Genomic DNA, 72,089 nt, shown 5'->3' on the forward strand with positions numbered 1-72,089 from the left:
TAACCTCGCTAGACCCCACGTCAATCAGATTCCATACAGTCTGGCAAAGTGGAGCTTAGAAACAGCATGGAGAAGCAAACACTGATGAGAGTTGTCTATCAAAGTCAAAATCGTGATACAGATGTTGGGTATAGTCCAAAATATGAAATTCGAAATGCTAGTTTGTGGGTACTGCAGCAATAATAGACAGCTTCAAGTTACATCTCAGCAGTGTTCACCCAAGTGAATGCTAATGCTGGGAAAATGGATTTCATGAGTGTCTATGAGAAGGGTTACTTTAACGATATGTTGAGCACCGAGCTTAAGATCAGGGTTTTCTGGAATTGGTAATGTAATCAAAAGGGCTAATTGAAGACGTTGTTGTAGAGGGGCTTTTGGGAATAGTGATCTTAATATTTTGAATTTAAATGATTTCTGAATAGAAAACTGTTTTTTTTATTATGTCATTGGTACATAACTCTGTCATACAAGCCATTGCGATGCAAGGATAGAGATGGCTTCAGTGAATTTGAAAAGGGGTTTAAAATAATTTAATGTAAAAAAGGCAATGTCTGTCATTTATACAACCACTCTAAGGTCTGTAAGGACATTGTCGAGATTAATCCCTCAGATGGGAAGATTGTCTGATGATAGAACTCTGCCTGTGTTCTAGAGAGTTTCAGAGAATGAGAGGTGATCGAAATGAATCTTTTAAAAACATGCATGTCGCGGGGAGTGGCGAACATGTACATAGACAAGTGACAGCAAGATTAGCGAGAATCCCAAGATATTCACAAGGACATCAAGCAGAACAGAATAACCTGAGAACAATCGGGGCCCATTAGATACCAAGGGGGCTATCTGTGTGAGAAGCTGGAGAAGATTGACAGATTGTGACATGAGAGCTTCACATCCATTTTACTTGGAAGACGAAAGAGGCAATTGCATACATCAAGAAGACTGGACTGTGAAACTGTTAAACAGATTGATATAATATGGGAGCAGGAAATTATGGTTTAGACTAGTATAAAATTGGGCAAGTCCCCAGCTCTGGAAGAATTGTGTCACAGCCTGCATTGGGAGACAAGGGAGGAAATACCCTGACTCAAATGTTTAAGTGGAATCTGATCACAGCGGAGGTGCCAGAGAAATGGAGAACACCCTTTACAGGAAGGTTTGGTGCAGGTAAACCAGACAACTATAGATCAGTGAGTATCAGATCAGTATCAGGGAAACTATTGGAGAAAGCACGAAATGAGGCAATTGATCTTCAACGAGAGAGGCAATGGTTGATCAGGGATAGTCAGCATCAAGTTCTCAGAGGGTAGTCATGCCGAACGAATTTTATTGATTTTTTTTCGAGGAGGTCGTTTATATGTGTTTTTTTCCTTTTCAGCAACACCTTTGACAAAGCCTCACATGTGAAACCAATAAAGAAAATACAATCTCATGGTATCAAGGGTAACTTGGTACGTGACATTCAAACAGTCTTCGAGGAGGAGAAAGAGGGTGGTTGGAGAATACTGTTTGTATGATTCGAGAACAGTGACCCGTGGTGTACCCCAGGGATCAGTGCTCTATCCCTTATTGCTTGTGATATTCATAAATAATATAGATGTGGATGTGGCGGGTGTAGGGAGAGTGTGATAAATAAGTGTATCTTTGACACAAAGATTGGCTGGGTGATTGGCAGTGAGCAGGAAGGTCTTATGTTCTAGGAAGATACAGATGGAAGGTCAAATGGGCAGATAAATGGCAGATGGAATGTAACCCTGATAAATATGAGGTGATGGCAAAGAGGCAAAGACCAGTAGGAAACTAAAAGATTGGGAAAAATTTTAAAGGTCAAAAAAGCAACAAAAAACTATAAAGAAACTTAAGACAGATTATGAGAGTAAACTACCTGAGAATATAAACATAGCAAAATATTCTATAAATATATAAATAAAAAGAATTGCTAAGGTAATCAGTGTTCCTTTAGAGGGTGAGAAGATGGATCCAATAATGGGATATGTGGACATGGCCGATATTTTATCGGTCTTCTCAGTGCGGGACACGTATAACCTGCCAGTAATTGTCAAAGAGAGGAAGGTAGATGAGTACCTGGAAACAACCATTCCCACTAGAGAGATAGTATTGGGCAAGCTAATGGATCTAAATGTAGATAAGTCTCCTGGCCCTGATGGAATGCATTCTAGGGTACTAACAGAGGTGTGGGAAAAATAGCAAATGCAGTTATGGATTTTTTTCTAAATTCACTGTATTGTCGTGCAGTTCAAGCAGATTGGGAAACAGGAGATCAGAATCTACTGTTTGAAAAGGGGGAATTATAGACCAACTAGCTTAACATGTTTAGTGGGGAAAATAATTCAATCTATACTCAAGGAATGAATAGCACGCATCTTGATAGTAATTGTCCCTTTGGGCAGACACAGCATAAGTTCGTGAAAGGCATGTCATGCTTAACTAACCTACTGGAAATCTATGAAGACATTATGAACACGGGGATCCAGTAGATGTGGAGTACTGAGATTTACAAAAAAGATTCAACACAGTGCTGCCAAAACGGCTGCTGCATAAGGTAATGGTAAGTGGCGCGATGGGTAATGCACTAACATGGGTAGAGGATTGGTTAACTACAAAGAGGCAAAGCGAGGGAATAAATGAGGGTTTTTTTCTGGCTGCTGTTCAGTGACTAATGGTGTGCCTCAGGGATCAGTGCTGGGACCGCAATTATTCACAGATTAAATGGACGAATTGGAGTTGGGGACCACGTGTAGTGTCTACAAATTGCAGATGATACAAAAATGAGTGTCAGAGCAAAGTGTGCAGAGGACTGATAAACTTTACAAAGGGATATAAATAGTTTACGTGAGTGGGCAAAGGTCTGGCAGATGGAGTACAATGAAAATAAATGTGAAGTCATTCATTTTGGTAGGAATACCACTGAAAAGGAATAAAACTTCCACTGTAAAAGAAATGTAGCATGCATCTGTGCAGAGGGACCTGAATGTCTTTGTCCATGAATCACGGAAGTTGGACTGCAGGTGCAACAGGTAATTAATGAAGCAAATGGAATTGTGTCCTTCATTGCAAAAATAATTGAGTTTAAACACAAGGAGGTTATGTTTCAGCTGCACAGAGTGCTGGTGAGGTCTCACCTGCAATACTGTGTGCAGTTTTTGTCTCCCTGCTCGAGAAAGCATGAGCTGGCATTACAGTGGATGCAGAGGAGTTCGCTAGGTTGGTTCGTGAATTGAAGAGGTTCACTTATGAGGAGACACTGAGTAGACTGGACTTATATATTGATTGGAATTTGAAAGAATGAGGGAGGACCTGCTAGTTACATATATAATTATGAAGGGAAGACTAAGAGAGAAATAGAGAGGCCTTTTCCAGTAGTAGGTGAAATTTCACAGGAGGGCAAAGTCTCAAAATTGGATGGAGCAAATTTAGGACTGAATTGAGAAGGAACTTCTTGACCACGAAGGTTGTCAATCTGTGGAGTTCCCTGCCCAGTGAAATAGTTGAAGCTTTGTTGTGGTTCTTTTCGCCGAGCTGGACGTTTTTGCTGCAAACGTTTCGTTCCCTGGCTAGGGAACATCATCAGTGCTATTGGAGCCTCCTGTGAAGCGTTGCTTTGATGTTTCTTCCGGTATTTATAGTGGTTTGTTCTTGCCGCTTCCGGGTGTCAGTTTCAGCTGTAGTAGTTTGTATGTGGGGTCCAGGTCGATGTGTCTGTTGATGGATGTTCTTGCCGTTTCCGGGTGTCAGTTTCAGCTGTAGTGGTTTGTATATTGGGTCCCGGTTCATGTGTCTGTTAATGGAGTTAGTGGATGAATGCCATGCCTCTAGGAATTCCCTGGCTGTTCTCTGTCTGGCTTGTCCTATGATGGTAGTGTTTTCCCAGTCAAATTCATGTTCCTGGTTGTCTGAGTGTATGGCTACTAGGGATAGCTGGTCGTGTCGTTTTGTGGCTAGCTGATGTTCATGGATGCGGATTGTTAGCTGTCTTCCTGTTTGTGCTATATAGTGTTTTGTGCAGTCCTTGCATGGTATTTTATAAACTACATTAGTTTGGCTCGTGCTGGCTATTGGGTCCTTTGTTCTAGTGAGTTGTTGTCTGAGTGTGGAAGTTGGCTTGTGTGCTGTTATGAGTCCTAAGGGTCGCAGGAGTCTGGCTGTCAGTTCTGAGACGCTCCTGACGTATGGTAGTGTGGCTAGTGTTTTTGGTTGTGGCATGTCTTCGTTCCGTGGTCTATCTCTTAGGCATCTGGTGATAAAGTTGCGTGGGTATCCGTTTTTGGCGAATACCTTGTATAGGTGTTCCTCTTCCTCTTTTCGCAGTTCTGGTGTACTGCAGTGTGTTGTGGCTCTTTTGAATAGTGTCCTGATGCAGCTTCGTTTGTGTGTGTTGGGGTGGTTACTTTCATAGTTTAGGACTTGGTCTGTGTGTGTTGGTTTCCTGTGTATCCTTGTGGTGAATTCTCCGTTGGGTGTTCTCTCTACTAACATGTCTAGGAATGGCTATCCTTTTCCTCTTCTCTGGTGAATCGTATAATCCTCACCAGTCATGAAAGCAATATTGCAGAAACACAAACCAGGTGGAAAGTAAAAAATGTGCTGACCATAATTTCAAGGGGATTTGAGTGCAGGAGTAATGATGTCTTACTGAAGCTGTACAGGGATTTGATGAAACCCCATCTCTGACATTGTGCAGTATTGTGAGCGGTTTTGGTCTCCTTACCTAATAAGGGACAAACCTGATATTGGGGGACAGCCGTGAAGGATGACCAGACTGATCTCTGGGATGACACGCTTGTCGTGGGAGCACAGTTTGGGGCGATTGGGCCTGTATTTCATGGGGTTTAGGCTAATGAGCGGAGATCTCAGTGAAATGTATAAAACATTGACTTGGTGTGACAGATTGGAGAAGAGATGATCGTTCACCTGGCTTGGACATCTAAAATAAGGAGGCCACAGTATTAGATACAGACACTTTAATCTATATTGAGACTATGATGCATTTCTGCACTCACAGACTGGTAAACCTGGGGAATGTTCTCCCACATCAGGCTGTGGAAGCCAAGACACTGAAGATACATAAGGATTTCTAGACACTAAAGGGATCAGGAGACAGCTGGGGTACGATTGTCACAAGCTCAGAGATATTAGGAAGGGGGTTTCTGCAGGGTCAACAGGACTGTGTTTCCAGAACCCATTTCTCATACTGAGGCTGCAGCTGGGTGTTCCATCAGTTTTACCCTTCCAAACCTTGAAGCACTTCAAAACACTTTAGTAGCTTGCTTGACCGGTTTAGAGACCATTGAAAAGTTTATCACATGCCTGTGTGTCTGGAATCACTTTTAGGCCAGATCAGGTATGTATGGCATTCACCAGACCAGAATTCACTTCCTGAAAGTACATTGTGGCAGCAAATTGAAGTTGCTATCGACATTGATTTCAGGGTCACCGTTACTGACACCAGATTTTAAATCTCGATACTTTATTAATGCTTTTTAACTTCCACCAGCTTCCAAAGCATTAGCCTGCTCTGGATTAGTAATGCAGTGACATTTCCACAACAGCACCATATCCACATGGGGACCAATCGGAAACCATACTGAGCTGGTTATTTCTGTGCTGCTTGACAGATATGTCAAAATAAATTCCAAATAATTTGTCTGTCGTGATGGGATTGAGGGAGTGGTAATTGGTCAGATTGCAAGTATTCCGCTATTAGAAAACTGGAGGTAGCTGAAGAATTTTCCACATTGACAGGGAAATGTCAGAGTTGAAACTGGAATGAAACAGCTTTCCCCTGGACACGGCTTGTTGTACAGCACAAGTTCAGTCAGGAATGGGGTCAGGGCCCATTGCCTTTGTCGAATCTACTGTGTTCATCTGTTTCTTCGTGTCACGTGCAGCAAATCGAATTGGTTGAAAACTGGCATCTGTGATTCTGTGGGCATCATGATGAGGATGAAGTGGATCATTCACTCAACATATCTGGCTGAGGATGATGCAGATACAATATCCTTGTCTTTTAAACTGATGTACAGAGCTGTTCCGGCCTGATGAAGGGCTTATGCTCGAAACGTCGAATTCTCTATTCCTGAGATGCTGCCTGGCCTGCTGTGCTTTGACCAGCAACACATTTGCAGCCGTTATTTAGGAGGACGATATTTGTGGAGTTCGCTCCTCCAGTGAGTTGTTTCATGGTCCATCCCCACTTATGACTAAATGTGGCAGGATTGTTGGTCTCTTGGTCATGGGATCATTGCACCCTGTCTATCAGATGTCAGTTCGACTGTTTTAATGCAAGCAGTCAATAATGGTTGCTTTGGCGAGTTGTCATCTGGGTTAGATGCACATGATTCTGACGTTGGCAAGTTCATCCGTACATCACTGAACCATAGAGTAGCTTGGTGGTAATGATAGACTGAGGGATTATCCCAGGTAACAAGTTACGGATTGAAGTTGAATATAATTCTGCTCCTGCTGCTGCTGCAGTGCTCTACAGCATCCCATCAATGTCAGGAATTCTTTGTTTAAGAAAGTTCAGAAATTTAGATCATTGAAAACAGTCACAGAGGAATTTTGACTTGGAAATGAATTGAGGGCAATGAAGAATTAGTGAAGAAAGTGGAGGTATAGGGTCATCGACTCTTAAGTCATGCAATATGCAAACAGACCCTTCTGCCAAACTCGTCCATGCTCTCCAAGTTTCCTGAACTGAAACAGATTTTTTTTTCGATTGGCATATACCCCTCCAAACCTTTCCTATTCACGTACGCATCCAATTATCTTTGAAATGTTATAATTATCCTCACCACTACAACTTCCTCTGACAGCTTGCTACACATATACACCACCCGTTGTGAGAAATAACTGCCTTTTAGATCTCTTCACTCTCACCTTAAACCGATCCTCTCTGGGGACAAGACCTTGGATATTCATCCTATCCATGCCCCTCATGATTTAATAAAACTATTTAAGTCACCCATCAGGCTCCTACACAATGGAAGCAAAATCCCTGCCTCATCATATATATGAAATCCTTGCGTCTCCGTCACATCATTTTAAATATTTTTGCTCTCATTCCAGTTTATGACATCCTTCTTATAGCAAGGCGACAAGAATTGTACTCAGTACTCCAAATGTGGCCTTACCACATTCTTGTACAGCTACAACATGATGTCCCAATTCCTATAATCAATGATCTGACTGAGGATGTTATAGCGTGCCTAATGCCTTCTTCACTGCCCTGTCTACCTGTGACTCTATTTTCAATGAACTTTCTACCTGCACCCTGGGTCTCTCTGGTTGACAACAGCGCCCTACAGTTTAATGTGTAAATTCTGCTCTGGCCTGTCTAACAAAATTCAATACCTCACGTTTATTTGCATGAAGCTCCATCTGCCAATCCTTGGCCCACTGGCTGAGTTGATCGAAATCTCATTGTTCTCTATGATAACCTTCTTCACTGTCCACTGTAAAATCAGTTTTGGGGATTTCGTCTACAAACGTACTTTCCATGGTTCCTATATTCGAATCCAAATCAATTACAAAAACAATGAACAACAGCAGCCTGGTCCTTGTGGCACACCACTGGTCGCCGGTCTCCAATTGGATCAAGAAATCTTTCCTAGCATGTTCTCTTCCATACTATCAAGCCAATGTTGTATCTACTTGACTCACCCTACCGGGTTCCCTCTGATCTAACCTTATTAATCCGGCTACCGTGTGGAACGTTGTTGGATCTCACTAAGGTCATCGTAGACAACATCTGCTGCTATACCTTCATCTAGCTTACCGATCATCTATTCAAAAACTTCAATTTAGTTTGTGAGAAACGTTTTCCAACACAAAGGCGTGTAGACTATACCTAACCAGCCCTTGCCTTTCCAAATACACTTACATCCTGTCTGTCAGAATCTCCTACAAACACTTACCCACCCTTGACATCAGACTCGCCGTTCTGTAGTTCCCTGGCTTTTCCTTGCAGGCTTGTTAAAAATAATGTAACGACATTAGTTGTCCTCCCATTCGCCAGAACCTCACTGGTGGCTGTCAATGATATGAATAAGAAAATCGAGAGAACTGCAGATTTTGCAAACCCAGAAACAAAGACAGAACCTGCTGAAAATGCTCAACAGGTCTGGCGACATCTATGCAGAGAAATCAAGTACAATGTGTTACCACATGAGGTAAACACCATACCCGCTATGCTAATTTAAACCTGCAGCACAGAAAATCCGTAACCTGTGCTGTAATCTGCTAAACTTCGAGAGGCCAAGTTCTATCCTAGAGGAAGTAAAAATTAACAACTTTATTATTTTAAAGTCTAACAGTGAATAATTAACTAACAACTATTTGCAACTTCTTTCTCTGACCTTCTACTTACCCTTCCACAATACTGGTCCAATTAAAACGCCCCAATTAAGATTTACCAAAAGATTCAAATTTCAGAACCAGCGAGCTGACAAATCCTCTCTTTGAGTCTTCCTCTGTCTTCTCTTCTTCTCCTTAGTGTTTCTGTGTCACCGCTCATTGATAAATAAAAGTGAATTTAAGAGAGCTATTCTCCAGGCAGTCTGCAGATGTTGGTCGCTTGGCAGCTCTTCTGCAAATGTTTTTCGACTTTATGCCCCCAAAGTATTGGATCGCTTCATCTTTTTTAATATCATCGAAATGCCAAATTCAAACTCGTTTGGAGTTTAATATCTTGGAGCATAATAAATTCCAAGATAGGTCGAATTTGACTTTTTTGTCTTGTAAGAACACAGGTACTGGCAGCTGCTCTTCCAAATGTTGCATTATAAATTTTCCACAATTCTCTGCGTTTGCTAAATCCTAAAACTCTATTAAAATTACAGTACCCTTTATCCGTTCATAACACCTTCCCCTTCAAAACATAAGAACCATCCTAATGAAAACTTTTTTTTTGTTTTCTTTAAATGCATTACCACAACATACAGATAACTTAAATCTCAGTTTACTTTAACTTCTTCCCTTATACCAGGATATAACATTGGATAACTGCAAAACTCATCTCAATATTATCAATTCAGTCCATGATAGGGTATCTGTGATTACATTCTGACAACATGATACATGTATGATTTATAAATTACAAGTCTGTAACAAAAGACTCCAGTGAAATAGTCTTGCAAGCATTCTAAGCATGAAAGCAGATTGGGGTCTGTGCACACAACCATCTCCAACATAATATTCATGACATTCACAACAAAATGTCATAAACCTAGTACAGAACTCAATAGTTATTTTTCAATCGTGGAATATTTCCTCTGATGGATGTTGATTTTATTTGAAAAGTACAATCCTGTCCGCATCCTCCTCTAGCAGTACAGCTCCAACTCCTATGTCACCAGCATCGATGGCAACTTTGAAAGGTTTCAAAACGTTTGGTGCAGCTGAAACTAGTTTGGTGGTCAATATTGCTTTGGAATGGACGAATACTGCCAGACATTATTCTGTTCACTGAAACTTTGTGTTCTTCTTCAGCAAATTGGTTAACGATGTCAATACAGTGCTGAAGTTTGGAACAAACGTCTGATAGGGTCTCCTGAGTCCTAAGAACTTAAGCACCTCTTTCTTCGTGGTTGGTTGCGTAAATTCCTCCCTAACTTTCTTCTTTTCATTCCATGTGGTCAACATTCCATGACCAATATTTTGTCCAAAGAACACCACATCTAATTTCGCAAATTCGGTTTTGTTCAATGTTATTACCAGTTTGCAATCTCGTATTCATTTACAGATCTCTTCCACCTGTACCAAGTGATCATTCCAGAACTTACAAAAGATCACGACATCGTTCAAATGGGCTATACAGTTTATTAACGCAGCCACAACTCTGTACTTGAATCTTTGGAATGTGGCAGACGCGTTCTTCATTCCAAAGGGCAACACTTTAATAGATACGGCCCATTTGGCGTTACAATTCAGAATTTCTTTTCTCTGTCTCTGATAAAGATACCTGCCAGTAACCATACATTAAGTCCAACTTGGTGATGTAACTGACTTCTCCAACTTTCTCAATCTGATTTTGTAACAGTGTTGACCTTCTGATAATCCATGCAGAGGCATTGAGTCCCGTTTCGTTTGTGAACTAAGACGATCGTCGAGCTTCACTTGCTCGGGCTTGTTTCGATGATGTCCTCGTTGAGTATGGCTTCCACCTCCTTCTGGACCTGTTTGCCTTTGAATGATTAAGCCGATATTGGTGTTGTTTTATCCTTACGTCTACTTCATGTACAATCGCATTATTCCTCCCCAATTCATCAAAGAACCCCATTCTTTGATGTATGTCCTCATATTGCAGTATCAAACATTTCAATTGTGTTCTGTGCTCCTGAGGCAGATCGTTTACGAATCTACCCCACTGATCAAGGACTTCTTACTTTTTAACATACTTTGAGGCACATCAAAATCCACAATATTTGGATTTAAAGGCAGTAACTAATAACTGTTTTCCAGTTCTTTCTCTCCTCTACTTTTCCGGAGGGGTCCAACACACTCATTTATAAGCCATTCATGTATAAGATGGGATCTTCCAATATTGGAATTGGTAACAGAGGTGCTAGTTTCATTACTGCCTGTGACCTGTCTACCATTTGGCATGAATGACAGGGAAGTCGAAAGTTAACCACGTCTTTTTGTGAATTCCAGGTCAATAAAAATGTTTTTGGTATTTAGCCTGAGACTTTCGTACGCCAAGGTGACCTCCCACAGGTAGTACATGTGCTACATATCATTTCCTGTTTCGATGCTGCCGGCAACACCATCTGGTGCACTTAGGCACATTTCTCCTCTGCACTAATCTGCTGTGGTCTCCATTTCTGTCTTAGGATTTCATCTTTCAGGTAGTAACAGTCATGAATATTTCTGCCTCCTTTGCAGAGCACGCATCCACATACATATTTGTATTGTCTTGTCTTTCTGTTGCATGTCCCTTCGCTTTACAGGACTAAACATCTCTGTCTGACCCTCTGTCTGTTCAGGGTTTCCCTGCACCATTATGTCTAAAAGAGTGTCTGCTAACTGAACCTCAACTCCTTCACTTTTGTCTTTAGTCTGCACTTCGTGCTGTGACTTATTATAATTAGATCTGGTTACTGCACAATCTAGGAAAATACCAGGATATTTCTATTTTAACTCCTCAGTTTTTTGGTCTTCCTTGGGCTTCTCCACAACAATGGGTGTTGTTCCCAACTTGAACCCTGCTAAATGATTCTCAAGAACAAACTGGATTCCTGGAACTGACACGCTGTCAGTCACTTCCTCTATTAGTTTCCCAGACTTGAGTAGGCACTCCAACCTGATCTTATATAGAGGAACGCTATATTTCTATCCATCTATCCCACAACCTTTGGCACTCTCGGAACAGATCAGAAAGACTGCAAATTTGCTCATCACTTACTATTAATTACTGGTTAGATCCATTATCTCTCAAAATTATAACTTCTACTCTTTCTCCCTCTATTGTTTCTGAGTAAACTTTACTCACAGAGGGAAATTCTTTGTAGAGATCAGATATTAATTTCATTCTCAGCCTCTGCCTAGGCTGTGTACAATTGTACAATTCCTTGGCTGTTGTTGTGGTTTCCTTTAATACGTTCGCTAATGCCAATTGCTAAGCTTCTTTTACCACGTTTTTTCCCACAGTGCCTTTCTTAAGGACCAGACTGTTACCTTATGGCAGTGATATACCTTTTCCCAGTGCCCATCTGAAACCACCGGCACTGTAATTTTCTGTGTCCCACTCTATTTCAATGAAAACACCTGAGGCCTTTCACCTCCTTTCCACCCTCTTGGGCATCTGCTTTAACCTGTTGCAAACTCTTATTATCTATTCTTTCTTTTAGAGTGTAGTATCTCCACTTCTCCAAAATTTGACCTCTCAGAGGACGAAGTTCTAGCCGGAAGCTGGCTTATGCATCACCATGTATTCAGCTGCTAATTGTCCTGCCCTTTTCAATTCCTGAAGTTTCTGTTCTTCCACGTGAATTCTTATCATCTCTGGAATTGAGTTGTTCAACTCCTTCAGCAGAATAATCTCCATTAGAACTTTATCGATTATATCTATCTTTAAAGCAAGCATTCATTTTTTTTCACACTCAACCGAAGTCTGATCTGGTCACTTTATGTTCTGTACTGCTGTCGATATGCTTCTGGTACCAATTCGTGTGCACTTAATATAGCTTCTTTAACGTCTTCAGGGTCTCTTGACCCCTCGACTGACAGCGGAGCAAATATCTCACTCAAACTGCCTACCAGTTTAGTCCGAACTAACATTGACCATATATCCTTGGACCACTCCAAATACATAGCCAAGTTTGCAATGAAATAAAGAAGGCTTCAACATCTTTCACATCAAAATGTGGCAGAGTTTGAAATACTTATAAGTATCACTAATTTCCCTTTTAATCTCCATCCTGGTAACTTGAATTTGCTGACTAAATCGCAACCTCTAAATTTCAAATTCTCTCTCTTTTTGCTCAGCTAAATTGTTTGTCTCTCCTTTTCTCCCTTTCTTCTCTCTCTCTTTGCTCAGCTACAATCTTCTCTTTCCTTTTTTCCTCTGTCTTTTCTCTCTTGCATTCTGCTTCTTCTCTATCTCTATTTCTCTCTCCCTTTGTTTATGTTGAAGCTCTATTTTCCTCAATTGTAATTCAAGTTTTTATCATTCTACTTACAGCAGTTATCTGTATCTCTGACACACCTTAGTGTTTGACTAATTCCCAGATAGGTTCAGCTTTACTTTTGTCCTTGGTTAAACACAAACCTAAGTTTGGCCTTTATCTTTCTTTCCAAACTTTCTTGGCAAATTTGAGAATCATCTTGAAACACCTCTTAAAATTTTAAGAGCCATTTCTTTCACTTTTCATTTAACTAACCAGAATCATCAACACGAAACCAATTGTCTCACTGAAGTTTTATTCAAATATCTCGGACACAAATATGCAAACGAAAAAATATACTGTATTTTTTCCGTACCTCAGATCTATGCAAATCTGCCCAAATCACATACTGGATCTGTCTAAACCTGTTCAAATCGCGGACGAAAACCCCCAACCGGTTCAAACACAGGGTTAACCTATCTCCTAATTTAAACCAGCCACACAGAAAAAGTTGACCTCGTGGCGTAATCTCATAAGTTTCGAGAGGCAAAGATTCATTTACAGAGTCACTATTTAATGTAAAATTGACAACTTAGTTATTTAAGTCCAACAGAGAATGTTGTGGTTCTGTTCGCCGAGCTGGAAGTTTTTGCCGCAAACGTTTCGTTCCTTGGCTAGGGAATATCATCAATGCTATTGGAGCCTCCTGTGAAGTGCTGCTTTGATGTTTCTTCCGGTATTTATAGTGGTTTGTTCTTGCCGCTTCCGGGTGTCAGTTTCAGCTGTAGTAGTTTGTATGTGGGGTACAGGTCGATGTGTCTGTTGATGGATGTTCTTGCCGTTTCCGGGTGTCAGTTTCAGCTGTAGTGGTTTGTATATGGGGTCCAGGTCGATGTGTATGTTAATGGAGTTTGTGGATGAATGCCATGCCTCTAGGAATTCCCTGGCTGTTCTCTGTCTGGCTTGTCCTATGATGGTAGTTTTTTTCCCAGTCAAATTCATGTTCCTGGTTGTCTGAGTGTATGGCTACTAGGGATAGCTGGTCATGTCGTTTTGTGGCTAGCTGATGTTCATGGATGCGGATTGTTAGCTGTCTTCCTGTTTGTCCTATATAGTGTTTTGTGTAGTCCTTGCATGGTATTTTGTAAACTACGTTAGTTTGGCTCGTGCTGGCTATTGGGTCCTTTGTTCTAGTGAGTTGTTGTCTGAGTGTCGCAGTAGTCTGGCTGTCAGTTCTGAGACGCTCCTGACGTATGGTAGTGTGGCTAGTCCTTTTGGTTGTGGCATGTCCTCGTTCCGTGGTCTATCTCTTAGGCATCTGGTGATAAAGTTGCGTGGGTATCCGTTTATGGCGAATACCTTGTATAGGTGTTCCTTTTCCTCTTTTTGCAGTTCTGGTGTACTGCAGTGTGTTGTGGCTCTTTTGAATTGTGTCCTGATGCAGCTTCGTTTGTGTGCGTTGGGGTGGTTTACTTTCATAGTTTAAGACTTGGTCTGTGTGTGTTGGTTTCCTGTGTACCCTTGTGGTGAATTCCCCGTTGGGTGTTCTCTCTACTAACACGTCTAGGAATGGGAGTTGGCTATCCTTTTCCTCTTCTCTCGTGAATCGTATTCCTGTGAGTGTGGCATTGATGATTCGGTGTGTTTTTTCTATTTCTGTGTTTTTGATGATTACAAAGGTGTCATCGACGTATCTGATCCAGAGTTTGGGTTAGATTTGTGGTAGGGCTGTATGTTCTAACCTGGAAATGACGGCGGATGATACGTTGTATGCGGAGGTTGGTGGGGTTGTAGGTGAGAACCAGTGGGGTTCTGTCTTGGTGGCAGTTGGAGGAGCGGGGCTCAAGGGCGGAGGAGCGGGAAGTGGAGGAGATGCGGTGGAGGGCATCGTCGATCACGTCTGGGGGGAATCTGTGGTCCTTGAAGAAGGAGGCCATCTGGGCTGTGCGGTGTTGGAACTGGTCCTCCTGGGAGCAGATGCGGCGGAGACGAAGGAATTGGGAATATGGGATGGCGTTTTTGCAGGGGGCAGGGTGGGAGGAGGTGTAGTCCAGGTAGCTGTGGGACTCAGTCGGTATATAATAGATGTCTGTGTTGATTCGGTCGCCCGAGATAGAGATGGAAAGGTCTAGGAAGGGGAGGGAGGAGTCTGAGACAGTCCAGGTGAATTTCAGGTCGGGATGGAAGGTGTTAGTAAAGTTGATGAACTGTTCAACCTCCTCGTGGGAGCACATTTCCGCCACCTCCAAACGGACCCCACCACCAAGGATATATTTCCCTCCCCTCCCCTATCAGCGTTCCGCAAGAACCACTCCCTTCGTGACTCCCTCGTCAGATCCACACCCCCCACCAACCCAACCTCCACCCCTGGCACCTTACCCTGCAACCGCAGGAAATGTAAAACTTGCGCCCACACCTACACACTCACTTCCCTCCAAGGCCCCAAAGGATCCTTCCATATCCGCCACAAGTTCACCTGTACCTCCACACACATCATCCAGTGCATCCGCTGCACCCGATGTGGCCTCCTCTATATTGGTGAGACAGGCCGCTTACTTGTGGAACACTTCAGAGAACACCTCAGGGACGCCCGGACCAACCAACGCAACCACCCCGTGGCTCAACACTTTAACTCTCCCTCCCACTCCACCGAGGACATGCAGGTCCTTGGACTCCTCCACCGGCAGAACATAACAACACGACGGCTGGAGGAGGAGCACCTCATCTTCCGCCTGGGAACCCTCCAACCACAAGGTATGAATTCAGATTTCTCCAGTTTCCTCATTTCCCCTCCCCCCACCTTGTCTCAGTCGGTTCCCTCAACTCAGCACCGCCCTCCTATCCTGCAATCTTCTTCCTGACCTCTCCGCCCCCACCCCACTCCGGCCTATCACCCTCACCTTGACCTCCTTCCACCTATCCCACCTCCATCGCCCCTCCCCCAAGTCCCTCCTCCCTACCTTTTATCTTAGCCTGCTTGGCTACTCTCTCTCATTCCTGATGAAGGGCTTATGCTCGAAACGTCGAATTCTCTATTCCTGAGATGCTGCCTGGCCTGCTGTGATTTGACCAGCAACACATTTTCAGCTGTGATCTCCAGCATCTGCAGACCTCATTTTTTACTCTGTGATGAGGAGACAACGAGTTTGCAGATGAGTATTGATAGGCTTGAAAAATGGAGCAGATTGCTATTTTGGCAGATGGTGTTTAATGTCGATAAGTGCACCGTTTAATTTCCTAACGCCACTCCTAATTTCTATGTTCTTGTGTTGCTCCACCTGCAGTTCTTTGGATTGTATTCACCATTGGTTGCTTGGGCAACAGGAGGCGAGGGGTTTTGATTATGGGAGATGCAGTTTGCTGTGTGTCGGGAACGAGACATTGATGTGGAGAAAAGACCGCAGTCAGTCCTTTTTGATTCCCACAGCAGATAGCCTATCCCTGTTCTTAATTCCTGATATTTAATTGTTTGGAGTAAACCAAACCAAAATGTTACAGTCAAAGAGACAGTCCATAATTAATATGTACGTTTCATAATAAAGGAGCAAATGACCATTCAGATCAGAAGTAAAGACTTGGCAATTGTTTTGAGATTTAATGACTATTTGCTGCACCTGCAGTGTGGGAAGTGGGTGACGGGACTGCAAAACACTTGAGCATTGTTACAACTTTGTCGTTTAGATATTGAGTAAAAAATTACATTACCAAATCTGTTGAAAATTGTCCATAATCTATATCTTCTGAGAAAAAAAATTTGAAGGTGATATGGAAGAATACAGACATTAACAAGTATAGAAAAGGAAATTGTGAAGACGATATAAGTCCTTAAAGAGCTGTATGCGTATCAAGGGAACAGGCAAGTATTGGTCTTTCGTTCATAGTTGGGAAAATGTGTTTGTGTTTGAGAACGTTGGTGAGTTGAATGGAAAAACACTGTTATTTCAATGAACAGATTGTGAAACTGAGGCACAAGGAACGGGCCAGCTGATCACAAAACAAAAGCACTGCACCGGCATCACATTTTTCCGGGAGGCAATATAAATCTTGAAATAATATAAAACCAAATACATTTAGAAATAAAAAAGTTTTTCTTCAGTTTAAAGATTAATTGTGAGACCAATTTCACTTTATCAGTGTATTTCATTATTACTGAGCCTTGGAGTAAGGTGTATTGCTGCTCTCTGTTCATCCTGTCCATACCTCTCATGCTGTTAAACACCTCCATCAGGAGCACCTCTCAACCTTCTTTCCTTAAATGTAAAGTTAAGTAAATCTAGCCACTCTTCAGTCTGAGTTATCTCTTGTCTTGTTCCTTCTGAAATGTATCACGTTTATCAGTGTTAAATTTCATCAGTGATTGTCGTGTCCACCTGAAAAAACAAAGTTTATACCCTCTTGTAGCCGCACATGTTTCTCCTCACTGTGAACCACCAGCTCATCTTTGTGTCATTCACAACATTATTCTTCATTGTCCCCAAACTCTATTCCTCCTATTCTTATCATCAAAGTTTATGAAGTTCAAAACTAAGCCTTGATTTTCTCTCTGTTCTTCAGATGGTATTCAATGGAAAAGAAAATCATTTTGCTTTTTCCAATTTGGTGAATTTACAGTGTGAGGCAGTTGAAAATGTTTTATGAGAAAGCCACAGATTTTATTTTGGACACGAAGCTGAATCCTCCTTTTATACTATGTGCCGCTGTATGCTTTATTCATCAGGCTTGTACACAAGTAATATTGAATTAGGTTTAGTTGCCTTTCACTGAAACATTTCTATTTTATGTGGACCTGGCTTTCGTCACATTCCCTGCAATAGTCAGAGCTGAAGGAACTTTTCGTCTGTAGGATGGACAAGACTTATAATTTTGTTTGAAAGCGCTACAGATCCAATTGAATTCTACATAAAGACTCAGAGCAGGAGATCAAACCATATCGTCAAGTCTATCTTGAACTGGAAACAAATTATTAAAATATACGCCCATGTTACACCATATTGTAAAAATCGTTTCAAAAATTGTTCGTAGAGCAGCATGGATCCTGTGATTGCTGGCAGTGAAAAAAATATTATAGTTATTATGCATTTCATATAGTTATTATTGTATATTAATATAACATGTTTCTATATTGTTTTGTTAACATTCAAAAACAAACAAAAAAAGCAAAAAAAATCACGATTTGCTTTCAAACGAACATCTTCTTAAAAGAAAGTTTTAAGGATGGCTATAAAAAGGACAGAAAAGTCTACTTATGTTTTAAAAGGTTTCTTTCATTATGCTGCAGAAGATTTTATTTTGTTTCGAAAAACTAAACGTTTTTTGGAAAGAAGGAGTTGTGCCTTCATTCCGGAGAGTCTTACACGTTTTCAACCCCGGAGAAGACTTTTCTCTTCTAGGAATTTATTGAAGAGCATTTTTTTTCTATTGATTTAATTAGCCAAATGGTTGATTTTATTCAAGTTATATATGTTCGTTATGTATATGGAGATCTTTTTTCCATTTTGATATTATTGTCCATAGGTAATGAAAGGTAGAGTATATAAGATGTCATGAAAAATCCTGTTTTAAACTTAATGCTATTAAGGTCGCATAAAAGGTACAGAGAGGATGGCTAGAAAAAATATCCAGAAAGTCAGTCAGATAGATGGGTGACCGTCAGGAAAGATGAAAAGGTCGTTCAAACGCCTTCAGTGTCCATTCCTCTATCAAAAGGATTTTCAGTTTTTGGAACTGCTGAAGGGGGTTGCCTCTCTGACGAAAAGGGATGAGCCATCGGTTATTGGACACATGGAACGATTCTTATGTTAGGCAATGTTAAAGGTTTTAGTAGAATTATTGCTACAGTGAACTCCTCTGTCAGGGATATCAACAGGAGGTTCCATAGCAGTTAACGTGAAGTTAGAATGTTTTGTTAGTTTCCTAGTGCTATGATTAAGAACGACTCTAAACATTTGAACACATTGTTAAAGGTGAGATTGAGTAGCCAGAAATAATTGTACATATTGGTAGGAATGACATTTTTCAGGAAAAATGATACTACGGAGTGAATTTTGAGAGGTGAGGTAGAAGATTAAAAATAAAACATTCAACGAGTAATTTCTGGCTCACTCCCAACGTTAAGTAAAAGGAGCAAAATCAATCGCTGAAGTGCTGATTTGTTGTTCAGTGATTTAGATATTTGGGAAATTGGAATGTGTTTTCGAATAGAAAAGACCTGTTCAAAAATGATTGGCCTAATCTAAAATGGAAAGCAACCAATGTCTTAGCAGGGAGATTTTTTCACTCTACAAAGGGAGACTTTATTTGATAGAGAAGGCAAGGGGGGGGGTGTATTATAAGTAGCCGTTTTAATAGGATGAAACATGAAGACGGATATGAGTGTGAGAAGAGAACGTCCATGAGAAAAGGAAGAGGAGAGATTCAGAGTATACAGAACGTCCGAAGCAGTAAATTGCATTTGTTTCAATGTCAGGCGTCTTACAGGGAAGGCCAATAAACTCAGGGCATGTGGTACGGCAGCTCAGTGGTTAGCACTGCTGCCTCACAGTGTCAGCGACCCCGGTTTGATTCCCGCCTGAGGCAAATGTTTGTTTGGAGTTTACACATTTTCCCCATGTCTGCGTGAGTTCCCTCCCACAATCAAAAGATATGCGAGTTAGGCGAATTGTCCATCCTAAATTGCCTGTTGTGATAGGGGCATTAGTTAGTAGTAAATACAGGATAGGGCAATGGGTATGGAAGTGTTCCTCTTCAGAGGGTTGGCGTGAATTTGTTGGGTTGAGGAGCCTATTTCCATACTGTAACGAATCTAATCTCAGTTGTGACAAGTCTTCCAGTGAAACTATATTAGTAGAAATTAAAAATAAGAAAAGAAAGAGCACGTCGATGGTATTTTACCATGTGCTGTCTAAGCAGCAAGAAAGAGATGGAGAAACAAACATGTAGGGCGATCTCGGATATATCTAAGCTTAATAAGGTTGGAATCATGGGGGATTTTAATTATCTAAAAATTGATTCGGACTACCATAGTGTTAAATGGTTCGAGGGTGAAGAATTTGCCAAATGTATCCAAGGAAATTTTCTTCATCAATATGTGAATAATCCTCATAGATAAAAAGTAAAATGACCTTTTTTTTGTGCAATGAGCAGGGCAAGTGACTGAAGTAAACGTGGGGGAATGCTTTGGATCTTGCAATTATAACTATTAGTTTCAAAAAGCTTAAGGAAAAGAATAAACATTCCATTAATATTATATTTTTAATTGGAGTACCATGAATTTTAATGACATGGGACTAGGAATTACCACGTTTGAATGGAATAGACGTTTAGCAGGTAAAACAACGTTTGACAAGTGGGAGGCGTTCAACAGTGTGACAACGATAGGTGAGAGGCATTATGTTCCTTTGAGAGTGAAGGGTAAGTCTGGTAAGTTTAAAGAATAATGGATGACTAACGTTACTGAGGTTCTTCTCAAGGATAACAGAGAGTCTTACTTATTGTATATATATCTTTATTCAATTGAATCTCTTATGAAGAATTTGTGGCATTATTTCGAGAGAAATCAGGAAAACATAAAAGAGATATGAGATAGCATGGGCAGTTAAGGTTATGCCTAACGGAAATATATTGTGCAATTATATTAGCAGCAAGAAAGTAACCTCGGCAATAACAATAGCAGGTGCTATGTTTTCCTCTGAAAGTATAAAGATGTACAGGTAAGTGTAGATTGGCCATCCTAAATTTCACACAGTACCTAGGGATGTGTAGCCGAGGTGGATTAACCATGGAATACGCAGGCTCAGAGAGATAGGGTAGGGGTTTGTCCAGTGAGATACTGTTTAGAGAGTTGGTGTGCCCTCGAAGGGCCTAAAATCCTGTTTTCTAACTGTAGGAATTCTATAATTTCTATGGAGTTCTCCTTGAATGGCAAATTTCGACAGGAACCTACTTATATATCTTGCCTTGATTCTTCTTGCCAAAATGGAACAGCTCACATTTATCTAAAATAATCTCCAATTACCACTCCTCCGCTCACCTATTCAATGTCCCATTATATTCTGAGATATCATTCTTCACTGTCGACTACACCAACAAATTTGTTATTATCTACAAACTTACTGAACATACTTCATATACTCAAATGCAAATGATTTGTATAAGTAACAGAAGGCAGTGGGATCACTATTGATCTTTGTGGCACGCCACAAGCCACAGTTCAATGAACAAGTATCCACTGACACGCCATGTCTCCAATATTCAAGAAAATTTTAGATCTAAACGACGAGCTCTCCTGGATTCCAGGCAGTCTAACCTTGCTAACCAGTCTACCATGTAGAATATTTTGGTTTTCATACTGAATACACTGTCCTGCCTTCATCAATCGTCTTCACCACTTCCTCAAAAAATTCCACTGAGTCAGTGAGACGTGATCTCCAATGTACAAAGCCATTTTCAGTCCTTGTCTTTCGAAATGCATATACATCCTTTCCCTCAACATCCCCTCTAACAATTTAGTCACCATTGATATCAGGCTCACCGATCTATAGTTACATGATTTTTCTTTACTTTCTTAAATAATGACAATGTGTTCAGCCCTCCAGCATTTTGACACCTCACCTGTGGAAATCAATGAGGCAAACATATCAGCGAAATGCAGAGCAATGTCTTTCCTAGCTTCCCACAAACTTCTGGGAAACAATTGATCAGACCCAGGCATTTGTTCACTTTTGTATGTTTTTTTTTCAAAGATCGGACATCTCCTTGTAATATAAACACTTTTCAAGACATCACGATATATTTCTTCATTTTCTTGCTCTTGTAACCGCCTCCACATTAAATGCTGAGGAGAAATACTTGTTTCATATCCCTCCCATCTCCTGTGCTTCCATACATAGGTAGCCTTACTGACTTTTAAGGGGCCCTATGCTCTCCCCAGTAAATCTTTTGCCATTAAATGATTTGTAGAATTTCTTCAAAGCCTCGTTAACCGTATTTCTAATGCCATCTCAGGTCCACATTTTTCTGGCACGATAACCCTGTTGACTATACAATGTCTGCCCTTATTCTCCTCTCGGGATTCATTGATCTCAGCTCTGTTTACCTGACATATGCCTCCTTCCTTACCGTGACCAGAACATCATTTTATCTGTCCATCCAGCACTCCCTGCACCCACCATCCTTGCCCATCTCACTAATAGGAACACATTGACTCTGGACTCTTTGAATCCAAGTTTTGATGGCCTTGCATTTTCCACCCATCCCGTTACCGGTGAGAAGGGTATCCCAATCAGCCTTTCACAGGGTACACTTAACACTTCCAAGATTGTCCTTATTCAAAGTTAGAACTTCAATGTTTACATCAGGTCTTTCCCATTCCATAACTAGTTTATAACTAATGTTTATGCGTTTCAGGCTTGGAATGTTAAATACTCAATTCCTGCCCAACTGCAACAGGCTCGAGAGGCTGTACGGCCTCCTCCTGTCCCTCTGTAATAGACTCGTGAGACTGAATGGCCTCCTCCTGTCCCTCTATAACGCACTCGACAGGCTGCATGGCCTCCTCATGTCCCTGTATAACAGACAAGAGACATTAAATGACACAGCAACCTATGCATTACGAGGAGCCGATAAACTGTATCTGATGGAGGTCCATCCGTTCTCAGTTACAGAAACACAAACAACACAACGTACTCCAGGTGCCCTCTTACAGCTGCAGTGCCACATCTCTTTGTTTTGAATGATTCTGTTGGCAAAATGTGCCAACATTCCAGCTTTCCACCTTTTCAAGTAGCAACAGGCTAATATGGACTGAATGGCCTTCTGTTATCCTTCTGTAAGAGGCCTTAGAGACAGAATGCTTCGGTCTGTTCCTGAGCAGCAGCTTTAGTGCTCTGTCTCAAGGTTATGAAAAGATTTGATAACAGGGCACTTAAAACCAGGAGTAGCCTCACACTGGTCAATAAGTATCATAATTTTGGTTAAGTTATCTAGAAACGTGCCCACTCAACATTTTGCATAGAGCCAATCTGTTATTTTATAACTGCCTCCTTTCATAAGCAGAGTGGGACATATATAGCATCACCGACAGCACTGACAGGGATTAGAAGATCCAGAGAGAGCGGGAGGAGAGATCAGACTGTGAGCACATTAGACTGGAATGTTCCAAAAATGGATCAGAATCTGAGAATATTAAACTGGAATATTCCAACAATGGATCAGAATGTGAGAACATTAGACTGGAATATTCCAACGATAGACAGGCGCTTATCCGATTATGTTTGGTATCTTTCTGTATTTTATTGGTTGTCATTATCATCTCGGATCTATTACGCTCTTCTCATTATTCAATAGTTTTATTATCTTTTCCTGGCTATCGTTGGCGTTCCTGGTAAGTGCCACTGTCCAGATTTTTTTCTATAAACTAGTTATGAAGATATTACTGTTCTCTCATATAGTCTACACTTCTTGCCACTAGTATTGTTCCTGTTGAAACTATGATTCCAGATATTACTCTACAGACCACTGCTAACTACATCAAGGAATGTGTTCAAATACTGCCTTCCTCTCTTCTCTAGCAGTGTTATTCACGGTTCTCTATGTTGACCTACTCAGTTTCAGCGGAGAACCACAATGTATTGTATCATTGTCTTTATTGTTTAAATATTAAGAGCGTGGAGGTCATTGTCTACTCTTCTAGTTGCAAACTCCACTTTCTTCTACTGTTTCCATCCCATGCCTGGCTAATATCTGCGGCTGAAGCAGATGAGTCATAACTGTGGGTTATCCCTTTGACTATGAGCTGATTCCTGACACCATTCCCTGACTATTTCTAACGTGAAATACTCACCACTCCTAAATATATCTAACTGGCTTATTTCATCTGCTGTTTGAATTTTGAGCTATGAAGTACAATCTTAAGAAAGCCAATAATCTGCTGCTGACACTTTCGGCTTCAAACCTTCCGAAGCAAATCTGCTTGGGACTCACAACAAACTCCCATCCATTCATGCGTACATGGATGTATATTGCTATTGTGTCTGGCAATGCCTTTATTTTAACATTCTCAAACACTTCATCTCATCTATCCATGAAACTTCTCTCGTTCTCTCTGTCGATTAACAAAAACGCTGCCAATTGTTCGTACTTAAAATAGCTGGCACACATACACGCACTCTCCCTCAGTCTCTGATAAACACACACACGTGCAGGGAGGCAGTAATCTGATGCGAGTACAGTTCGCATCTGATCGCAAGTTTTGCAATATACTCCATGCTGGGCAGAGAGTGCAGTTTACTGGGCAAAATATTAGCAAGGTCTGCAAGCTTTCCATACGGGGCTGTAATCTTGTCCCAGTTTATGTTGTTTGTGGTGTTCTGTGAAGCGGATTCAGAATTTGATGTAACGAACTATTTCAGCTGATCTGACAATGCATTTATTCAATATTCTCATTCTTGTAATGTTACTCTCGAAGATCTCACTTCTCCAGTTAGACCCACTTCCTTGTCTTTTCCCCCATATTTCCACAACATATTTTCAGTTAATTAACTGTCTGTTTCTGTCTTTAATGTGAATCTCTCTGTCCCTCTGTATCTTTCCCTAGCCTTGGGTTTTGACTCCCTGATTTGTCGAGTGCTGCCATTGTGTAACTCAGAAATAATGAAATGGGTTCTGTCACGCTAGTGTTCACTTCCCGATGTCTCATGTGATGGCCCATGGACAGGCGTGCTTCAGAAGTTATGAGACACATCCGTATAACTTAGTCAGTACCTGTGGTTGTCCCTCTCAGGTGACCATGCGATCAGTAATACGAGGAAACCCATTGAGTAAAGGATCAGGCATATAAATGGTGTGGCAATGCTGTCACCTTTTTTAAAATGTTATTTTCTCCGTTTTTTTTGTAATCAGAAGTCTTAAAGGCCAAATTGCCGACTGAAAACGGATCAAGTAAATTACTTACAAGGTTTTTGGGTTTTTAATAAATAGTAGTAACAATGGACAGCTGGCACAGACCAGGCTTTCTAGTTTTCTCCTTGTGGCTGTAACAGTTACCAGGTGTTTGGGATCCCAGAAGGGTTGCAAGTTTTAGTAAATTATCCCTATCTCTTATTCTCTCTGAAACCTCATTTGATGCTGTTTCCTCCTGGACTAGATGACTGTGTGCAATAATGTATGTCTGAGTGTTCCTTTTTGCCAAAGGGTGTGTTGCGTTGATATTAATGTGTTGGAACAGTTAATTTGTAGAAGGTATTGTATCCATTATTCTGTTATGTTTCCAATAGTTAAGTTATTCTAAATTCCTCTTCATTTTGTATGTATTTTCATTAGAGTGACTAAATGTATTGCGTTTTGTTTAATGGTGTGTGACTTGACTAGTAGCATCACGTCTGGAACACCCACTTCACATCTACCTTTAAAATAAGAAAAGGTTGGCATCCAAGCTACCTTCTTAAAATGGTTTGAGGCAGTCTAGTTGGTCTATGGTAAGCTGGGGACTCTTGTCTGGCTCTGTGTCGATAATACCAAATTGGGTTTAGAATTACCAGCCCTATAGTGTGCAAACAGGTCATTCGACGCAGCAAGTCCACACCGAACCTCTGAGGAGTTACCTCCCCAGAGCCAATCCTTTACCCTATTATTGCATATTTACCCCGACTAAGCCTCCTAACCAACACAACCCTGAAAACTATGAACAATTTAATATGGCCAATTCACCTGACATGCACACCTTTAGATTGTAGGAGGAAAGCAGCGAATTCAGAATAAGCTCATGCAGACACAGGAGACTATGCACCGGAGACTATTGGGTTCAAAGGTCAGGTATGGTACTTGTTAGTGTCATTTGTTATGGATGTTGAATTCGGTGGGTTTAAGCAGTGTTTTGTGTATAAAGATTCTTTCAGTCACTAAGAATTCTCTGGGTGTGGAAGAAGTCAAGTAGGGGGTTTTGCAAAAAATAATGAAGGCAAAGCTACAGGAATTGGCATACAAGCTGGAGTTGGGTTGCGTTTGACTGTGAGAAAATGATAGATAATTGCAGCTATAGCTCGGCAATTACATTTGGTGGAACTGACATCAGTATCTTTGGAAATGGATATAATTCAATTTCAAATGAGCACCTTGAACATGAGAAGGAATTGAAACAGTTTGACTTATGATGAGAGAAAGGGAAATGAAGAAGAATAGGAAATGAAGAAGACAGAGGAAAAAAGAGAGAAGAAAAGCAGTGAGATTCAACTTCAAAAGTTAGAAATTAGAAAGGAAAGTTGACATAGAAGACGGAGATGTAGGTAGTCGGTAGGCTGGATGAGGAGGTTAATGAGGTTGAGCAACCCTATAGTCGGCAATGGCCTGATGTGGATCAGTTTAAATACATCCAGGCATTTTCTAAATTTGATGAGAAGAATGGGGAGACTTTTAAATTTCATTTGAGAAAGCGGGCAAACAAATGCAGTGGCCAGTAACCATGTGAATTTAGTTGAATCAAACAAAGCTGGTAGATATTTGCATCCCTATCGGAGGAGATATCTGCGGAGTATGAGGAGGTGAAGACAGCCATCTGAAGGGCATATGAGCTTGTGCCAGAAGCCTACTGACAATGTTTCAGGAATCTAAAATAACTCCCTGGTTAAACGCACATTGAGTTTGAAAGGATCAAACAAAGTGATTTTGAAAAGTGGGTAGGGGTATTAAAAACAGAGCAAACCTATGACACTTTTAAAGAGATTCTTATTTTGGAAAAGTTCGGCAATTCACTTCCTGCAGTCGTGAGCACTCATGATGAAGAGCAGTGAGTTACAATGGCAAGATTACAAGCTGAAATGGCTGCTGCTGATGATTTGTTTCAGAAATCAATTTTTGGTTTCTGTGATAAGAATGTGCAAGATCTTCTTAAAACATAAACCTGCGAGCGTAAGGTTTACTGACATAGGCCAGGAGTAGCAGGTAAAGAGGTTACAGCATTAAGACGTACAGAAGGATGGAATTCTTTCATTCTGAGACATGAGGAGGTATGCCATTCAGAAGGACTATTGGAGAGATGAGAAGTGCTCCATTATGTACACTGTGGTTGGAGTGTTTTGTGAAATCATCAACGTATTTTTTCCACAATGGGGAAGGAGGCCTTGAGCTTGGTGTTGGCGTTAAAATATATCAGAATTAAATTGCAAATAGCATACATGAGCCAAATATTTATCACTGATCTTGACCCCTTCAAGTGTTTGGAGAAGTTTAGGGAGAAAACTACAAGTCTGTTTCAATTGAGCATATTATGGCTGCCATTCAATTTGAAATTATACAGGTGGCAGGGCTAGAAAACCTAAGGTTTGTCACGTTGTAGAGACTTGCATGAAGAAAGACAAAGGCGTTCTGCGGCAGGAGTAAGATGATTGAAATCGAAATGCGTTGTCAACATTTGTATGTTCAGAGTCAATATAATATATAATCATTTCAGTCTACTAACAGAGGAAGATTAGGAGTCTAAAATGAATCATCTTTTGTATATTGATGTATTATTTTATTAAAGATGGAGTCATGAGGATACTATCACTGTAAAAATGTTATTTTCTCTTGGGATTTTTTGAAGAGGGATTTTAATGGCAGAGATGCAGAACTGCTGTCTGAAAACAATTTAAGTAAATAAGAGAGAAAGCCTATCGGGTTCATTAAAACGGTGGTAGCGATGGAAGGGCAGTGGCCAGTTCTCCCAGATCAGATAACCTCGCTTTGTTTTTAGCTGCAGCATTCCGAAGCTGCTGGGTATCCCAGAAGGGTTGGAAGTTTCAACACATGATCCCTTGCTGCTTTTCTCTCTGAGATCTCTATTGACGTTGTTTCTTCCTGGATTGGAAAACTGCTCTAAGGATATGTATTTCAATATATCTTTGTGCTATGCAGTGTAAACCAAGAATGTACGGTATCTAGTGTTTGTATAGGTGTTCCAACATATAAGCTATCCCGAAATATTATTTTCTTTGATTGTATTTTAACTAAAGAATTTCAATAGATTATATTTTGCTTTATGTCGAGTGATTTGACCAGTCACAACATATCTGGAACGCACACTTCACATCTATATTCAAAATAAGGAAAGGTTTGGGTCTAAGCAGCCTTCTTAAAATATTTTGCGGAGATCTGGTCTGGTCCACAACATTTGTAGCCGAGGGGTTCCTGACTGACTCCTGTAATTGAAAAGTTAGTGGAGGGGATGGGAATGGCTTGCTGGAAGTTCACCAGATGTATTCCATATCCACGATTCCCACTACCCATCTTGTTTATCACATCTTTAAATAACTCAAGAAAACGCTTCAATCATGATTTATCCTTTGTAAAACCATGTTGAGTCAGATGGATGTGGTTAAACTTTGCAAATGTTCTCAACAATGGATTCTAATAATTTGCCTTAAATTACAATACTTTTTGTTACATTTTACTCCCTAAGGTATTCAGTCATTATAAGTCCTTCGCTTTCGAAAACCTTTACGTTTTCTTTGATTTCCTGTTTAATGGGCAAAAGGTTTTAAGAGATGTGCTTCAATTGCTGAATAAGAGGTATATGTGGCTGAATGGGCTCATTATCATGCTGGGGTACAAAATCGATTGGATGACGTCTTTCTGGTGTTCCCATGTTGTCGTCTCCAAGACCAGAATGACCTCTTCCTGTTGATGTGTTAGAGGGACGGGGGTTATGGAATCTTCCCGTGCCGTGTAACATTTTGAAGGGCTGATGGTTCTTCTCATATTTCTCCACAACAGGTGGAGATACTGAACGGTCTCCTCATGTATCCTTGAGATCGGACCAAGGGAGTGATTGGGCTGCTCTTGTTCCCGTACAACAGACACGTGTCTGAATTACCTACTCCTTTCTCATGAAATAAGTCTCAGATAGTTTTTCTCTATATGCAATTCCCTTGCAACCTGCTCGGTGGGTATGAATGGCCTCCTGTTGTCCCTGTGTGACCGCTTTAAGTTCCTATGTTACGGATTTGAGGTGGCTGACTAGACTGATCTTGTTGCAATGTAACAGGATACTGTTGCTGCATGGCCTACTCTGGGTCCACTGTTATTGATTCGAGGGGCTGATTGCCCTCTTCCTGTAAATAAAAATCAGGCTCCCGGAGCTGAACAGCCTCACCCTATTCTGGTGTAACAGTGTCCACGGCCTGAATATCCTTCTGTTGTTCCTGTGTAACAGGCAGGAGAACGGAATGGATTCCTCTACTATCTGTGTAATTCACTTCACTTGTTGACTCCTTCTGTCATCTATGTTCAAATAAGATCTTCTTTCATTTTTGTAAACTCCAATGTCTATTGGATCAACCTGATCATCCTTTTGTTATAAGCTCGAACCTTCATTACAAGAATCAGTTGAGGGGAGTATCTCTGAGCTGCTTCCAATATTACAACAACCTTTCTTCATTGAAGAGACAAAATCTGCACACACTACTCCAGATGTCATCTCAATAATATCCTGTACAGCAGCAGCAATGCTTTACCACCCTGCTGTAAGGTTCCTACTCAGGTTAGAGCAGTCTCAGCTCTCTGGGGCAAATACAGAGTATTGTTGAACGATCATTGTCCTTCTATCCTCCACGAGCATCAAGGAGACCTGGGGAAAATGTCACAATGATGCTTGAGAATTTCATAAGCGATGTGACGAGATGATCTCTACCATTAATCTCCCCAAAGCCCACGTCGCTCAGATTCTACAGAATCTTGTAAGGTGGTGCGTAAAAATCGCAAGGAGAAGCGAACATTGATAGGATTTATATATCAAAGTGAAATCTGCAATACAAATGTTGGGCATGTTATAAAACAGGAAAATGAGATATGCACATTTGTGGCTACTGCAGTAATAAATTACTGTTTACATCATATCAGAACTGTGTTTACCCAACTGAATGCTAATGCTGGGAAAAATGGATTTCATGAGCATATGTTAGATGGCTTGCATTAACATTTTGTCAGGTTATTTAGGAATTGCTGTTGGATGATCAGAAGAGCTAATTGAAAGCTTTGCTGTGAATGACCTTTTGGGAAGAGTGACCACAATGCATTGGATTTCTTTTATGCTGTTTGAGCACACGATAGTTTTTGTTTTATTTGAAGTAATCGTTATAAATCTGAATCATGCAAGCCGTGAAGGTGTGAAGAGAAAGTGGGGACTACAGATGCTGGAGATCAGAATCGAACAGTGTGGTGTTGGAAAAGCACAGTCAGGCAGCATACTCGGAGCAGGAGAATTGACGTTTTGGGCATAAGCCCCTCATCAGGAACGAGGCTTATGGGTCAAGATGGCTGTGAGATAAATGAGATGGGGGTGTGGCAGGACGGAGGTAACGAGGAATGCGACGGGTAGATGAAGGTGGGTTTGAAAGTGATAGGTGATGAAGGGAGACAGAACGCCTCATCTACTGCATCCATTTAACCCAGCTTGGTCTTCTCTACATTGGCGAGACAGGTGGATCATTTCAGAGATCATATCTGGGAAAGCCACATTGACCAACTCCACCGCCTTGTGGCTGAACACTTTAACTCCCCTTTCCACTCTGCCAAGGACATGAGAGTCCTGGGCCTCCTCAGTCGCCAAACACTAACCACCCGAAGGATGGATAAAGAAAGGCTCCTTTTCTATCTTGAGTCCCTCCAACCACTGGGGATTAAGGTAGATTTCACCTGTTTCTCCATTTTCCCTAACTCCACCTTATCCCAGTCCAATCTTCCAATTCAGCACCTTTCCCACTTTTGAACTTTCCTCTGTGTTCATCATGCTTCCCACCAATCTAGTCTACCCTCCTCTCCGAGCTATCACTTTCAGCCTCACCTTCAACTACCTTTCAGAGCAAATGAAGCAGTTTCGAAAAATGCCAAGTGTTGTTATAAGACAGTGGATTCAGAGAAATATAGGGCCTAGCAACGGATGACCAAGAAACTGAGAAGAAAATCAAAAAGAGAAAACGCATACAAACATAGAAAGACATAAAGACTGCTTTTAAAAAAGCGCACATCACTGTATGAAACAAAAGTAAAAACATGGTAAAATGTGGAACAGTGGGTGTGTGGACAGGATAATTTATTGTAGAGAGCAGAAAAATCTTAGGGGAAAGAAACAGTTTCTTTGTGTCTATCTTCAAGGCAGAATATCCAGAAATTCTCCCAGAAATACCAAGTGACCATGGGACTTGCGTAAGTAAAATCTAACATCATTCTTATCAGTGTTGACGTAATCTTTTCAAAGAAAGCTGGATTGATTATTTACAAATCTGACAGATCAGATGTACTTCATACACGAATTTCAGAGGAAGCAGCAGTAGGCATGTTGATTGCATCGCAGATTTTCACGTTATTTTCCAATACATTCCCGAAAGGTATTTAGCCAATCTGGATAAATCAAAGGTTATAAATATTATCCAACAGTTTAAGAAAGGATGAAGATGGAGAGTGGTGAACTACATACCAGTAACTTGTAATCCGTAGTCGGGTGCCTGTTGGGCTCGATTACAAAGAACGTGTTACTGGACATATAGAAGGTAATGACAAAACTGGGGCGTATGATAATGCATCGATAAAACGAAAACCATAAGTGGCAAAAATGTTTGGAATGGTTTGAAAATGATTCTTGTGGGCGTAGGCAATGAGGGGCTAATGGATAACGTACAGTTGGATATTCAGGAGGAACATTTAAAAATCTCTCACACGAATATCATTAAAAAAAGTTGAAGTGAAAGCAATTGGGAAGAACACAAGCAAATAGGAAACTCAAAATTAGGTTTACATTCATGTGATTGTAATTGTAATATAGAAGATGTCGTGCGCCAGCTGTACAGTGTTGCTGAGACTAAATTTAGAGTATTGTGTACCGTTTGCAGTCCCAATCTAAGATAGAGTATACTGACTACACACGAACTGCAAAAGGTATTCTCCAGATTAATCCCTAAAATTGCAAGATTGTCTGATGAGGAAATTCAGCCGGTGATCTCGAGTTTCAAAAGATGAGAGATGATTTTCGCTAAACTTAGAAACATAGAGGGGAGACAATAATAGAGGGACAGGGAGAAGCTCAAGCAGGCAAGATTAGGGAGAATCCCATGATATTCTACACGTACAAATAGAACAAAATAATCAATAAACAGTTAGTCCCCATTAGAAACCAAAGGGGCAGTCAATATGCCAACCCGGAGAACATTGATAGATTGTTACATGAGACCATCACAGCTGTGTTACTTGGGAGAAGAAGGATGCAGGAACAGAATTCCAGAAGATGGACTGGAAAGCTCTTGAAGAGTTTCATGTAAAATACGAGCAGGGGTTTGAGGCTTTACCTGATCTAAACTTGGACGAATCTGCAGGTCTGGATACTGTTGATGTCACGGGAGGAAAGGCACTGACTGGAAATTTTAATTAGAATCTGACCATGAGGGAGGAGCCAGAGGATTGGAGAAGAGCTAATATGATTCCACTTCACAGTAGAGTGGTAGAGATAGACCAGGGAACTATAAACGAGCGAGTATTAGATCACTGTTCGGGAAGCTACTGGAGAAAATAGGGAAGGTGAAAATTGAACTCCAATCAGAATGGCAAGGCTTGATCAGATATAATCATCATGACTTTATCAGAGGGAAGTCACATCTAATGGATTTGATTGAATTAGATTGAGGAGGTCGCTTATTTAATTTTGCAGCAAGGCCTTAGTTAAAGTTCAACACGAGAAACTGAAAAAAGTAAAATCTCACAGTTTCAAGGATAAGTTGACAAGTTACAACGAAAATTGTCTTAGTGTCAGGAGGCAGACGGTCGTGGGAGAAGGTTGTTTGTGTGATTGGAGACGTGTCCACTGGTATACCACAGGGATCAGTGTTGTGTCTCTTATTATTTGCAGCACTCATAAATGGTATAGATGTGAATATGGAGAGGGCGGGTGGGTGTAGGGTTGGGAGTTGTGATAAATAAGTTTGTGTTTGACACAAAGATAAGCCGGGTGGTTGGCAGTGAGGAAGAAGGTCTGATTTTACAGGAAGATACAAGTGGAATGATCAGATGGGTAAATCAATGGCAGATGGAATTTAATCCTGATAAATATGAGGTGATGTTCTTTGGAAGGAGGAACCAGCCATGGGGTGTATACAATGATTAGCAGCACACTAGGAAACTCAGAGGGTGTTTCTCCACACATCCCTGAACTTGACTGAACAGGGTAATGCACTAATTAAGAATTGAACCTTGGGTGTAGCGTTTATTAATCAGGGCGTAGATTATAAGTGCTATACAGGACTTTCTTTAGTCCATGATGGAGTACGCTATGTAATTCTGGGAGCCACATTACAGGAAGGATGTGATTGTATTGGAGGGGTTGCACAGGAGATTCACCAGGATGTTCCCTGGGGTGGAGCATATCAGCTATGGAGAGAGACTAGAGAAGCTCGGGTTGTTTACTTTGGACAGAGAGGCTGAGGGTGATGTGATTCAGAAGGATAAGATAACGAAGGGCATGGACAGAGTGAATTGACAGAAGCTGTTCCGTTTAGTCAGAGGGTCAAGAACAAGGGAGCACACTTCTAAAGTGAAGGGTTTGAGGGTCAGAGAGGATTTGAAGATTACTCTTTTTTCACCCAGGGGTGTTGGGGTCTGGAATGTACTTACGGAGAGGGGAGTTATCACTGGTAACCTCTCAACCGTTAAAAGTACTAGGACGAATACTTGAAAGTGTCATAAAATTCCAGGCTATGAGCCTGGTGTTGGAAAGTTGGACTAATACGTATCATGCTGTATTTCTGTTGGCACAGAGATTATGCTCCTGTGAGTGTCTGGTGTGAAAGGTCAATTATTGAGCAGCTTAACATAGGAACTGATAGGTTTCTAAAGATAATGTTAACAAAGGTTATAGAAGTGAACTGTTATAGCTTGTCAAATTATGTCAATGTGAGAAGTATGAAAAAAGAGTGTAGGTTCCTTCCAATTTGAAACCAGTGAATGGAGAATGGGAAAGAGGGAAATGGCGAAAGTATGCCTCCACTATTTCAGTTCTGTCTTCACAGAATTTTCTTACAATACCAGGAACACTAAGTCTGGTGTGGAAAACGAAATATTACATGGAAAATAGAACATAGTAAGTAAATGGTTTGGCAGAAATTATTGGGACTGAAATTCATGGTCATCGACAACACTAACATAGATTGATGAAATGGGAATTATGTTTGAGAAGCAGACCGGGCGACAAATGAAAGAGAAACAATGGATGTAAAACACGTGGATTTTCAGAAAGACTTTGGTGAAGCTCCAAGCCTAGTTCGCAAAATCAAATCTCAGTGGATTGGAACGAATATATGGACATGCTTCTAGAATGGGACAGCTGGCAGGGAACAGTGAATAGAAATAAACAGACTCGAGAAGCAATAGCCTGACATTGTCTTTAAGGTATGATTCTCCGATTATGACCATATCCCAGACACCCCATCACCTTCCCTGGATATCTCCTGTCTCACCAGCAGGACATACACAGCACAAGTGATTGCACAGTTGGATACAGTTGAAAGGGAATTGCTCTGGGTGTCCTCAACAGTGTCTCTGTATCCCATAAACTCTCATGGCGTTAGTTTACACATGGGAAAGAAAACCTCCTGCTGATTACCATGCAGCAGCCTCTCCCAACTGATGACTCAAAACTCCTCCATGCTGACCAACACTTGGCGGAAGCACTGAGGGTGGCAAAGGCACAAAATGTACGCGGGGTGGGGAATTCAATGCCCACAAAAAGAATGGATCGGCAGCAGCATTACTGGATGAGCTGGTCGTGTCCTAAAGGATATAACTTCTCGACTCGGTCTGTGGCAGGTGGTGAAGGAACCAACAAGAGGGAAAAGACATATTTGACCATAGCCTTACTAACCTGCCAGTTGCAGAAGTATCTGTTCATGACAGTATCGGGTAAACTTCCATAATTTTAGGTGGCACTATCACCGTGCTAAATAGGACAGACTTCGAATAGATCTAGCAGCTCAAATCTGGATTTCCATAAGGTGCTGTGGGTCAGCAATAGCAGCAGAATTGTAATCCCGCTGTGGTGTATAAAACAAGGGGCCACAGTATTAGGTAAAGACAGGCCATTCTGCATGAGAATGAGATTATCCCTGGGCAAACGTGTTACAGGTTTGGTTTAATACTGTTCTGCTTCTCCTGCTGCAGTGGTCTACAGCGCCACATGAATACGCAGTTTTGAGCTTCAGTATCTGCAATGCAATTCTGCTGTCTGTTCCCTTAGTTCACATCCAGACCCATTCACCCAACAGCCCTTCACTCAGTGACCTACTCTGGTTTCTGTTTTTCATACTCTCATTCTGCTGAGGGTCTCTCCCCATGTCAAGTTTCCAATCTGACACATTCTGCAAAACCAATTAACTGATTTTAATTCAATTGTTTAATTCATCTAAATCTTTATTTCCTTGAGTAATCCCATCATCCGTACTTCAAGTGAACGTGTTTTCCACTGTTTCTCTCCCAGACCATGATTAAGAGTTCTGCAGTGTCAGTAATAATAGCCTTATGTAGTTTCAGAGCCAATTAATTCTTTGAATTCCCAATCATCTTCACTAGATTGTATGTTTCTTCTTTTAGTTTGATGCCTTATTACTCATGGCTGCCTTGTCATCCCATGAGTATGAAAGTGAGGTCTGCAGATGCTGGAGTATCAGAGCTGAAAATGTGTTGCTGGAAAAGCGCAGCAGGTCAGGCAGCATCCCAGGAACAGGAAATTCAGCTCCCATGAGAATGCTTCATCTCTTTTGGGATGAATTTCCGATACCCGCCAAAATATCCACAGAAATTCCTGCCTTTGCTGCTCCATGGTCTGCTCTGCTCGACTCCCCTTCCAATTAACTCTGATCAGCTCCAGCCGCATGCCTTTGTACTTAGGATATTCGCTTATAATCATATTAATTCTAGAAAAGAGCAATATGTATACACCGAAAGAAGGAGTTTTAAGAGAAGGGACACGAACAATAATTGGTAAATTTCTTAACGAGATACAAAGAGAGAAGGAGAGAGAGGGTACAGATGATGAAATGTGAAAAATGATAAAACTTGATTATTGAAAGAAGTAGATGTACATCCCTCAATGGTTTGTCAATGCCTGTGTGCTGTGGTCCTTTGTATAGTGCATGTACAACAGAGCAACGTGTTCAAATGCTGGATCTGATGCCAGAATTTTTATTTCCAATCATATGACAGACACTAATTTTGGGAAGAACTCAGTAGGCCAATGTATTGAAGTTCCGGTAGAAAGGGGATTAATTGAAATTAGTTGGCCAACAGAAGCAAGCATTCAGAAAACACTTCCCGTTAAGAATGAGCGATTAGAGTCTAGAATTCTAGAAAAGGGGGGAACATTAAAGGATAGAGATGAAGGGAGAACCTAGGGACGTAAACAGCTTTGTTAATACATTACCATATTTCGGTGAGAAAAATGCGAAAATCTAAATCTGTTTCTATTTCGTTTGAAAAAATGTCTCGGAAGATGATGTGTCCAGTGACCTTGTGGATAATGCTAGTTCAGACTAAGCTGGTAGGCACAGCTAGTGAGGTATGTGCAGGGCTGTCAGATGAGGGATGAAGAAATTATGAAGATGTAAAACTGGCTACTTTGAGTGTTTATTCATTGGTGCTGGAAGAATATAGACAAAGGTTAGGAAACATAGAGATGGAACCAAGTCAGATTTATGTTGCATTTGAAAGAATTTAAAGTGCTGACCTTAAAAATGGCAAGGACTTGTGAGGCTCGAAGGGAGATTATTCTCCTAGAGGAGTTTAAAGACTCCCTTCAAGAGATGGTAAAAATTCATGTGAATGAACAGAAATTTCAACAAATGAGAAGCGCATCAGAAATAGCAGGTAAATACACATGGGTGCATGAGATCAAATTTAGCTTCTGGGAGGATTTTCATCCTATGCGGGATAACAATTCGGGAAAGGGGCGATCCTACACTACAAAGCGAAAAATAGAGCACACTGGCAATAGTATACCACAAGTGAAAACATAAGCCCAAGGGGGTTGAAAGGTGATGAAAGGCTTCAGGTGTTGTCACTATAAGCGGGTGGAACACATAAAATTACAATGCCGCTGCTTTAAGAAGAGCACTGGGAAACGATATTTTCGCGGCTGTAAGCTGGGACACACAGCGCTGGGCGTTGAAGGAAGACACTTTGGAAAAAGATGTGTAGAAGAGGCTAAGCCAGGGACATTAGTTAAACAGGTAGAGGAGACCCCAAGTGGAGCGGAGGAGCTGCAGGAGAGTGCACAGCCTAGGCATGGGCTGGATATGGAGGCAGTGCCTGATCTCTGAAAGAATTCGCCACTGTGGATAAAATTTACTCAGAAAGAACAGGAGGAGAAGGACAAGTAGTTACGATTTTGTGAGATACGGGATCTGCTCAGTCTCTAAAAGTTGACAAGTGAGGCACTGGAAAAGCACAACAGATCAGGCAGCATCCGAAAAGCGGGACAATCGACATATCAGGCATAAACCCATCGTCAGGAATGTAGTGGGGAGGACTAGGGGGCTGAAAGATAAATCAGACAGTAGGAGCTGTGCTGGCGGGAGGGTCACTGGGAGGGCGATAGGAAGATGTAGGTGGGAGTGATAGTGATATGTCGGAAGTAAGGGTGGACTGGATAGGTGGGAAGGAAGATGGACAATTAAGACAGTACAAGAGGGCGGCACTAAATTCAACGGTTGGATCCAGGATGAGGCTGGGGGTGGAGAGATTTGGAAATTGGTGAAGTCGATTTTAATGCTGTATAGTTTGAGGGTTCCAGCTCTCCTACCATCTATCCACTTCACTCTCCTCTCCGACTTATCACCGTCACACCCCACCTGCATCTACCTATTGCCTTCCAAGCCACCTCCCACCCAGCTCTAACCCATCCTCCCATTTATTTCTCAGCCCACTTCACCCTCCATAACCCACTTTCCTGATGAATGACTTGTGCCTGAAATAACGATTCACCTGTCCCCTGGATGCTACCGACCTGCTGTGTTTTTCCAGCCCCACACTTTACAACTCCGATCTCCAGCATCTGTAGTTCTCACTTTCTATCGGTCTTTAATAGTAAGAGATGAAAGTATTTTCACTCTTTCTGACATGTTACTCAAGAGCATGAATTGATCAATGGGGACAGAAATTAAGCATTCCCTTGTGTAACATCAGATTGGAACCCAGATCAAGTTTGGGGAAATAACAGTGAGAGTGAGTGACAGATTGTCAATTCCAGGATTACAGTTTGTTCTTGCGAACGCTTTAGCAGGATTCCAGGTGGGAGAAACACCCCTGTGTTGGTGAACTCAAAGGAAGTCAAGTGAACGAGGGAGTTCAAAGAAAAATACTCAGGAATTTTTGCACACAGTGTAGCAACAAGATCCCACTGTCATAGGTTACAGCAGGAAGGCAAAACGAAAGAAAAAGCCAAAGGAGTTGATGTGCAGTTAACTGACACCCTGTTTGATATCACAGTGCAGGAAAAACCTGAACAGGTGGAGGGTCAGGCAGAGGTGCTTAGTCCAGAAAGGCTAATGGTCTTACAACGGACATACATACACACACACATACACACACACTCACACACACAGAAAAGAAATCAGAATACATTATCGAACGTTATTAATTTAAAGATAAAATCCTAAAATTAAAATGGAGACCACAACAGGTTACGGCATAAGGGAAATGGGCCGAATGCACCACATTGTGTTACCGCTATCATACAGTGTTACAGGTAGCACATGAACTAACTGCAGGCTGTCACCCAGGTGTACGGAAGCCTCAGGCTAAGGTATAGAAGCATTTCAAGTGGCCTGGAATGCACAAGGACGTGGTTAATTTTTGTTACATGCCAAATGGTAGGTAAGTCACAGGCAGTAATAAAACCAGCACCTTTGTTGGCAATTCTTGCATTCGAAGAACTTTTCACGTGGGTTATGATCAACTGTGGAGTTCCGCTTTCTAAAATAAAAGTAAAAACCAATATTTGCTAACAATACTGTGTCTATCAGATTTCCAGAGGCATTTCCATTGGGGAGTGTTAAGGCAAAAAGGGAGATGAAGGGGTTGGTCGTGTTCTTTTCTCGCTATTGCCGATCCAGCGAGTTTCTGTAAGACCAAGGGTCTCATTTTACTGCACAGCTGTTTTAGGAAGTCATGCATAGCTTAGATATACAGCACTGCAAATCAGATACGGCCCATCCTGAATCCCAGGGAGCCTTGCAAAGTTAGCATCAGACACTGAAGACCATGTTAACAGCGTACTGTCAGGATTGGACAAAAGATTGCGATAAAGCTGACCCATGAAATTGTTTGCCATTAGAGATGTCCCATATAAATCTACTCAGTTTACTTCCTTTGAGTTTATATTTGTACATGAAGTGAAAGGACCTTTGAAGTTAGTTAAATATAAACTGACAATCTAAGTAGGAGATCTCACAGTTGGATTATGTATCTGAGGTGACGGAGAGATTAGATGGAATAGGTGAGTTAGCTTAGCAGCACCGGAAGACGGTACAGCATAGAGTGAAGCAGGAGGCAGATAAAAACTCTGAAACTATGATAATTTCCCGTGGGGATGACGTATTAGTTTTGCCACCAGTGGTAGGAAATCCCTTCAAAGCCAGGTTTAGTGGCCCTTTTCAAATTAAAACAAAATGTTGAGTCAGTTAAACAATCTGGTGAAGATACTGGATATGACAAAAGCGTTATCAAATATGTCACGTGAATGACTAATGAATAACATTTTAGACTCAGGAACAGAGTTGTGCATAGATGTACAAATTGTAGTGTTTATCTGTATGATGTAGTGAACTTCAGCAAGTGATTAAACCTCACATGTTTCAGTTGGCAGAGCATGTTGAACGATTACAAAAAGAAAACTAGGTAATAAACTTAAAGAAAGCAGAAGTAGCGAAGGCAGAGACGACGTTCTTGGGACATTACTTTGGACATTGCAGGTTGAAGCCATGGAACACAAAGTCGAAGAGCTTTGAGGAATTTCCACTACCATGCTCTAAGAAAGAGGTGCTTAGATTTTTGGAACTGAGTGGATTCTATTAGAGGTTTGTTGCAAACATCAGCAACGTATAGGCACCACTGATGGATTTATTAAAGAAGAACATAGAATTGTTGTGGACAAAATAAAGCCAGTAGGTATTTGATAATTTTGAAGCAGGATCAATCACCGCATCAGTTTTAGATACACCGAATATTTTGAAACGGTTTGAAAATTGTGTTAGATGCTAGAGATATCGGGGTTGGAGATGCACTGATACAGAAAGAAGATGATGGAATTGAATTGCCAATTGGTTACTTGTCGAAGCAACTCGATGTACGTCAGAAAAAAATACAAAATCTCCATTATTGAAAAGGAATGATAAAGTTTTGTCCTGACCTGACAATATTTTAATGTTTATATGAAAAACAAATTTTCGGAGATGGTTTCAGACAACGACAAATCTATAGCTTTTTTTTGGAATATTTAAAAACCAGAATATGAGACTATTTCATTGGGGTTTTATGTTACGGACTTTAATCTTACAAAATATACGTGCTGTGGGTCTTAAAATGTGATAGCAGATATGCCATCTCCAGACCATGGCAACATGATGCCTGGAGGAAGAGCGCCTCATCTTCGGCCTAGGAACCCTCCAACCACAAGTAATGATTGCATATTTCTCTAGGTTCCACATTTCCCCTCCGTCCAACTTATCTCAGTCCCAACGCTAGGACTCAGCACCGTCTCCTTGACCTGCAATATTCTTCTCGGCCTGTCTGCCCCCACACCCTCTCCGGCCTATCACCTCACCTTAACCTCCTTCCACCTATCGCATTCCCAAAGCTCCTCACCGTCTTCTTCCTCCAAAACTTTTATCTTAGCCTGCTTGGCACACCTTCCTCATTCCAGAAGAAGGGCTTACGCCCGAAACGTCGATTGTCCTGCTCCTAGGATGCTGTCTGACCTGCTGCGCTTTTCCAGCAACACATGTTTCAACCTGCCAGTGCAGCCTACCCTGTAGTACCTTATCAAAGACCTAAATGAAATCTATAGAGACTACGTCTACCGCTCGGCCCTCATCAACCTTCTTAGTCATTTCATCGAAGAATTCTAACAAATTTAGGAAGCACGAACTCCCATTCACATGTCTATGCTGACTGCTTCGAATCAAAACCTGTGGAAGTGATGGATGCAATCAATGGTATGCTGTCCTTCATTGTAAGATGATTCAAGTACATAAGGAAAGCCGTCTTTCTGCTGTTGTAGAACCTTTCTGAGAGTGTATGGGAAACTGTCAACAGATTTGGTCTCCTTCGTAAGGAATGATCTCCTTACCACAGACACGGAGGATGGAGTAAATAAGCTGCGTGTTTAATCTGTAGAGTGTGAGAGACGAAGAAAGGGTGTTGCTGAAACACGACGAGTGGCAGTGATCACTTCATTCCAAAGGAGACATTGATAGGGAGAGAAATTCCATACGTTATCCAGGATTAATTAATTTGATTTATTGCCACGTGTACCTCAGTACAGGGAAACACTTTATTTATGAGCAGTTGAGGCAGGTCATAGTAAGCATGGTCAGATAGATCATAGGGTGGAAATAGACTTGCGCAGAGTAAGGTATACAGGTTGTACTGCACAAGACAAGCACTCGACAAGATCAACATGAACAAGATCAGCATTATTTGATCTCAGAGAGTCCATTCATCAGTCTAACGTGACTTTCCTAATAGTTTATATGCCTAAATTAACTCTCCCCACGTTATTGTGCAGTCGGTGTGTGAACCCGTACTGAACATCAGGTTACTCACATTCCCCAACAGCAGCCACAATCCCTTCCATCTGAAACAGGTAGCCATTCTCACCAGCTTATTCCCTATATAGAGAACACCAGGCTGGCTTCTCGGAGATTGAAGGTGCCTTCTTGATACTTCTCACAGACATATGGATTTCCTGTTCACCGCTAGAAAACCACGTTAAAGTCCCACGTGTGTATCATGAGCAACAGAGCCACGACGAACGACATGGAGCAGTCTGTCTGTGCAGCCTCTGCTCAACTTGTTAATCATGTTAGAACATCAATTAGGAGACAGTGAGGACTGCCCATGCTGGAGTTTGGAGTAGAGAGTGGATTGCTGGAAAAACACAGCAGGTCAGGCAGCATCCGAGGAGCAGGAGAATCCACGTTTTGGGCATCAGGCATTCATCAGAAATCAACATCAATTACCTCATTCTGTCCCTTTTTAAGTGCGTTGAGGGGGGAATGGCCCCCTCCTGTCCTGTATAAGTGACCCAATGGGCTGAATGGCCTCCTCCTGTTCCTGTGTAAGAGACTAAAGGGGATGAATGGCCTCATCCTGTTCCTGTGTAAGAGACTGAAGGGGCTGAATGGCCTCATCCTGTTACCGTGGAGTTGACTTAAGGGGCTGATTGGCCTCCTCCTGTTCCTGTGTAAGTGACTTCAGGAGCTGAATGGCCCCATCCTGTTCCTGTGTAAGATGCTGCAGGGGGTGAATGGCCTCCTCCTGTTTCTGTGTAAGATACTCAAGGGGCTGTATGGCCTCATACTTTCCCTGTGTAAGAGACTCAAGGGGATGAATGGCCTCCTCCTGTTCCTGTGTAAGTGACTCAAGGGACTGAATGGCTTCTTCCTCGTCTGATTGGACAGTGCCAAGGGCCTGAGTGGGTTACCCCTGGTTCCTGTTTGACAGCTCGATGTGCTGACAAGTGTGATGATGCTGCAGCTTTCAGAGATTATGTTGCCCTGCTTTCTTTTCAGGTTGAGATTGAATGATCATTACCAAGCTGGATAGTTAAGACCACTGAGTAAACAGCGAGGGAGACATTGTATTTATTTTAAAGCAGACTGAATGGGTGTGGCTAGCTCCCACAGATTATGATCTCTGAGTTTTGTTTCCTCAGTAACATCAGAAACTATTGGGGTCTCCACTGAGTTGGAAACTTCAGTGACTATCTCCTGGCTGCTACTCTCTCTGAATTTTCTCTTGGTGCTGTTTTTAATTCCTGGATTGGAGAAGTGTTTGTGACATTGTGTCTGAATATTCTTTTTTGCCAAGGGCTGTGTTAATGGAAGTTTCCTATATTGGAACAGTTTATTAGTAATAGTTCCTAGATCTATTATTCTGTTAACTTGTCCAATAGAATTATGTTATTCTAAATTCCTCTTGCTTTGGTTTCATTTTATCTTTTGTGCTTACAAAGGTGGGGTTTTGCTTCACGTCGAGTAGTTTGACCAGACACATTGCATCTTGAACAGACCCTTTACATTTCCATTAAAAGAAGAAAACATTAGAATCTAGGCTACCGCCTTCAAATATTTTCGAGGGGCTCTCGTGTTGTCCATCACACGAGACTCCTTCTGTTCCCGATTAATATGCTGGAGGCACTGCTTGGGCTGTTCCTGTTTTTCTCCAAGTGTCAAAGCGCTGAACGACGTCCTCATATTCTCGTGAAACCAGCGTCAGGTGCTGAATGAACTCTTGTTTCACTGTGGCAATATGCAGTGTCCGACAGTGCAGTTACATGAATGATGTGGACCCTTTAACAGCACATGCCACAGTCTGGGTCTCGCTACACATGTTCACAGACCAGTTCAGGAGCTGATGGGTACCAAATGTTCTGAACATTGTGGAATCTTCAGCAACCATTCCCACATTCTGATCTTATGGGGGGGGGGGGCGGGGAGACAATGGTGAAGCAGCTGAAGATGTTTGTGAAGAGGAAGCTAACCTGACGATCTCCCACAGAAGTGAACCAGGACTGAGACGATGAACATCTCCCTTTGTGCCATGTTTGACTCCAAACACTGGAGAGTTTTCTCTGATTCCCATTAAGTCCAGTTTTGTTCCTTGTTGTCAACAGAAATTTACCACTGCCTTGATATCAAGGCTAGTCATTTTTACCTGAACCCTTGTGTCAACCTCTTTTGTTCACATCAATAGGCCATGGTATAGGAGCAGCAAGTGTTTTCTTCAAACAGATGGTATTGAATGTCATAATTTCTCTTCTCAAGCGTGTTGGGATAGCTAGATATCTGAAAGTATTTGAAAAGGAGGTAGATGGATATTGACCTGTCAGAGGCACAAGTTGGAGAGGGGGACGCTCTGTAAAGAGAGATGAGGGGCTCTTTCAAACCTGTGCCTGGATTTTCCAATTACATTTCCCAAATCCCCTCAAAGCGTGTGTGACAGTGTTGAGAGACGGAATGGTCTCCTCTGTTTCTGTGCACCAGTTTACAACAGTAAGTAGCCTCCAACTGCTCCTGCCTGGCCGTTTTGAGGGGCTCAATGGAACACCGAAATATGGGACTGAGGAGCAGGAATGGGTCATTAGACCCTTTGACCCTTCTCCACCAGGCACTAAGATTGTGGCTGATTAGATTGTGGACTCAGCCCCACTTTCAGTCTGTAACCCACTATCAGTGACTCACTTGCCTGTCAAATATGTAACGAACGTAGCTTTCAATCAATACGAACAGAGAAGCACGATAAACTTTCAGTGAAGAGAATTCGCATTTGAAAGGTCCTTTCAGAATTTTTCGACATTTCCTCTTATAGAATCAGAGAGTCATGCAGAATGGAAACAGTAACCACCTTCACCACTTCCTCTGACAGCACTTTCTGGACACACACTACTCTCTCTGTGAAACATTTACCTTCAGGTCCGTTCTAAATCATTCGCCCTCCCGTCTTCAGTCTATGCCCTCTTGTTCTGGACTTATAAACCTCTATAATGTCACACCTCAGCATTTGCCACTCCAGTGGGGAAGCACCTCAACCAAATCAACCTCCTCCTAAAGCTCAAACCTCCAGTCCTGGAACAGCTGTGTCCATGTTTCTTGAAGACAATCGAGTTGTTCACAGTATTCTTAAAGCGGCCTCACCAACATCCTGCACGGATGCAACATGCCACCCTAACTCCTATACTCAATACTCATACTGATTAAGGCAAATGTGTCAAATGTGTTCTGAACCACACTGTCTACCTGCGACTCAACTTTCAAGGAACTATGCACCTGCAGCCCCATGTCCCTTTCTTCCACAACACTCCCCAGGACCTTAACCATCAAGTGTATAATTTCTGCACTATTTGATTTCCGTAAATGCAAAACATCGTATGTATTTAAATTAAACTTCATCTGTCACTCCTTGCCTCTTTGCCTCATCTAACTGTGGTCTCGTTGTCCTCTGAAATAATCTACTACACTACTTTTCTGATGTAATCTGTAAACTTACGAATTAAGGTCCCATTATTCATATCTAAATCCTTTACATAAATGTTGAAATGCAGTGAACTTCGTACGGATTCATACAGCACACTGCTCCTCACAAGCCTCCAGTCTGAAAAATAACCCTCTCCCTTGAAGCCAATCGTGACTAGCTTCCTCTGTATCCCATGAGACCGAGCCTGTCTACCAATTTCTCTGCCAATCGGAAAGTTATGAGCACCTTGCTGAGGTCCATATAGACAATGTCTATCAAACTGCCTTCATCAATCTTCTTTGTAACCTCTTCATAAAACTCAATCAAATTAATGATACATGATTTCCCATGCGGAAGGCTACGTTGACTACACCGATCAGCCCTTGCCTTCCCAAATGTATGTAAATCCTGTCCCTCAGAATCCCCTCCAACAACTTTCCCACGACTGCCATCAGGCTCACCGTTCTATAGTTCCCCGGCTTTTTGGGTCACTGTTTTCTTTTCTCGTCCCACTACTCCACTACTCACAAAAATGTTAACTGTAACCAGATGGGTGATATGACCAATGATATTGGTCTCAGACTGGGTCAGGGTCAGTTTTAGGAACAATTCAAGCTCGTTTCTTTAATCTGCTAAAATCACACATTTATGATTCTCAGCAATGGACTCAAACTATGATGGAATGATGAATGGCAAACTGTTTGGATATTGTTAATAAAGAATCGATATTTCCCTTTCTAAAAACACTGGCGCGCGCACACGCACACAAACGCGCACACGAAACCAATAACCAAAATCTCTGTAATTTGAAGTTGAAAGAACTTTGTCCAGACATTAGTGTAACTCATGACAAAAAACAAAATTGAGAGAATGTCCAAAATGTTATTCTGCTTCTGAAGATATTCTACTCACGCAAACTGTTAGCAATGGGATTTCATCCTGTAACAGTTGAATTCACTTTGCATTACACAGTGAGGAGATTCCAATGAATTCTGGTCACGGATCACCCAAAAGGTGGCACGTTGACTCAGTGATTAGCACTCCTACCTCACAGTAGCAGGAACGTTGGTTCGATTTCAGCCTCGGGCGACGACCTGCGTGAGGTTTGTACATTCTCTCATTGTCTGTATGAGCGTCTTATGGGTGCTCCACTTACCCCTACAGCTCAAATTGTGTATATCAGGTGAATTGGTCGTGCTAAATTGTCTGTAGTGTTCAGGGATTTCTAGGTTAAGTGCATCAGTCAGGGGTAAATCTCTGGGTACGGGCCTGGGAATGTTACATTTTGGAAGTTCGATATGGACTTGTTGGGCTGAAGAGCATATTTCAACACTGCATGAATTCTTTAATAATGAGATTGGTAATGATGACCGTATAGGTGTTTTTGTTTTTATAGCTCATACACATTGCTGTGATGAGGAATAATGAGCGAGAGAGATAGTGTAATAGGCCATTCCTTCTCAGGCAGATTTCATGTTCTTCCTCTCTGAGTTGAATCACACAGTAATGTCATCCTTTCCCAAAGTGGACCAAGTGTGATCTCCTTGTACATTGTCCAAATTATGCCTCCATTACATTCCCTGGTCCATGCAGGTACATCATTGTTGCTGTCATGCACAGAGTCATACCAATAGCAGAAAATGGTCTTGGTCGATTTGAAGATATGTTTATATGTCCATACGTCATTAAAAAACAAAATGTTTAATGTATTCAGAATACCTGTGTTAAAAATGAATGCATTCTTTAACAAATGCAGAAATTGCTGGAAAAGCTCGGCAGGTCTGTCTTTACCCAGATTCCTTGTACATATTGTAGATGTACCAGCCTCCATCACTTCCTCTGGCAATTCATTCCTTACACACACCACCCTCTGCGTGAAAAAGTTGCCTCTTAGGCTTCTTCAAACCTTTCCCCTCTCACTTTCATGCAATGGCCCCTAGTTTTGGACGCCACTATCCTGGGAAAAACCCTGACTACTCACCCTATCCATAAGAATTATGACTTTATAAACCTCTACTACTATACAATGTGACTCCAATCAACACGAATGGCTGTACTTTCAGTCACCCCCGGCCAAAATTCTAACATTCAATTCTGACACCTCTTCCTTCTCCATCAAGTCACAATTCTAAAATCAGCTTAATCATTTTGTTCAGATGTATTATGAAACACTTCTATGGGATTTACACCCAGAACTTTGTGCCCGGAAGTTCGGTCACTAGCACCACTCGGCAATACCCAAAAAGCTGCAACATTATTCTCCTCTATGTTTACTCAACAGCCCGTTCTGAAACCCTGTGACATACCTCTGCAACAGGCAGGATTTGAATCCAGTCCTCCTAGTCCAGAGCTACAAACGCTACCACACAATTTCAGGAATTGGAATGAAATCCAGGGTTCTGGCTCAGAGGCAGGGACACTACCCACTACACGACCATACCCCGATTTTGGGTCATAGTTGAAGTGCCAGCTTTCAGTTCGGTGTAGATGTATTATAATCAGGTTACCATTACTGACTACACAAAACACTTTGTTTTGTTAAACAAACGGAAGCTATTTGTCTCAACTCAAGGATGCTGAGTGTACATGCTGCGCCATCGAAATTAAATATGAACGTCCTTAATCGCTATTATCTGTCGTCTGAAATATTGGGGAAAGCAATCCTGCAGAAAAAATCAGCCCAATTAAGGGTCTAGAATAAATTTTTATCACTGAACACCACAAAGAAAAGGCATAATTTCAGGCCCCAAAACACAGATCGGCATTACCCAACTCTCTCGTGTGCCTGCCTTCTTCGTAAAAACATGAAATGATTCCAGGCCGCTGATTACATTCCAGAGTCTCCTCCTTACTGACTGTCTGCAATCTGTCCATCCTCCCCCTAACCACACAAGGCAAACCAAGCTCAGGGTCTTTATGAAAATCAAGGCCGACTGGAGGCGGGGAGGATATTTTAAAGGGGAAGAGTGAGGAGATGATAATATTACACACTGGGCTGAGCGGTAGCAGATGGAGTTTAGTGTGCATTAATGCGATGCAGTGGATTGGTAAATCAAACAAGAGCAGACCTATACAATTAAAAGTAGGGCCTTTGGCAGGGTTGTAGAACAGGGACCTAGGCCATCAGGCAAAATTCCGTCAAATTTGCATCTCATATAGATAGTGTGGTTACGAAGGTGTTTTGCACACTTGCCTTCATTGGTCAGACCTTTGAGTATCGGAATTGGGACGTCATGTTGAATTTGTAGAGGATATTGGTGAGCCTCTTCTGGAATACTGTATCCAGTCTGTTCATCCTGCCCACTCATTCTATAGGCACACCAACCCCTGGGTGAAAAAGCTGCCCCTTAGGTCACGTTTAAATGTTTCCCCTCTCACCTTTAACCTCTACCGTCTACTCTTGGTCTCTCCTGCCCTTTAGCAAACACCTTGACTATTCACTTTGATGTTATTGGCCTTGGTATTATTAAGCTGTAGAGGATTGAGCAGACATTAACATGGATGTTGCTGGGAATGGAGGGAGTGAGCTATAAGGAGAGGCTGGATAGACTGGGGTTCTTTTCACTGGCGAGTATGAGATTAAGGGCAACTTTACAGAGGTTTATAAAATCATGAGGGATACAGAAAAGCTGAAGGGATGATGTCTTTTCCCTCGAGTTGGGGATTCAAAATTGAGGGTTATTTTTAGGTGCGAGGAAAAAGATTTACAAAAGTCATGAGAGGTAATTATTTTAGGTAGAAGCTGGCTTGTGTATGGAATGAACTTCTAGAGAAAGTGGTGAAAGCAGGGACAGGATATTTGAAGGATAGTTAGATCAGTACATGGATTAGACATCAGTTTGGATGGTGCTGTGAGCAGCTGCCCTCTCCCTCCCCCTCTCTGAATTAATCCCTGTTGGTTTTCACCCTCCGCCAATGCCAGTGCAGTGGCTTACGGAGGCCAATGGAGGGTGGCATTGCATCACTTTAAGCCCCACAGAGACTGCCAGACCTGCCTCACACAACACACAGAGACACACACGCAGGAATTGTCAGGGCGCAGCGTGAAGCTCATTTGGTAACTTAAACTAAATATAAAGAAATGCTCTATTCGCCTCGTAAACTGTTAAAAAATGAGTGACTGTGAACTCCCAAATTCCACTGTTTACACAATAACATCAATTTATTTTTGACCCTGAAAGTGAACACTTTGCATCAAGCATTCTGAACTCTGAGACCCCCTTTCTTTTAACTGATTATTGCACAACTCCAACTCTATAACGATGTACTGTTCCAATAAGGCCCTTGTTAAAATTGCACTAATTTAATTTCAAAATCACACAGCACCAGTTGTTACTGTGTCTTCTTGTGGCCATATATCTCCCTGGGTCATCTTCTTTCTTATTATTGCGAATATGTTCCATATGAAAAAGTAACTTTGATAGGAAGAGTTTCCTAATCTCTTGGATCTGTGTTGATGGCATTTTCTCTGTCTGCAATCCATTAAATGCCTGCATGTTTAATATTCACAACGTCGGATCATCTCATTGGTTCAATTTTCGAAAAACAATAAATTCAAACTTGATTTGGTTTTAGTATCCTGGGGTATAATTTAAACTGATTGGTAACATTCGAATTGTTGTCCAAGGAGCAACCATCTTAGGAATCTATTTCACAGCAATATATGACATATTTTCAGTTGTCCTTCACACTCTGGGTCTGCCATCCTCTCATATTACACGTACTTGGAAGCTCTCAGTTCAGAACAGCTTTGTCTCTCTCTTAAAGGTACATGCACACTTTCAACTTCATTACATTAATACCCTGATGTCAATACAGACACTTGGAGCCAATCCGGATTTTTCTTGCTCTATGGTTTGTCAATATTTCAGTCACTCCCTTTGGTTTGTATCAGGAATTTTGTTGCTCCATTGACAGCAAATCTATATTTGACTCTGTCCGTGGGAATATATCAGTATTTCACTTGCTCACATTAGTGAGTGGAGCAGGATTTCAGTTGTTGCACGGGAACTGTGACGCTAAAAATTTCAATGTTTGTGGATGGCACCAAACCTGGAAGAATCGTAAAGTCGATAGAGGACAGTGTCAAACTCGAACAGGCCAATCACACGTTGGTGTTGTGTTCAGGTATATGGCAGCTGGGGGACAATGCAGAGCAGTGTGAGGTGATGCACTTTGGGGTCGGAAGGACATTGAAAGACAATATAAAACAGGCCGTATCGTTATAAAGGGGCTGCAGGAGCAGAGGGCCCTGGGTGTATATGAGCATAGATTGTTGAAGATGTTAGGACAAGTGAGGAGAGCAGTGACTATCACAGATGAGTTTCAGTATGTGAACTGTTTACAGGAGGAGATGGAGGAGGGAGGTTCTGCGCTCACTTCCTGGAGGTGGTGGTGACGATGTGTTGTGAGCCCATGCTCCTGAACACCGAGACCATGGAGATTCTATTTGTACCAGCTCGACACAAAAGGGTGATGGCAGTAGGGCCACGGCTTCACAGTTGTGCCGGGGGAAACGGAACTGCCAGTGGATTTAATGTGAGAATTGCCCTTCACTGAACATTGCTCCTTACTCGGTCGGTGGGACGTGGATGTTTCAGAATCTCCACACGAGGCGTCCAGATACTCTCCAGCTCGTACCAGGGTCTTCCACACATGGAGGGAAGTAGGGAAGGGGCTGAGGGAATGGATATCGGGCACTCCACCACTCGGCTTGGTCCTTTCTGTCCTATTCCAGGCTGTTTCTCCTGGAATGGGAGTAAGGCAGGAGGGAGCGAGGGAGGGAACGGGTGGCCCTGCTGTTAATACTGGTGTAAGATGGGAACGGGTGAGGGGTTTATGGGAGTCAGACCACAGTATTATATCCATGCAATGTTGTTAGTGTGTGAGGGGTGGGAAGGGTAAAATGGAGGGAAGTGGGGGATGTTGTTGCATGCAGTAGTAAGAGTGTGGAGCAGGAGCTTTGTTTGGGGTTCAGTACTATAACAAATATACAATGAGTGTGAGGGAGCAGAGAGAGTACGGGGACCTTTATCCTGACAGAGCAGGGAAGATTATTGATGTTTGTACTGTATTGCTGGACATTTCTTCAGAACGCAGATACTGCACTGAGATGGGTGGGGAGGTCAGACCATGCTCGGTGGGTCTGGTGATGTGGCCTCCTCTGGAAAGAGAATGGTCCCCCTCTGTACTAACACATCCACCTGGACCTCCTTGCCTCTGTCGACAAACATTTGTGTAGTTATCCCTTATCTGCCATGCTCGGGGCAAACCGTGCAGGGTAGCTCCGAATTGAGAAAAATCAACCGTGTGCCCATTGACCTTTTAAAGATGGCACCAGTGCCAGGGATCACGGAATATCCAGGGGCATCCAGGCGATGGTGAGTACCTCCAGCCATGATGGGTGGGAGAATCGGGCTGGTATTTAATGAGAGCGACAACATTGGGGTTGGGTGGGTAGTTAATGAGGTGAGTCCAGTAAGATAGCCCCAGGAATCTAGGTCAGCCTCGTCCAGGCAATCCGTCTGTCACAGTCAAGGAAAATCTAACAAAGATAAATTACTGTTAGAATCTATCCAAAGAGTCATAGACTCTGTTGAAACCAATTCCACTTACAAAGATGCAGAACAAATGATCATCTGACTTCACACCAATATCCCTTTTTCCCATCTTTCCTGGGAAGACAGGCTCATGTTACAGGATGCTATCAAAGCGTCTACATTTCAGCATTCTGAAACCTGGGAACACAACCTTCCATGACACTATCTATCAGTCTCCCCCTCTCTGTCTATATCCCAAACCACTCAAATGTGGTGATATTTACACAGACTCCCCCGCCATCTCGCTCTGGCAGTGATGTTCACACCCACAGCACCCCCATGTCATGGTACAATGGACATATGGAGCAATAAATGGATGGGAGCTGCACTTCCTGTCACTTCCAGCATGGACTGCAAGTTTCCCCACGCTGGGCAGGGATCTAACACAGCGTTACTGAGCAATGCCCTGGGGTGGGGTACACAGTCCTACATGCTGGGAGGGTAACTGCTCCTGGTTTACAGATCAATGCACTGGGGTGGTGTACACTGTACAACAGGCTGGGAGGGTAACTGCTCCTGGTTTACAGAACAATGCACTGTGGTGGAGTACACAGCTCTACATGCTGGGAGGGTAACTGCTCCTGGGTTTATGCCACATTTTTGTCAGTAATTCAGACCTTCCCATTTGTTATTCCAGCTCCAATTATTTTAATAAATCCCTGAATTGAGGGACACATTTGAAAATCTCACTGAGTCCCCAATCAAACGGGTCCCTTTGCCTCCAGACTGATGGATAATGGATTTGTTTTCCTTCCTCACAGTTAACGTAGTGACCATCTACGTCCTGCTTTATAAAGATTGTGGATTGTCTCCATGTGTCAGACGTTTCCTGGGGGCCATGGCAGCGGCGGATCTCCTGGTCATTATCTTCGACCTGATCCTGAGACACATTCCCATTGTTTATCGGGAACAGTTTTATTTCCTGAAGTACTCCGTCCCCGTGTGTAATATCCACACCGTCCTGCTTTATGCAGCCACTGACTGCTCTGTCTGGTTCACCGTTCACTTTTACCTTTGATCGGTTTGTGGCCATTTGTTGCCAGAAGCTGAAAAGTAAATATTGCAGTGAGAAAACGGCGGCTGTGGTTCTGGGAGCTGTGACTGTGCTGAGCTGTTTAAAGAACATTTCCTGGTATTTTATGTTCATGGCTCAGTATAAGATGATGAACATCCCCTGGTTTTGTGATGCAACGGACGGTGTTCTAGTCTCCAGTGTCTGGGTCACAATCGAGTTCCTCCATCACATTCTAACCCCGTGTGTCCCATTTCTCCTGATTCTGCTGCTCAATGTTCTCACCATCAAACACATTTTAGTGACCAGCAGAGCCCGCAGGAGACTCCGCGCTCACACCAATGGGGACGCTCAGACTGACACAGAAATGAGAAACCGAAAAAAATCCATCATTTTACTGTTTGTAGTCTCGGCCAATTTCATCTTTTTATGGTCAACGTTAATGCTGTATTCCATATGGACAGGCATGTATAATTTTTGGTATCGGTCTGTGTATCTCGATAAATTTGTGCAGGAATTGAGCTTCATGCTGCAGCTCCTCAGTTGCTGCACAAACACCGCGATTTATGCCGTGACCCAGACTAAGTTCAGGCAGCAGCTGAAGAATGTGCTGAAATATCCCTTCACCCAAATCCATCCATCCATCAAATTCCCTCATTAATCAATCAATCAGGGATTTTCTCATTTCAATTCATTGTTTCAGCGATGGAGCAGCCTGTCACTATGGTAACAGACTGAGGATAGCGATGTATTTTATATCCGTATCCCACAGGGGGGGTTAAAGGGACACATTTCAATGTACCTCACAAGTCAAGGGATAGTGAGAAAAGGCACCATCCATCACTTCCATTTGTAAACAATAAAAATATTGATTAAAGCATTCCGAGCAGCAGAATGAATGATGTTGTTGTGTGGCTTTGTATTGGAGAAGCTGAGCTGGAGAGAAACAGAGTCAGCCCCAAGTCCTGGTCCTCAGGGAAGGGGAGAGCACTGCGCCCTGAGCTCAGGAGCTGGGATTAACTCCCTCTGTCCCCCCACTCCAACCTGCTCCCCATTTCCTCTCCCCTACTCTTTCTCATTACGTCTCTCCCTCTCTCTCTTTTTCGGCACACTGTCTCTTTCTGACCTCCTCTCCTTTTCACTCTCTCTCGTCCCCTCTCAGGCACCCTGCCAACCCCGGTTTCTCCCTTTCCCTCCACTATTCTTTCTCCCTCCTCCTCCCGATCTCTCTCCTGCCGTCTCTGTTTCCCTCCCGCAATTCCGTCTCTATCCCACTGTCCCCTCCTCCCAATTCCCATAACTCTATATCATCTCACCCCCACCCCCCACACGCAGCCTCACCACCACCCCGAGTCTCTCGGCTAGAAGAAGGGGGAAGGATCAAGGGGACAGAGTGAGTCAGAGAGAGTGGAAAAGAGGGACAGGAGGGAGACAGATTCAGACAGAGAGAAACGGAGGGAGTTCGGGAGAGAGGGACACTGAGGGAGGGGGATCAAGAGTGAGAGAACGCGGAGAGAGAGTGAAGGAGCAGGGAGAGAGAGCAGGGGTAAGAGAGAGATAGGGTGATGGAGGGAGGGAGAAAGAGACAGGGGAGGAGATAATGAGAGAGAGAGGCAAGCGAGAGAGAGAGAGAACCAGAGAGGTGCGAGGGAGGGGGTGAGAGAGAAAGGGGGAAGTCTTACAGACAGAGGGACAAGGAGAGAGAAATTGGACGAGAGAGGTGGTAAGGCGAGAGAGAGAGAGAACAGGAGAGAGGGAAGAAAGAGAGAGAATGAGCGGATGAGAGAATGAAGGGGCGAGAGAGAGAGGCAGGGTGAGAGATAGGGTGGGGCAAAAAAGCAGGCATGTCAGGAGTGAGATAGAGGCAGCAAGAGACAGATGGTCGAGAGAGAGAGGGGGCTGTCGAGAGAGAGTGGCAAGGAAGAGGGCGAGAGAGAGAGAGAGTGAGAGGGCGAGAGAACATGGGCATGAGAGAGTTAGAGTGGGTGAGAGAATGATGAGGTGAGTGAGAGAGAGAAAGACCAGACGAGAGAGACATGGAGGTGAGAGACAGGAAGTGAGAGAGAGGCGTTCAAGAGAGATAGAAGGAGAGGGGGAGAGAGAAAGAACAATCGAGAGAGGGAGGCGTTAAAAGAGCAAGAAAGAGAAATGGGAAAGAAAGATTGAGGACAGAAGAGAGGGAGAGGGAAAGGGAGCAAGAGAGAGTAACAGGTTTCGAGAGAGAGGGAGGCAAAAGAGATATAGAGGGGGTGAGAGAGGGGAGTCGAAAGAGAGGGGGCGAGGGAGAGAGAAAGAGGTGAAAGAGAGAGGTGGGAAGAGCGAGGGAGTGCACGAGGGCAAAAAGGAGCACGAGAGCAAGAAAGAGAGCGAGGGCGAGAGAGAGAGTGATGGGCGGAGAGAGAGGCGAAGTGAGAGAGTTGACACAGAAAGGAAGGGCAAGAAGGAGAGAGGGTTCCGTGAGAGGGGGTTTGACAGACAGTGGGCAGGAGAGACAGAGGGTGACAGCGAGTTCGCAGGGGCACGAGAGGGCATGACAGAAAGACAAATGGAGAGACAGAGACAGAGCGAGAGGGAGGGAGGAAAGAAACGAGAGAGAGAGAACAAGGGGACAGAAGAGAGTCGGCGAGTGCGTGGTAGAGAAATTGAGATACGTTCAAAGGTGAGCATGCGTGTGGGAAAGCGAGACAAAGAGGGAGAGAGAAAGAGGGCGTGTGAGAGAGAGAAATGCAGAGATGGTAAAAGAGAGGAATGAGTGGAAGGGTGAGAAGGAGAGAAGGGTGCAAGAGGGTTGTCGAGAGATCGAGAAAGAGAGGGGACAGCGGGGCAGAAGAAGAGAGAGGACGAGAGCGAGGGAGCGAAAGAGTGTGGCGAGAGAGGGGGTAAGAGAGGGAGATAGCGAGAGAGAAACATAGGAGGAGAGAGAGGATGAGAGACAGAGAGTGAGGAAGAGGGTGAGAGAGAGAGATTGAGAGAGAAAGGCTGAGCGAGAGAAAGAGATGAGCTGAGGAAAACAGAGAAAGATGAGAGAGGGATGGAATTGAGAGAGGGGGCAAGAGAGGAAAGGGGATGGCGGCAAGAGAGTGAAACACAGTGGACAAGAAAGAGAGCGAGAGAAGGGGGAGAGAGAGGGAGATGAGGCGATATGAGTTGAGAGAAAGAGAGTGAGTGAGCAAGGGAAGGAAATGGGTCCAGAGAGAGAGAGAGGGAGAGAGACAGACAGAGAGAGGGACAGAGAAAGAGAGAGAGAGAGAGAGAGAAACACACACACACACACACACACACACACAGGGACGAGATGGTGGGTAGAGCCCGACAGTGCGAGAGAGAGAGAATGTGCAGGGAGAGTGAATAAGCAGGGAGGGAGACAGTGAGGGAGAGAGAGGGTTGCAAGAGAGATAAAATGGGCAGAGAGAGGGGTGCAAGAGAGAGGTGGGCGAGAGAAAGGGGACAACAGAGAGGGGGCGAGAGAGGGAAAGCGAGTGGAGGGGGCAAAAGAGGGGAGTCGAATTCGAGGGGCGTGAAAGAGGGCGGATGAAAGAGAGTGGGGGCGAAAGAGGGGGCGAAATAGGAGGGGGCGAAAGAGGGTGGTGAAAGAGGGGAGGTGAAACAGGGGTGAAGAGGGGGTGAAACGGGGCAAAAGAGAGGGGCGAAAGTGGGGTGAAATGGGTGTAAGACGGGGGCGAAAGGAGGGGCGAAGTAGGGGGATGAAAGGAGGGGTACAAGTGGGGGGGAAGAGGGGGCGAAAATGTGGGGTGAAGGGGAGGTGAAAAGTGTTGCGAAAGGGCGGGGCAAAAGGGGGGATGAAAGAGAGGGAGCAAAAGCGCGGGGCGAAGAGTAGGCGAAAGGTGGGGTCTAAGAGGGGGACCGAAAGAGAGGGAGGTGAAAGAAGGGGTGAAAGATGGGGAGAAGGGGCGCGAAAGACGGGGGGCAAAAGAGAGGTGGCGAAGGGGGAAGCAAGAGGGGATGAAAGAGGGGGTGCGAAAGAGAGGGGAAGAGTGAGAGAGAGCCAGTGGGGCGAGAGAGAGAGTGGGTTGAGAGAGTGGGGTGAGAGAGAGGGGCAGGAGAGGGAGAGAGGGGGTGCGAAAGAGAGGGGGTTGAGAGAGAGTGGTGTCGAGAGAGAGATGGGGCGAGAGAGAGTTGGGGTGAGAGAGAGTGGAGAGAGGGGGAGAGGAAGGAGGTGGAGAGAGAGGATAAAGAATGGGAGAGATGGGGTTAAGGCAGGGGACAGTGTTGGATCGAGTTTGGCGGTGGGAGGCAGTGTTGGGGATTGGAGAGAGGGCAGTTGTAGACAGATTTTGTGGGAGGGGGCGGTGTTGGACGGGGTTGGGGAGGGGGCAGTGTTGGATAGGGTTAGGGAGGGGCGGTGTTGGACGGAGTTAGGGAAGGGGGCGTTGTTGGACGGGTTTTGTGGAGGGGGGCTGTGTTGGATGGGGTTGGGGAGGGGATGGCGTTGACGGGCTTGGGGAAGGGGGCGATGTTGGACAGGGTTGTGGGGAAGGTGTGGTGTTGGGCGGGGTTGGGGAGGGGGCAGTATTGGACGGGTTTGGGAGAGGGGGCGGTGTTGGACGGGGTTTGGGGATGGGGAGCTCTTTCAGGTTTTGCATATTATGTTTCTCTCATAATTTAAGAGCTTGGAAAGTAATGCAGACCTTACTGGAATGTCACATTGTCTCTCTGCATTCACTGTAAACTGGTTCTGGGATTAGCATTTTAATCACCTTCAAATAGCTGTCTCCATTTCCTCTCCCTGCTAGCATCAATGAATGGAAGTGGCTTTTGACACATTGCTCCCTCTCACTTGCTGAAAGTATTCGTGACACAAATCAGTCTGGAAGATATTTTAGATTTGTCCACAGCCACTATTTTATACAAGCACAGCGATGACATTGAGTTTAGAAAGAAGGAAAAGCAAGAGAGACTGGCAACATCAATACAGTTTGAAAATATTTAACATTGAACACACACACACACACACACACACACACACACACACACACACACACACACACACACACACACACACACACACACACACCCAGAATCACACACGAGCAGACGTACACAGACACACAGAATCACACATAAACAGATACAGACACCTTCAAGGAGCGGTCTCCATTTCTATCTTGCAAGGGAATTCATGATATGATGATGCATTCATGCAGGACAGTAAACAGCTTTTGAGACATTCCCCATTGTGACAGAAATTCAGACCCAATCTGAAACTTGGAGATGTGTAACAGAACAGAAATGTGCCAGCATCTTTCTGTGTTCCTGCTACCGATGTAACATTTGGCCCTTTAGTTTATCTTGTCTTCCGTCTTACATCCAACAAGGATCACTTCACAGATCCAATAACAGATCCCCAGGAGTGAGGTCCAGTGTGGAATCTAATTGGGTGGTTTATGGTTTATACACAGAATAACAGATACCCAGGAGTGAGGTACAAACTGGAATCTAATCGAGGCGTTCGTGGTTTACATACAGCATATCAGATCCCCAGGATTGAGGAACAGACTGAAATCTAATCTAGGAGTTTGGGTGGTTTAGATACAGAAGAACACATATCCTGGAGTGAGTCACAAAATCGCGGAGTCATACAATCATAGAGATGTACAGCACGGAAACTGACCCTTTGGTCCATCCCATACGTGCCGACCAGATATCCTTACATACTCTCGTCTCTTTTGCCAGCACTTGGCCCATATCCCTCCAAGCCTTCCCATTCATAATACCCATTTAGCTGCATTTTAAATGTTGCAATTGTACCAGCCTCCACCACTTCCTCTGATAGCTCATTCCATTCATGTACGACCCTCTGAGTAAAGAACTTGCCCCTTAGTTCACTTTCATATCTTTCCCCTCTCACACTAAACCTATGCTGTCTAGTTCCGGACCATGTATGTGAGCATGAAAGAGGGAGTGCGTGTGTGTAAGAAAAAGAGAGTGCATGTGTGCGAGTGTGTGTGTGGGTGCAAGGAAGAGTGAAAGTGTGTACGTGTAACAGAAAGAGAGTGCATGTGTGCGAAAGTGTGTGTGCGTGCAAGAAAGAGTGAGTGTGTGTGTAAGACAAAGAGACTGCATATGTGCGAGAGTGTATGCGCGTGCAAGAAAGAGTGAGTGCATGTGCGTAAGAGGAAGAGAGTGCATGAGCGTGAGATTGTGTGCATGAGCAAGAAAGAGAGAGTGTATGTGGATAAGTGGAAGAAAGCCCATGTGTGCGAGAGTGTGTGTGCATGCCAGAAAGAGTGAGTGTGTGTGTGTAAGACAAAGAGACTGCATGTGTGCGAGAGTGTGTGTGCATGCCAGAAAGAGTAAGTGCGTGTGTGTAAGAGGAAGAGAGTGCATCTGTGCGAGAGTATGTGTGGGGGCATGAAAAAGTGAATGTGTGCATGAGAGCAAGAATGTGTGCGTGCAAGAGAGAGAAAGAGAATGCGTGCGTGCAAGAAAGAGGGAGAATATGAGTGTGAGAGATATAGAGAATGTGTATGTGAGCGAGAGAATGCCTGTGCGCGAGATAGAATGTATGTGGGTGAGAGAGAGAATGTGTGTGTGTGAGAGAGAATGCAGGTGTGAGAGAGAGAATGCGCGTGTGCGAGAGAGAGATAATGCGTGTGCGAGAGTGTGAATGCGTGTGTGAGAGAGAGAATACGTGTGTGTGATTGAGAATGTGTATGTAGAGAGAGAGAGATTATGCGTGTGCGAGAGAGTGTGAATGCATGTGCGAGAGAGAGAATGAGTGTGTGAGAGAGCGAGAAATTGTGTGAACGAGAGATAGGGAATGCGTGCATGAGAGAGAGAGAATGCACATGTGAGAGAGAAAGAGAATGAATATGTGAGAGAGAGAATGCCTATGCGCGAGAGAGAATGCACGTGTGAGAGACAGAGAATGCATGTGTATGAGAGAGAGAGAATACGTGTGTGTGTGAGAGAATGTGCTTGTGTGAGAGAGAGATAATGCGTGTGCGAGTGAGTTCTAATGTGTGTATGTGAGAAATAATGCACGTGTGAAAGAGAGAGAATGCGTGTGTGTGTGAGAGAATGCATGTGTGAGGAGAGAGTGCGTGTGAGAGTGAGAGAGAATATGTGTCAGTGAGAGAGAGTGCATGTGTGTGTGAGAGAGAGAATGCGTGCGTTAGCGAGAGAAAATGCGTGCGTGTGAGAGAGAATGCCTGTGTGTGGGAGAGAATGCGTGTGTGAGAGAGAGAATGCGTGTGATTGTAAGAGAGAATGCCTGTGTGTGAGAAATAATGCATGTGAGAGAGGGAATGCATGTGATAGAGAGTGCTTGTGTGTGAGACAGAGAATGCCAGTGTGTGAGAGAGACAATGTGCGTGTGTGTGAGAGAGAATGAGTGTGTGTGTGAGAGAATGCATGTTTGTGAGAGAGAGAATGCGTTTGTACGTGAGAGAGAGAATGTGTGTGCACACGCTCCTGAGAGAATGCATGTGTGTGAGAGAGTGTGTTTGAGAGAGAGAGAGAGAATACGTGTGTGAGAGAGAATGCGTGTGTGAGAGAATATGTGTGTGAGAGAGAGAATGTGTGTGCACACGCTCCTGAGAGAATGCGTGTGTGTGTGAAAGAGTGTGTTTGAGAGAGAGAGAGAGAATACGTGTGTGAGAGAGAATGCGTGTGTGAGAGAATACGTGTGTGAGATAGAGAATGTGTGTGTGAGAGAGACAATGCGCGTGTGTGAGAGAAAGAGAATGTGTGTGTGAGAAAGAATGCCTGTGCACGAGAGAGAGAATGCATGTGTGTGAGAGAGAAATCATGTGTGAGAGAGAGAATGCGTATGTGAGAGAGAGAATGTGCGTGTGCGAGAGAGATAATGCATGTGTGGGAGAGAGAGAATGTGCGCGTGTGAGATAGAGAGAGCGTATGTAGAGAGAGAGATAATGCATGAGCGACAGAGTGTGAATGCATGCGCAAGAGAGATCATGCGTGTGTGAGAGAGAATGGCTGTGCGCGAGAGAGAATGCATGTGTGTGAGAGAGAATGTGCGTGTGCGAGAGAGAGATAATGCGTGCGCGAGAGTGTGAATGGGTATGCGAGAGAGAGAATGCGTGTGTGTGAGAGAGAATGCGCGTGTGCGAGAGAGAGAATGTGTATGTAGAAAGAGAGATAATGCGTGTGCGAGAGTGTGAATGGGTATGCAAGAGAGAGAATGCGTGTGTGAGAAAAAGAATGTGCATGTGGGAGAGAGAGAATGTGTATGTAGAGAGAGAGTTAATGCGTGTGCAACAGAATGTGAATGCTTGCGCAAGAGAGAGCATGCGTGTGTGAGAGAGAGAATGCGAGTGCACGAGAAATAGAGAATGCATGTGTGTGAGAGAGAGAATGCTCATGTGAGAGAGAAAGAGAATGAGTATGTGAAAGAGAGCATGCCTATGCGCGAGAGAGAATGCACGTGTTAGAGAGAGAGAATTCATGAGTGTGAGAGAGAGAATGCGTGTGTGAGAGCTTGCATGTGAGAGAGAATGCGTGTGTGAGAGAAAGAACGTGTGTGTGAGAGAGAGAATGCGTGTGTTCGAGAGAGAGAATACATGTAAGTGAGAGAGAAAATGTGTGTGTGAGAAAGAGAGAGAATGTCTGTGAGAGAAAGAGAGAATGTGTGTGCACACGAGCTGATGAATGCATGTGTGAGAGAGAAAGAATGCATTTGCATGAGAGATAGAGAACTCGTGTGTGTGAGAGAGAATGCACGTGTGAGAGAGATAGAGAACGTGTATGTGAGAGAGAGAATGTCTGTGCGCGAGAGGGAATACATGTGTGTGAGAGGGAATGCGTGTGTGTGTGAGAGAGAGAATGTGTGTGTGAGAGAGAGATAATGCGTGTGCGAGAGTGTGAATGCGTGTGCGAGAGAGCGAGGATGCGTGTGTGAGAGAGAGAATGTGCATGGGTGAGAGAGAGAATGTGTATGTAGAGAGAGAGAGATAATGCATGTGCATGAGAGGTATAGAATGCGTGCGTGAGAGAGAGAGAATGCACATGTGAGAGAGAAAGAGAATGCACTTGTGAGAGAGATAATGCATGTGCGTTAGAGATCGAGAATTCGTGTGTGTGTGAGAGAGAATGCACGTGTGAGAGAGAGAGAATGCATGTGTGTGAGAGAGAGAATGCGTGTGTGTGTGTGAGTGATTGCGTGTTTGTGAGAGGGAATGCGTGTGTGTGAGAGAGAATGCGTGTGTGAGAGGGAGAGAATGTGCTTGTGTGAGAGAGAGAGATGATGGGTGTGTGAGTGAGTGCGAATGTGTGTACGCGAGAAATAATGCACGTGTGAAAGAGAGAGAATGCGTGTGTGTGAGAGAGAATGCATGTGTGCGGAGAGAATGCGTGTGAGAGTGAGAGAATGTGTGTGCGTGAGAGATAAAGTGTGTGTGAGAGAGTCAATGCACGTATGTGAGAGAAAGAGAATGTGTATGCGAGAGAGAGAATGCCTGTGCACGAGAGAGAATGCATGTGTGTGAGAGAGAGAATGCATGTGTGTGAGAAAGAGAATGCATGTGTGTGAGAGAGAAATCGTGTGTGAGAGAGAGAATGTGCGTGGGCGAGTGAGAGAATGCATGTGTGAGAGAGAGAGAATGTGCATGGGTGTGAGAGTGTGTGTATGTAGAGAGAGAGATAATGCGCGTGCGACAGAGTGGGAATGCGTGTGCAAGAGAGAGCATGCGTGTGTGAGAGAGAGGGAATGTGTGTGCACGAGAGATAGAGAATGCATGTGTGTGAGAGAGAGAATGCGCATGTGAGAGAGAAAGAGAACAAGAAAGCATGTAAGTGAGAGAGAAAATGTGTGTGTGAGAAAGAGAGAGAATGCCTGTGAGAGAGAGAGAATGTGTGTGCACGCGAGAGGATGAATGCATGTGTGAGGGACAGAGGAAGCATTTGCGTGAGAGATAGAGAATTCGTGTGTGTGAGAGAGAATGCACGTGTGAGAGAGATAGAGAATGTGTATGTGATAGAGAGAATGCCTGTGCGCGAGAGAGAAGGCATGTGTGTGAGAGAGAGAATGCGTGTGTGTGAGAGAGAATGCGTGTGTAAGAGAGAGAAAATGCCAGTGTGAGAGAGAGAATGTGTGTGTGCAAGAGAGATAATGCATGTGCGAGAGTGTGAATGTTTGTGCGAGAGAGAGAATGCGTGTGTGAGAGAGAGAATGTGCATGTGTGAGAGAGAGAATGTGTATGTAGAGAGAGAGATAATGCATGTGCAAGACTGTGCAATTACATGTGCAAGAGAGAATGCATGTGTGAGAGAGCGAGAAAGCATGCGCGTGAGAGATAGAGATTGCACGCGTTAGAGAGAGAGAATGCACATGTGAGAGAGAAAGAGAACGCACTTGTGAGAGAGATAATGCGTGTGCGCGAGAGATAGAGAATGCGTGTGTGTGAGAGAGAGAATGCCTGTGTGCAAGAAAGAATGCACGTGTGAGAGAGAGAGAATGCATGTGTGTGTGAGAGATTGCGTGTATGTGAGAGGGAATGCGTGTGAGAGAGTGAATGCATGTCTGAGAGAGAGAATGTGCTTGTGTTAGAGAGAGATAATGCGTGTGCGAGTGAGTGCGAATGTGTGTACGCGAGAAATAATGCACGTGTGAAAGAGAGAGAATGCGTGTGTGTGAGAGAGAATGCATGTGTGCGGAGAGAACGCGTGTGAAAGTGAGAGAGAATGTGTGTCAGTGAGAGAGAGTGTATGTGTGTGAAAGAGGGTGAATGTGTGCGTGAGAGAGAGAATTCGTGTGTGTGAGAGAGAATGCACGTGTGAGAGAGATAGAGAATGTGTATGTGAGAGAGAGAATGCCTGTGCGCGAGAGAGAAGGCATGTGTGTGAGAGAGAGAATGCGTGTGTGTGAGAGAGAATGCGTGTGTAAGAGAGAGAAAATGCCAGTGTGAGAGAGAGAATGTGTGTGTGCAAGAGAGATAATGCATGTGCGAGAGTGTGAATGTTTGTGCGAGAGAGAGAATGCGTGTGTGAGAGAGAGAATGTGCATGTGTGAGAGAGAGAATGTGTATGTAGAGAGAGAGATAATGCATGTGCAAGACTGTGCAATTACATGTGCAAGAGAGAATGCATGTGTGAGAGAGCGAGAAAGCATGCGCGTGAGAGATAGAGATTGCACGCGTTAGAGAGAGAGAATGCACATGTTAGAGAGAAAGAGAACGCACTTGTGAGAGAGATAATGCGTGTGCGCGAGAGATAGAGAATGCGTGTGTGTGAGAGAGAGAATGCCTGTGTGCAAGAAAGAATGCACGTGTGAGAGAGAGAGAATGCATGTGTGTGTGAGAGATTGCGTGTATGTGAGAGGGAATGCGTGTGAGAGAGTGAATGCATGTCTGAGAGAGAGAATGTGCTTGTGTGAGAGAGAGATAATGCGTGTGCGAGTGAGTGCGAATGTGTGTACGCGAGAAATAATGCACGTGGGAAAGAGAGAGAATGCGTGTGTGTGTGAGAGAATGCATGTGTCCGGAGAGAATGCGTGTGAAAGTGAGAGAGAATGTGTGTCAGTGAGAGAGAGTGCATGTGTGTGAAAGAGGGTGAATGTGTGCGTGAGAGAGAGAATGAGTGTGTGTGAGAGAGAATTTGTGTGAGAGAGAGAGAATGAGTGCGAGTGTGAGAGAGAATGCCTGTGTGTGAGAGAGAATGCGTGTGTGTGAGAGAGAGAATGGGAGTCTGTGTGAGAGAGAATGTGTGTGTGCATGAGAGAAAACGAGCATGTGTGTGAGAGAAAGAATGCATGTTTGTGAAAGAGAGAATGTGTGTGTACGTGAGAGAGAATGCGTGTGCACACGCTCCTGAGAGAATGCGTGTGTGTGAGAGAGAGTGCTTGAGAGAGAGAGAATACGTGTGTGAGAGAGAATGCGTGTGTGAGAGAGAGAATGCATCTGCGAGTTAAGGAGAACGCGTGTGTGCAAGAGGGAGAAAATTCGTGAATGTGAGAGTGAGATTTCCTCTGTGTGAGACAGAGAATGTGTGTGCGAGAGAGAGAGAGAGAATGTGTGTGTCTGAAAGAGAGAATGCCTGTGTGTGAGAAATAGAATGCGTGTGTGCGACAGAGAGAGAATGCGTGTGCGAAAGAGACAGGATGTGTGTCTGCGTTAGACAGAATGCGTGTGTGAGTGAGAGAATGCGGGTGCATGACAGGGAAAGTCTATGAGAGAGAGAAAATGCTTGTGTGCGTGAGAGAGAGAATGAGCGTGTCTGAGAGAAAATGCGTGTGTGTGAGAGAAAATGCGTGTGTGAGAGAGAGAATGCATGTGTGCGTTTGAGAGTGAATGCGTGTGTGTGAGAGAGAGAATGCCCGTGGGAGAGAGAGAAGGAGTGTGTCTGAGAGAGAGAGAAGGAGTGTGTCTGAGAGAGAGAGAATGTGTGTGTGCTTGAGAGGGAATGCATGCGTGCGAGAGTGAGAATGAGTCTGTGTGAGAGAGAATGCCTGTATGTGTTTGAGAGACGAATGCGTGTGTGAGAGAGAGAATGTCTGTGTGTGAGAGAGAATGCATGTGTCTGAGAGAGAGAATGCGCGTGTGTGAGAGAGAGAGAGACTGCATGTGGGGGGGAGAGAGAGAGAGAATGCGTATGTGAGTGAGTGCGAATCTGCGTACGTGAAAAATAAAGCACGTGTGAAAGAGAGAGTATGCGTATGTGTGAGAGGGAATGAATGTGTGAGGAGAGAATGCGTGTGAGAGTGAGATAGAATGTGTGTCAGTGAGAGAGAGTGCATGTGCGTGTGAGAGAGAGAAAACGTGCGTGAGAGAGAGAGAATGCGTGCGTGTGAGAGAGATAGAGAATGTGTATGTGACAGAGAGATAGAGAATGTGTATGCGAGAGAGAGAACGCCTGTGTGCGAGAGACAATACATATGTGTGAGAGAGAGAGTACGTGTGTGTGAGAGAGAATGCGTGTGTGAGATAGAGAATGCCTGTGTGAGAGAGAGAATATGCGTGTGCGAGAGAGATAATGCGTGTGCGAGAGTGTGAATGCGTGTGCAAGAGAGAGAGAATGTGTGTGTGAGAGAGAGAATGTGCATGTGTGAGAGCGAGAATGTGTATGCAGAGAGAGAGATAATGCGTGTGCGACAGAGATAATGCGTGTGCGAGAGAGAGAGAGAATGCGTGTGAGAGAGAGAGAGAATGCACATGTGAGAGCGAAAGAGAACGCACTTGTGAGAGAGATAATGCATGTGCGCGAGAGATGGAGAATGCGTGTGTGTGAGACAGAGAATGCACATGTGAGAGAGAAAGAGAATGAGTATGTGAGAGAGAATGTCTGTACGCGAGAGAGAATGCACGTATGAGAGAGAGAGAATGCATGAGTGTGAGAGAGAATGCCTTTGTGCGAGAGAGAATGCGTGTGTGAAAGATAGAGAGAATGCGTATGAGAGAGGGAATGCATGTGAGAGAGAGAACGTGTGTGTGCGAGAGAGAATGGGAGTATGTGAGAGAGAATGTGCGTGTGCGAGAGAGAGATAATGTGTGTGTGAGAGAGAATGCATGTCCGACAGAGAGAGAATGCATGTGTGTGAGAGAGAATGCGTGTGTACGTGAGAGAGAGATTGCATGTGCGCATGCGCATGAGAGAATGCGTGTGTGTAGGAGAGAAGAATGCATGTGTAAGAGACAATGAGAGAGCGCGTGTGAGAGAGAATATTTGTGTGAGAGAAAATGCGTGTGTGTGAGAGGGAGAATGCACATGTGAGGGAGAAAGAGAATGAGTATGTGAGAGAGAAAATGCCTGTGCGCAAGAGAGAATGCACGTGTGAGAGAGAGAGAATGCATGTGTGTGAGAGAAAGAATGCGTGTGTGTGTGAGAGATTGCGTGTATTGAGAGGGAATGCGTGTATGAGAGAGTGAATGCATGTGTGAGAGAGAGAATGTGCTTGTGTGAGAGAGAGATAATGCGTGTGCGAGTGAGTGCGAATGAAAGAAAGAGAATAAATTTGGAAGAAGGGTTGGCAAGTGACAATGTAAATAAAACATGATAATTTCAAATGGAGGAAAATGATTTTATATATACTGTTTAATCAGTGTGTGTAGACAGTGAAGATTGTTTGTATGTGAACAGCAGATTTACAATGAAAACAGAGTTATGGTAAACAATATATGATGCATATGAGATAGAAAATTTAAAGAACATTAAAATGATATTTTGTCCTCATCTGAGGTGCCATCTTCCTCTTCTTTCAATTTTCTCTTCATTTCTGGTATTCTCTGCTCTAGTCTCTCACACTCATCAGGATGTATTTTACAAATTCCTGTTCCTGGTGCCCCAACATATTTCAGTGAATCTACTTTCAACCAGCAAATAAATATATTATCCCTCTGTGTTCTTTAAACAGCCATTGTCTGTCATGTTCCTGGAGATAAATAAAAAGCTCGCACCAGACTCGGCATTTGAACATATGTCTCTGCTAGACATACAATGTACAACGGACCACAGCACACAAGAATTGCCAACACAAATAGGGAAGTACATCTATTTCTATCGACGATATAGTTTACTCTATTTTTACATCTCCTCATCTATTTTTTCTCTCTTTCTTCCTATCTCCCTTTGTATCCATTTAATAAATCCTCCTATAATTCTCCGTGTTTCAATCTCAATTTTTCTTCTTTCAGTTTTTATCTATTGCCTTCTTTCTGATTATTATTGAGTAATGTGACTACAAAGACATGGGGAGGAGCTGGCCTGAATTAATTGGAATGAGAACCGAGCAGGGAATTCCATCAAGCAGTAATGGCAGTTATTTCTGTCGTTAATTCAGAGGCACATCAGAAATTCGTGAGTGATAAGAGAAGTCAGGCACAGTATAAAATCAAAAGAGAAAATATACAATGTGGTGAAGATTATTGGGAATCCACAGGACTAGGAAGTCTTCAAATATCAATGGAAATAACTAATGAAATCAATAGGGAAGAGAAGATTAAACACGAAGGCACGCGTCTTAATAGAACGATAGAAGATTGCAAGCGATTTTCAGATATCTAACAGGGAAGAGTGGGAGATAAGAGCAAATATCGTACCTCAAGGAAATGAGACTGAAGTCGTTATGGGAAACAATGAAATGTCAGAGAAATTAAAAGGTACTTTGCATCGCTCTTCATGGTGGAAGGAACCATAACCTCATCAAAAGCAGGAGGCTGAGATAAATGTAGTGACCATTACTGAGGAGAAAGTACTGGAGAAGCTCAAAGGTCCAAAGGTGAGTAACTACCCGGACATGGTGGACTAATCCCCATTGTTCCAGGAGATACCTGAGAAGATTGTAAAGGTATTGCGGGTGATCTTCGAGGAATCACTGGAATCAGGGAGGGTCGTAAAGGACAGCGAAATGTAACCATCCCCCATCCCAGCCCCACTTCCAGTTAAAGGAGAGAGGTACAAAGATGACAGGAAATCACGGTGTGCCAGGCAGGTTGAAATTGTTAGTAAGAATGCTTAGAGAACTTTGCGTTGACGAATAGAAGTAAAGAGTATAAAAAAAGGAAGTCATGGAGTTGTCTGAAAATCTACAGCATGAGAAGTGTTAAATATACAAAAGCTATTGCCATCAGCAGACTTGAATGTGCGGTAGAAACAAAGGAAATCGGTTCGAAGCAGGCAGCAACATACGTGACGACCAGATTGTTGCTTAGACACTGTCATTGCAATGTGGGGAACAACGTGTGACTAAATAGATTAGAAACACTGTCAGGAAAGCACGACTAAAGGTGTTGTTGCGGAGGTCCCAGTGTGCAATTGCGGAGTTATTTCGAAGAACAATAACGCCAGATATTTAAAAAGGTCACTCAGTTATTCCTCACTTCTTAGCAACCCAACACACAACTTCCAGGTGAAGCAGCATTCAACTTGCATAATTTTAAATTAGTCACTTGTCAATGCAGTCTCCTTCACATTGGAGAGATGAAAGTGAGAATGCTTTGAGGAACACCTCTATTCTGACTCTAGGAATGTCCCTGATCTTTTCATTGTTTCTTCTTTCAAAAACCTACCATGCTCTCCTGGTAAGACGTCAGTCCTTGGCTGTTGCAATGTTATAGTGAAGCTGGAGTAACACCTCACCTTGCATTTGGAAAGACAGAATTTGATTAGTAGCAGTCAGCACGGCTTTGTGCAAGGCAGATCACTGTTCACAAATATGTAAGTGATCTTTGATGAAGTGACCAGGATTGTTGACGACAGCAGAGTGGCATCCAGAGTCGATATGGATTTCAGTGAGGTCTTTGTTGAGGCTCCAAATAGTAGGCGGCTCTGGAATGTTAGATCACATGGAATGCAGGAGAAGCCGACACGTTGGATGAGGATGTACAAAACACGATTTGTAAATTTGAAGATGACACTAAAATAGGCGGATTTGTGGCCATTGAGGATGGTTATCAGAAATTACAGCGGTACCTCGATGAGCTGGAGAAATTGGCCGTGATGTGGAAAACGGGGTTTAATATAGATAAGTGTGAAAAAGTGCATTTTTGAAAGTCAAATCAGGGTCAGAGTTTCATGGTGAACGCTTTGGCCTTAAGGAGGTTATTGGAACAGAGGGAATTTGGAATTGAGATGCATGGTTCTCTTAAAGTGGAGTCACAGGTAGGCAGCGCAGTGAAGAAGGCTTTTGGCCCACTGACGTTCATCTGTCAGGGAATTGAATATTGAAGTTGGTCTGCTATGTTGCAGTTGTACAGTATGCTGGTTAGAATTTTGCCTGAAATGTCGATTTCGGGGATTCTCCGATGTTGTCTGACTTGCTGTGTTTTTCCAGCAAACAATCTCGACTCTAATCTCCAGCATCTGCAATTGTCACTTTCGCCTCGTACTCTGGTTAGGCCCCACCTGCAGCGGTACATTAAGTCTTGTTCGCTTTGCTACGGGAAGGATGCTCGCAAACTGTAAAGAGTGCAAAAGGTATTGACAAAGATGTTGCCAAGGACTCAACGGGATGAGTTATAGGGAGAAGTTGGATAAGCTGGGACTTTTTAACTTGGGGTGTATGAAACTAGGGTGTGGGGGGTGGTGGTGAGGGATCTTATAAAAGTGTATAATATCATGACAGGCAAGGGTAGAGTGAATGCACTCAATCTATTTCTCTCATGTTTGTGAAATCACCAACCAGAGGGCATTAGTTTAATTTTACAAGGGAAAGAAAAAAGGGAACCTGAGGAGCAACCTTTTAACAGAGAGGGTGTTATGCACATGGACTGAGGCGCCAACGGAAATGGCTGAAGCGAATTCATTTACAACATTTAAAGGGCATTTGGACAAATACATGAATAGAAAGGGATTAGAAGGATACAGGGTTTTGGCAGGGAAAAGAGGATGAGCGTGGATGGACATTATTATAGACATGGACCACTTTAGGCTGAAAGGCCTGTGTACGGCTGTAAGATTCCATGACTATAATAACCAAAGCTTGTCTGTCACGAAATGCTATGTTCTACTTTGCCAATTCACTAGAGCAAAGTTGGCCCTCTTGCCTCCAGCTCCCATGACGTTTGACCATAATTTTCAAAAATTCTTTGTTGTATGCAGACACAGTTCAGAACACCCAATTAACTGGAACACACATGAAATCTAATTATGTCAAATTTCCAGAATATATGTTGAGCAGATTTTTTGCTACAATTTTATTTTAGATAAATAACACACCATGGATTGCTTCACCTTGCTATTCGTAAGCTCTATCTAAACTGATTCTGTGGAAGTGAGGGCCATTGTCTGTTCTATTCAGACCCTCAAACGTGCTCGAACAGTTTAAGGCCACTTACTGCTATCGTCTGGTGCACAGAAACAGAGGAGACCATTTAGCCCTTCATAACTGTCACACATAGTTTGGGAGTGTTGGAAAATGTAATTTGAAAAATCAGGTTGGGTGTGAAAGACGTCGCTCACCTCTTCAGAGAGCTTCCCCTCTCTGCGACTTGAGCTCCATTTGTGGATCATGTTGCAGTCTCAGATCTACCATGAATACAGATCCATACCTCACCCAAAGATGGTCCACAAAATCTCTGATCCAACATTAAATAACAGACCTTCCAGGAAAATAAGACCCACTTATTTTTCCAATAACAGTGTGTGACAACATCAGAAAAACGAGCAGGTCTTTCACACCCCCAAGCCTGCCTTGCCTTTCAATAAGATCATGACTGAACTGCTGTCAGTTCCGTATCCTCTTTAATGCTCGATTCTTCATAGCCCTCGCCTTTCTGAAGGTCAAAGTCCATCTACCCAAAATTTAAATACTTTCAAAAAACATAAGACATAGAAAAGTACATAAGTAAAGGCTTTCTGGCTCTCACAGTTGCGGCGATATTTTATTCGACTTTCATATCAGACTAACCTCCATACCCTTCATTGTACTATCTTCCATGTGCCTATCTTAGATTCGCTTACATGTCCCTAATGTATATGTCTCTCCAACCACTGCTGGAAGTGCATTCCACACACCCACCACTCTCTGTGTATACAACGTACCTCCGTGATATCCATTCAATCGCAGTAATATCCATTCCAGCCCTCTGATAACGCCTTTCATTATCCACTGTATCTATGCCTCTCAAAATTTATTTACACCTGTACTAAATCACCAGTCATCCTTCCCACTAATGAAAAAAAACCCTCGCTTCCTTAACTATTCTTAATGAGACCAACCCTGCAGTCCAGGCAGGATCCTGGTAAATTTTCTCTACACTCTTCCACATCCTTCCTATAAAGAAGTGACCAGAAATGAACACAATATTCCACGTGTGGTCTAACCTGGGCTCGAGAGAGCTGCAGTGGCTCCTCAACCCAAGCACCTTGTTCATGAAAGCCAGAGACGTAATACCGTCATAACAACCCTATCAACTTGTTAAACAAATTTGAGGGATGTAGGGACGTGGAGCCTATGATCCTTCTGATCCTGCAATTGCCAAGAATCCTGCCTTGAACCCTATATTTTGCATTCATATTCGGGTTTCGTAAAAGAATCACTGCACACTTTGCTTGATTGAACTCCATCTGCCACTTTTCAGCATTCTGTCAATGTATCGTTGCAACCTATTACAGACCTCCACACTATGTACCACTTCACCAATCTACGTGTCATCGACAAACTAAGTAAGCCACCTTTCCTCTTCCTCATCCAAGTCATTCATAAAAATCACTGACAGAAGAAATCCCAGAACCGATCTCTGCAGGACACCACCGGTCACCTTCAGTGATCTAGCTCCCCTAACTCTCCATGTAAGAGAATTCCTGACTTTCGCTCCCCTCTGAAGAAAATAATATCTGCTTCTACACCATGACCTATTGATATGAATAAAAGATGTGACACATTGGGTTAGGTTGTGAGTCTGGCACTGATTTTAAGGCCGTATTTGAGTGAGGACGATCAACGGGACTGAACAAAATACACTTCATGAGAATCGATTGTGACTTCTCCACTTTTTGGAGCCATTCATTGCATAAGGGAAGATTTTTATTAATCCTCTCAGCCTTGTAACGCTACTGCAGTAGTTCCGCAGGATAGCTCCCCTAGCCCAGGTATTCGCAGTTTGTCAGCGGGGAATCCCGCAGTGTGGAAGCAGATCCTTCAGCCAACTGAGCCGACACCAATGCGAAGTGGGGATACTCACTGAAGGTCACACAATGTTCAGA

The sequence above is a fragment of the Hemiscyllium ocellatum genome, chromosome 46, assembly GCF_020745735.1.
Source record: "Hemiscyllium ocellatum isolate sHemOce1 chromosome 46, sHemOce1.pat.X.cur, whole genome shotgun sequence".
Taxonomy (NCBI): Eukaryota; Metazoa; Chordata; class Chondrichthyes; order Orectolobiformes; family Hemiscylliidae; genus Hemiscyllium; species Hemiscyllium ocellatum.